The sequence below is a fragment of the Haemaphysalis longicornis genome, unplaced genomic scaffold (genome assembly GCF_048455015.1).
Source record: "Haemaphysalis longicornis isolate Haplotype H1 unplaced genomic scaffold, Haemaphysalis longicornis Haplotype H1 scaffold_23, whole genome shotgun sequence".
In the NCBI taxonomy this organism is placed as follows: Eukaryota; Metazoa; Arthropoda; class Arachnida; order Ixodida; family Ixodidae; genus Haemaphysalis; species Haemaphysalis longicornis.
This window is the reverse complement of record NW_027526306.1, coordinates 6,216,798-6,288,886: the sequence shown is the minus strand read 5'-3', so window position 1 is coordinate 6,288,886 and position 72,089 is coordinate 6,216,798. Positions and strand designations below refer to the sequence as shown.

Here is a 72,089-nt window from a genome sequence, read left to right as displayed (position 1 = left end):
ACCTTCTTTTCAACCCCCGGGGCGTGACTCAAACGTCTACAGCCTGTCATGAGCGGGTAACTGGCGGGAAGCCCTCTTATGCTACCTAGGCATCAACGCTGCCAGAACCGAGACCCTCGCTAGGCTTTCGCAGAATAATATAGTAAGGAAATGAGGGGCTCGTTGAGGAAATACAGAAAGATAGGTCAGCAGTCTACGACGCCGAAGGAGGCATAGGGGTGTGGTTAGGCTCTTTTCTTTTTTACTACGGTTAATGAAGTGAACATTTTTTTTTAATATACAGAAGAAAGAAAGAAAAACACGCGCCCAGAGTGGGGACCGAACCCACGCCTTTCGATTACATGTCGAATGCCTTACCAATTCGGCTATCTGGGCGACTGTGTTCTCCGTCACTTTCTGGGCTATTTATATTTACTAGAAGTGTATCTGACGCTTGAGGGTGGTAGCCAGCGCCACTCTGACTGCACGGGGAGAAGGGGACCTTCTCCCCGTGCAGTCAGAGTGGCCCAGAAAGTGACGGAGAACACAGTCGCCCAGATAGTCGAATTGGTAAGGCATTCGACATGTAATCGAAAGGCGTGGGTTCGGTCCCCACTCTGGGCGCGTGTTTTTCTTTCTTTCTTCTGTATATTTAAAAAAAAAAATGTTCACTTCATTAACCGTAGTAAAAAAGAAAAGAGCCTAACCACACCCCTATGCCTCCTTCGGCGTCGTAGACTGCTGACCTATCTTTCTGTATTTCCTCAACGAGCCCCTCATTTCCTTACTATATTATTCTGCGAAAGCCTAGCGAGGGTCTCGGTTCTGGCAGCGTTGATGCCTAGGTAGCATAAGAGGGCTTCCCGCCAGTTACCCGCTCATGACAGGCTGTAGACGTTTGAGTCACGCCCCGGGGGTTGAAAAGAAGGTCCCCTTCTCCCCGTGCAGTCAGAGTGGCGCTGGCTACCACCCTCAAGCGTCAGATACACTTCTAGTAAATATAAATAGCCCAGAAAGTGACGGAGAACACAGTCGCCCAGATAGCCGAATTGGTAAGGCATTCGACATGTAATCGAAAGGCGTGGGTTCGGTCCCCACTCTGGGCGCGTGTTTTTCTTTCTTTCTTCTGTATATTTAAAAAAAAAATGTTCACTTCATTAACCGTAGTAAAAAAGAAAAGAGCCTAACCACACCCCTATGCCTCCTTCGGCGTCGTAGACTGCTGACCTATCTTTCTGTATTTCCTCAACGAGCCCCTCATTTCCTTACTATATATATATATATATATATATAGATATATATATGGGTGTCGAACAGGAACGAAACCTATCCGTAAACCGGAATCGAACCGGTATCTTTTCCGGAACTGCACCCGAATCCGTACCGTTATATTGTTATCGCGATGAACCCGAGACGGAAGTGAACCGGGAAAATATAACGGATGCCGGCTCATGTCAAAACCGTTCGGCCACGTGCTGTCGACAATGTGCTGTCATGCCTACCTTTGCCTAAACTACAAGTTTGTGCGCCGTAGAGAAAAAAAGCGTATGAACACGGAGAAAAGCGGGAAATGGGAAATTTCCCGGGTTGTCCTCCACTTTGTGGTATCCTTAGACCTTTTGCAGTTTCATCTAGCGCTTATTTTGATTGCTGCAGACGCGTTTGAAGGGTTCATGAAAACAAAAACAAGCTGGCATTTGAAAAAAACGGCTCTACACCAATAACAATGATACTGATTTTAACGCCACTTAAATACTATTATGTATTTATTTTGGAAAAGAACAATCAGTGGCAACTTCTTTTTGCGCGAATGAATAACTTACTTCATTAAGCAGCACCTCATAGGTAGCCACGTGGTCACTGGAAGAAGTGGTTACCTTCTCGCCCACTCCTTTAGACGTCCAGGTAATATACTGTACTGGATAGTTTTGTGCGAGTGGCGGGTGACGACGAACGCCAGCACCACTATGTACCCGGTTTCGCATGGTCATGGCACTTAGACGATAACATATTTGTAAGACAGCGAACTCTTCATTTTTTATATTTGTCCTAATACGTCCTTCCGCCGTTGCGTTTCGTTGGGTGAAGTGTTTTTCATATTCCGTATGTTGTTTAATAAAGACTTCTTTATGGGGCTCATTTGAGTTAACGAAGGCTAGTTCTTTGAAATAAAGAAAGCTATATTTTCTCGCCCTGGTTCCTTCAATTACTTCCTTACACGCCGAGGTGGCGGGTTAGTTATCGAGTTCTACTTGTAAGCGGGTTTGTAAGGAGGTCGCTGGTTTTACACTGACTACGTCGGACGCAGTTAGATGAATTCCGAATGCAAAAACTTTGCTGAGGTAGCCTTCAAGTGCACATTAAGGAACCATTCCTGGTAAAAATCTCTGAGCCTTCCACTACGATGTATCTGGTTTCGTATGTGCTGATTTCAGATGTTTTATTCGTAATGTATTTCGATATTGTTGTTACAGTTTGTCATTTATAATTACCTAACAGTTCGCAAACAGGGTCAACGCCCCGAACCGCTTCGGGAACCGGTTTGTGGATCGAGATAGTCGAACCGGAACTAAACCGGGAAAAAATACATTTACCTGAACCCGAACCATAACCAAACCCAAACTTTTTTGGTTCGATCTACTGATAAATGTATATATATATATATATATAGTCTGAAAAGATAAAAACTCACACAGAGCGCAAAAAAATCAGGTTAGCAGAGACAGAGACAAACGAGAAAGACGTAGAAAATTCAAATAAGTTTACTCACGTTTCAGGGAGAGGACTCCCTTTCTTCAGAGTACCTGAAGAAAGGGAGTCCGCTCCCTGAAACGTCAGTAAACTTATTTCAATTTCCTACGTCTTTCTCCTTTGTCTCTGTCTCCACTAACCTTATACCTTATATATATATATATATATAGTGTGGGCGTGGGGGAGTGCATTCAACGTTAATGAGCACTTGCTTCGCTGTAGAACCCTTATATATGCTGTGGCCAATCGGCGCGAGTTGGTAGGGCCAATCTCTCATCTGTGCATACCCATTATAACCATCATCTGTAGATAATCATCGTCACGAGTGGCTTGTTCTGTCGAGTCACCGAGGGGCGGATTAAAACCCAGACTGCTGGTACTGCTGTCTGGGTCGATGCTGGTATATATATATATATATATATATATATATATATATATATATATATATATATATATACCTACATATATAGAGAGACGAGGCTTCGAGATGCTAAAGGACCATATTTATTTACGCTGCCGAGCACAGGCCACTGCGACACGGAACAGCCCGGGGATGGTGATGGTTATACACAGATGACAGTGGCGATGGGTTCGGATGGGTAGAAGGAACAGAGGGATTGACCCGCCGTATTCCACACTGGATATAAGAGTGACCAGTCGCTTCCACGCATAAATATCACAGGAGTACACTCCCAATGCCCAAACATTTGACCCCGCTACTGAAGGCGGCCGCCTGGCCGTGCAGGGTTAGAGCTGGCGACGGGTAAATGGTTTTATCTGTGAAACGTGCACGATTTCAGTTCCACGTCGCCGATGGTCCGGTGAAGGATCCACTGGAGACACGCGATAATTAACTGGTGAGGTATGTTCGATGATAACGTAGGGGCCCAGGTAGCGGGGAAGAAACTTTTCGCAGAGTCCTGGAGTACGAACAGGGATCCAAAGAAGGACCTCGTCCCCTTTGGAGAATTGAACGGAGCGGTGTGATGTGTCGTACCGGGCCTTCCGTTCTTGCTGGCTGGATTCGGTGCGGTCTCTGGCCACACCTCGACAGTGAGTGATCCGTTGGGTGAACTGATCGTGAAAAGGCGAAATAAAGGGGATCGGAGTCGAGAAGAAGGCGGTGTCCAGAGCAAAAGAGGGGGGACGGCCGTAAACAAGAAAGAAGGGCGAGTAACCGGCGGTGCGCTCGACAGCTGAATTATATGCGAACGTCACGAAAGGTAGGATGATGTCCCAGTTGCTGTGGACCGGGCTGACGTACATGGAGGTCATGTCGGACAGATTGCGGTGGAAACGCTCGGTGAGTCCGTTCATCTGGAGACGGTAACTAGAAGAGGTTTTATGGACGGTGTCGGCAGCCCGCAGCAATTCCACAAGGACGTGGGAAAGACATGTTTTGCCACGGTCACTCAGGAGAACCCGAGGTGCCCCATGCCGCAAGATGATACTGCATAATAGAAATTCACCGACTTCTTGAGCACTACCACATTGAAAAGGAGCAGTCTCAGCGTATCGGCTCAAGTGACCCACAGCCGTCACAATCTAGCGGAAACCATCAGTTGTTGGAGGAAAGGGCCTGTACAAGTCCATGCCTACGGCTTCAAAGGGAGCGTAGGGGCATGGAACTGGTTGAAGCAAACCGGGAGGGGGTGACGTCGATCGCTTGCGGTGCTGGAACGAATCACAAGAGGCCACGTATCGTGCTACACTGGTAGAGAGGCCGGACCAGAAAAATCGACTGCAAACGCGATCATATTTTTCTGAAACCCGAGATGTCCAGAAGTGGCATCATCGTGAAGCGCCCCGAATATGCGTCGGTGGAGTTGACGGGGAACCACAGGAACCCATTCGTAGCCGTCAGGGTGGTGGTTTGCGCGGCAGAGAACTCCATTAATGATCCTAAACAGATAAAGTTGACGTCGCAAGCGGATACTGGGTGGCTGGACGGATCCATCAAGGCGGTCGATCAAAGTGCCACAATAGGAGTCTGCGCGCTGTAGCGTTTGCAGTTCTGTAGAGTCGGGTACAGAAGGGTGGCTGAGGGGTGCCATGGGTAAACACGGTTGACTGGAGTCGGAGGAGGCTTGCGGCACGGCCGGCTGTGACAACAAGGATAGGGTACCGCGATAGTGCGTTGGCATCCAGATGCTTTTTACCGGATTTGTAGGTGATGGTGAAGTCGTACTGTTGCAGACGCAGCACCCAACGGCCTAGGCGCCCAGACAAATTCTTCATTTTCGATAGCCAGCAGAGGGCGTGGTGGTCTGTGACGATGGTAAAATGACGGCCGTATAGGTAGGGACAAAACTTCTGAATTGACCAAACAACGTTGAGGAACTCTTGCTCGGTGAAACTGTAGTTCTGTTCTGCTGGTGTCAAGGCGCGACTGGTGTCAAGGTACCTGGTGACTGGTGTCAAGGTGCGACCAATGCCGCCGCCACTGGCGTCAGTGTGCAGTATAGTGGGTGCTGTTTCCTCAATGACGCAGGACGGGATCGGACGTAAAGGCGTCTTTGAGGGCTTGAAAAGCTTTCTGGCACTCGTTGGTCCAGACGAAGGGCACGCTGGCTCGTAAGAGGTTGTGTAGAGGGGAAGCGAGCGTTGCAAAATTGTAGATAAAACGCCGAAAGTACGATGCGAGACCAAGAAAGCTTAGCAAATCTTTCTGTTGTAGTGGCCGAGGAAACCTGATAACAGCAGCAGTCTTATCCGGGTCCGGACGTATTCCATCCTTGGAAACGACACGTCCCAGCACTTTCAGGCTCTTACTGGCGAAATGGCACTTTTGAGTATTCATTTGCAGGCCGGCTGTAGAAAGGCACGTTAGCACCTGATCAAGGCGCTCGAGATTCTGTGAAAATTTGGACAAAAAGATTACCACGTCGTCTAAATGACATAGACAAGTTTTCCATTTCAGGTTCCGAAGTACAGTGTCCATCATGCGTTCGAATGTAGCCGGGGCATAACAAAGGCCGAGCGGCATCACATTAAATTCATAAAGTCCATCTGGGGTGGTAAAGGCCGTCTTTTCTTTGTCCGCTTCCTGCATCGGGATTTTCCAGTACCTCGATCGAAGATCCAGGCTGGAGAAGTACTCAGCCCCTTGTAAACAGTCTAAAGCGTCGTCTATGCGGGGCATAGGATATACGTGCTTTCGCGTAATCTTATTAGGCGCCCGATAATCGACGCAGAAACGCACAGAGCCATCTTCATTTTCGACCAGCACAATGGGAGATGACCATGAACTTGTAGATGGGCGAATGACTTTGCGCTTTAGCATATCGGCCACATTATCTTCAATTATCTTGCGCTCAGACGAGGAGATACGATACGGTCTGCGTCGGATCACAGCCGATCCATCTACTTCAATTCAATGCTCTGTGGCAGTGGTCTGCGTAGGCCAGGCGAATGCACGTAAAACGAAGATGTCCAAGCCCGGTGCTTCGACAGAAGATCAGGCAATAATTTCGTCTGTTTTGGGGTTAGGTCGGGACTGAGAGTGGCCGCAAGAGCTGACAAATTACCAGGCGAAGCCGACGAGGGCTTGGTCGAAGAACGCTTGCCAGTGGAAACGACTGCTGCAGGGCTGCGGTCGGCCACTTAAGCTATAGTAGTTCTATGTGACAATAGAACTGGTAAATGCGTGACGTTCCGGGCAACCAAGGTTGCGGACCCACCCACAAAACGAACAAGTCAGTTGGCAATGGCATTCCCTTGCGGCAAAAAATCGACTGCACGAAATTGCAACCTCGTCGCAATCGACAATTTCGTCTGATGCGACCGACAGAATCTCTTCGCAACCGGCTGCCAAACGTGACCGGCATTCAATTTTAGTGTTTGCCGTGGTACATCCTGAAAATTTCGTTGTTCTGTGTCGGCGATGTGGATAGCTGGTTGACGGCAGCAGATAACAGCCGAGGCAGAAGAAAGAAAATCCCCACCAAGGATGAGTTCATGGGCGCAGAGAAACAGAACAGCACACTGAACGTGATGGCAGACTTCTCCGGTTAAACCTCGCACGGTACAATAGCCCAAAGGTGTGATGTCATTCCCATTAGCGCCACGTAAGCAATGACCAGTCTACGGAGTCTTTACCTTGCGGAGGCGTGAACACAAATCAACATGAATTACAGAAATACTGGCCCCGGTATCAACTAACGCTTCCACTTGAATTCCTTCGACGGTGACAGACAACATATAACACGGAAGTTCGGGAGGACTTGTGGACCTTCCAGGTGATGCAGTTTTACCTCTAAAAACTGCAGCATCTAGTTTTCCGGGTGCTGGTTGGAAGTATTGGAAACGGGACAAAGAGGAGACAAAGCGCGCTGGATGGGCCAAGGGGAACGACGGCGAGAGGGCCGGGAGTCCCGGGGAAGGTCCCTGGTGTCAAGAGGTGCTGATCGGCGGCGAGGAGGTGGTGAATACGCATGCTGACGAGGAGAATAGCTGTAGTAGTCCCGATCGTAAGGAGCGTAGCCGCGCTTCTCGTCTAGCTGCCGTCAACGGCAACAGCGAGAAATGTGCTCCCGGATGCCGCAGTAGTAACAGACAGGCCGGTCATTTATACGACGCGATGCTCGCCACGTTGAACGAAAAAACGGTGGAGCTGAAGGCGTAGAAATAGCGGTCAAGTGGCCGTGAGGAGTTGGAGGTGCAATGTGCTGTGTGGACACAGGTTGCCTTGAAGCAGCTTCGGAGTATGTAGGCACGTGAGGTAAAGCAGACTGGCAGGGCTGCCGAACGTTTGTCACAGCTGCGAGCTCCTCTCTAATTATGTCACGCAGCCCTTGTCCGTGGGCGTCATTGACCGGATTGCTGTGATGACAGCGTACATCGCGCTGCTGTAACTCCTTGCCAATGATGGCCCAAATCAAAGAACGCAGCTCTGTACTCCGAGAGGAGCCGATGGTCCAGGGATCGGGTTGGAGTCGGATAGCCTGAAGGTGATCAAGGCGCTGACACATGCTTCGCACATCGGCAACGGTAGTGGGATTTTGGATCGCCTTAGCGTTGAAAGCAAAAGAGGAGACCCCTTTAATGATGTGCCGCACCTTGTCCGTTTCGGGCATATCTTTATTAACTCGACAGCACAGCGCGAGGACATCCTCAATGTAGGAAGCATACGGCTCCTCCGCGTTTTGCACCCGAGCGTCAAGCTTCTTCTTGGCAGCCGGGAGACCAGACAATGTACCAAAAACCTTGCGTAACTCTTGGGTGAAGCTCGGCCAATCGTCGAAGGTGTACCGATTGTTAATGAACCACATCTTTGCTACTTCGGTTAGGGAAAAAATTGCCTCCCACCTCCCCGAAGGGGATCGTGCGGAAATGCGAATGCATTGGGTGCACCGATGAGTGCGGTGCGAATAATTATTATTAATGGCGTACTTAATGAAGAATCGCTATCAAGGCGCAAGGCGCGCGCTCCACTGCATTATATAGATTCCGAGCGCAGCGAGCGGAGAGAGGGTACGCGGAGAGGAGAGAGAGCCCGCCGAGCTCCGCGATTCGAGCGCCCTCACACGCCCGAGCGCGCTCCTCCTCTCCGCTCACTCTCCGCTACTCCGCCCGAGCTCCGCGATGCGAGCGCCCTCACACGCCCAAGCGCGCTCCTCCTCTCCCCTTGCTCTCCACTACTACCGCCCGAGCTACCACGTGCTCCGGTTGCTAGGCGCGCCACAGCTGTTGCTAGGGGTGAGCAGGAGCACGGAGAGATAACACCTGCGGGCGCACGCCGACGGAGCACGACAACCCCGACTAAGAAATGCATTGGCATTTAAAATCAGAGGAGGAGAAAGAGGAACTTGCACGCGCTGTGAACGAGGGGAAGTAGAGAAGAAGAAGAAGGCGAGCTTGCTCGCGGCATCTCGTGTTCTCTCGCGCAAGGTACACCTGCGGGCGCACGCCGACGGAGCACGACAACCCCCGACTAAGAAATGCATTCGCATTTAAAAGCAACCTTGTGGAGTTTGAACGTGTCATCCAACCGGTTGTAAGAACTCACTCGATTTAAGGGGTGGAGCCATTCTTCCACAGCCCCGCAGGCCTGCGAACTGCGGAGGATCACGCTGTGGAATGGTGATAGTGAAGGCAGACTGATCAGGAGCTGCTGCGCTGGAAGCACCACGGCTGCTTTCGTGCTGCATGGGGATGTCTGCACCGGGAGACGCCGACCTGATCGAAGCTCCGGCGGTGCTACCGAGAGAAGTACACGGAGGAATCGAGCGGACCCTCCACCACTTGAGGGACAGGGCTCCGAAATGCAAAAAGACCGCTTTTAATTAGGCTGCCGAGCACAGGCTACCGAGAGACAGAACAGCCCGGGGATGATGATGGTTATACACAGATGACAGTGGCGATGGGTTTGCATGGGTAGAAGGAACAGAGGGATTGACCCGTCGTGTTCCACACTGGATATAACAATGATCATGTCGCTTCCACACATAAATATCACAGCAGTACACTCCCAATGTCCATAGTATATATATACATATAAAGGAAATGAGGGGCTCGTTGAAACTAATATAGAAATAAGAGTTGGCAGTCATGGAAACCTCAGAAAGAAATGAGAGGATGTGGTAGGTCATTGAAAAAGATAAAGAATTTGGAAAAAAACAAAGTGGAGAAAAAATGCCCGCCAGGTGGGATCCGAACCCACGCCCTGCAGAATACCGCTCTGGTGTGATAACCACTACGCTCCAGGCGGGGCGATTTTCACCTCTACTATCTGGGGTATTTATGTTTAGGTATTTTTGTTTCCTGTGCTTGGGGATGGTAGCCAGCGCCACCCGGGCTACTCGGGGTAAAGGGGACCTCTTTTTAGCCCCCAGGCCGTGACTCGAGTGTCTACGACATGTCGAGAGAGGTCGACCAGCGTTAAATCCTCGTACGCTTCCTATGGCAGCAAGACTCCCAGAACAGAGGCCCTCGCTATGCATGTAGCGAATCAGAATAGGAAGTGAGGGGCTCGTTGAAACTAAAATAGAAATAAGAGTTGGCAGTCATGGAAACCTCGGAAAGAAAGGAGAGGATGTGGTAGGTCATTGAAACAGATAAAGAATTTGGAAAGAAAGAAATTTGGAAAGAAGAGAGAAATAAAGAAAGAAAGAAAGAAAGAAAGGAAGAAAGAAAGAAGATGATAGGTATATGGAATAAGGGACAAGAATAGAGCGTTGTGGGTCGGGGAACAAACGCTTGTCAAGGACGCATTATCAGACATTAGGAAGCAGAAATGGGCGTTGCCAGGGCGTGTAATCGACGGCAAGATAACCATTGGTCATTAAGGGTAATAGAGTGGATCCGTACAGAAGGAGAGCGGGGCAGGGGTGGTAGAAAGCAAGACGGGCAGATGAGATCAAGAAGTTTGCGGGGATACATTAGTCGCAACTAGCACGGGACCGGGGTAATTGCAGATCTATGGGAGAGGCCTGTGCTCCGCAATGGACGTAGATAGGCTGCTGCTGCTGCTGCTGCTGATGATGATGATGATGATGATGATTTGTTTCCTGCGCTTGGTGCTGGCAGCCCAAGCAACTTCGACAAATCAGAGTGAAGGCGGCCTTTTTTTAACCCCCTGTCCGGGACTCGAGCATCTAATACAGTAGAGACTGCTCGGCAAATGTTAAACCCTCTTAAGCTGTACATGGCACCAAAACTGCCGGAACAGAGAGCCTCGCTATGCAAGTAGCCATCAGAATGAGAATTGAGGGACTCGTGGAATTGAGAATCTACTTTGGGTGGGCAGCCAAAAAACCAAGGAAAGCAAAAAACTATGGTAGGACATTTATTTTCCTTGAAACAGATACAGTTTTCTTAAACAAAGTAAGAAAGTGGAGAGAAACAGGACCGGGATCACTCAGGATCACTCTGCCGAACCGAAATTCAGCTCATACCGAGGAAGCACATTTTGCGACACAGGAAGTCAACGAAAATATTACACGCATTATCACGGAGTGTGCAGTAGAATGGCTTGGCACGATGGCCAGATAGCATACTCGGAAATTTTCGCAGGAGACGAAAAATCTAATTAGAAAACGCCAAAACATAACAGTTTCCACCGCAGTTGATAGTAAATGTCTAGCGGAGCCTTCGAAGTTAATCAATAAGCATATGACAGCTGACATACCGAAGTATAAAATGGAGAGGATCGAATATGCTGTCGAAAACGGAGATAGCCTGAAACCAGTGAAGAGGCGTTTAGGCATGGGAAATTCATAGGTATGCACTCAAAGACAAGTAAGGCAATGTAATCATGAATAGGGATAAAATACTCATTGTAGCCGAGGAGTTCTGTAGAGGTGTGTACAGTAGCCAGGACATTAGGTGATTGCCGAACCAGAAAGTAGTTCTGAGGAGATAGACATCCAACCACTAATGACAGAAGTATGGAAGGCTTTGAAATAAATTAAAGGGGGCAAAGCACTTGTGAAGATCAGATAACAACTGACCTTTTGAAGGATGGCGGGAAAATTATACTAGTGAAACTGGCAAACCTGTAGACGCAATGCCTAATGACCGCGAGCTTACCAGAATCTTGGTGGAATGCGAACATCATCCTAATCTATAGGAAAGGGGAAATGAACGTCATGAAAAATTACAGGCCGATCAGCTAACTGACAGTCGTCTACAAGGCACTTACGAAGTTATGCGCTGACACAATTTCTGCCTCCTTAGAGTTCAGTCAGCCTGCAGAACAAGCAGGGCTTCGTATATGCTATTCAAGACTGCAGCTTATTCACACGATCAATCAAGTGATAGAAAAGTTCGTGGAGTATACTGAACCCATATACATATCATTCCTAGATTATGAGAAAGCACTTGACTCGGTCGACACCTCCGCACTCATTCAGGCATTAAGGAACCAGGCTGTAGACGAACATTATGTAAAAGTACTTGAGGATATTTACAAAGGGTCCACTGCTACCATCATCCTCCGTAAGGAGAGTAGTAAAATACCTATAAGGTAGGGCGTCAAGCAAGGAGACACAATCTCTCCAATGTTATTGACAGCATGTTTACACGAAGTATTGAGAACATTGGATTGGGAACAGGTGGGAGTAATGGTTAATGGAGGATACCTCAGTAATCTCAGATTTGATGATGACGTTGCCTTGATAAGTAACTCGGGGGACGAATTGCGAAGCATGATTGCCGCACTGGCCAAGCAGAGTCGAACCGTGGGCCCGAAAATTATAACCGCAGAAAACAAAACTAATGATTAACAACCTCGGGACAGCACAGCAATTTGAGATAGGTGGCGAGGCAGTAGAAGTGGTGAGCGAATATATCTACTTACGCAGAGTTGTGACCCCGGATACCAACATAAGGCAGAGATAATTAGAAGGAAAAAAAATGTGGTGGAGTGCATTCGGCGGGCATTCACAGATAATGAATGGCAGCCTAAGATTGTCCCTGAAAAAGAAAGTGTATGTGAGCTGTATCTTACCAGTACTCACCTACGGAGCAGAAAATTGGAGGCTGACTACGAGGGTTCAACTTAAATTGAGGGCGACTCAGCGAACAATCGAACTGAAGATGATATGTGGAACAGTAAGGGACACGAAGGCAGCGGAGTGGATTAGAGACAAACGCCTGTTTAGGACATGTTAGTATAAATTAAAAAGAAATTGATGTTTGCAGCTTATGTAATGCGAAGACAAATTACCGTTCGGTCAATAAAGGGTAACAGAAAGTAACAGTTATTATAGTCATTAAGGGTAAAAGAGTGGATCCCTAGAGAAGACAAGCAGGGCAGATGGCGGCAGAAAGTTAGATGTGCAGAGGAAATCAATAAGTTTGTGGGGATAAATGAATCGCTGCGAGCACATGAGCGGGCTAATTGACGATTAATGGGAGAGGCCTTTGCCCTGCCGTGGGCGTAGATGGGCTAGTGATGATGATGAAATGTTTTCAGCGCTTGGGAGTTGTAGCCAGCGCTACTCATACTACTCGGGTGAAGGAGACTTTTATTTAACTCCCGGAGAGCTTCTATCGGGTTAAAGGGGTTCTTTCCTTCTTTAAAATGATCTGTATCTTTTTCACGGATAACAGACGTACCATATTCTCCCTTTTCTTTCTTTAGTTTGACCGCCCACCATTATTTATCTCTGTATGTGCATCTCCCTCTGTTTCTCTCTCTCTCTCTCTCTCTCTCTATATATATATATATATATATATATATGTATATATATATATATATATATAAATATATATATATATATATATATAAATATATATATATATATATATATGACCATAAGTTATATATACTTCAGTCAAATTTTAAGTCTCCTAGGGACAGGAAATACCGAGAATCCTACTTAATTCACAAATTCAACTCCATGGAACCTGCTGGAATTAATGCGTCTAAGGGCAACTCGGAATCCTTGCGATATTCACTGGGAATACAGCATTAGGCATTTTCGTGCATATACCTCATCCAAAGACTATGACCGTTCACTCTGCTCTGTACCTGGTCACCTAATTTCTTTTTCTTTTTTTCATTCCTTAGCGTCTAGCCTAATACTCGCCCTCATGCCTCCAACCTTGCTTTTGGAATTCAATTTTATTTATTTATTTCTCCTTTTTTTTATTATTATTTTTTTAACTCCACGTGGACTTGTGCCCCGTACGTCACTCTAACTTTATCTTTTCGTTTTTGAGTTTCAGGACAGGCCTGTTCCTGGAATGTTGCCGTGGGTGACAAGTGCCATTTCAGTTGCCCGGTCATTGCTTTTTCTTTTGTGTGTGGGTTTATGTGGTTTCCCTCCCTGTTTTTTTTTCTCCTTTTTTTCTTTTTTCTTGACCTAGTTAGTTTTCCCCCGTCTCATTCTTTTCTTTTGACCTGAGGCTTGCAGATAGTTTCTGATAAGGACCCCACCCTCACCACCTGGTCTGCTTCCGGCGGTTCTGGGATCCTTTCCCTATACCCCGCGGCGGGTCAATAAGCACCCTTTCATCCTTTCTGTCCAAAAATTCCACGAATATCAGCCACCAGCTGACTTCCGTGTGACCTATTTCGCGGCTTAAACTAGACAACCTTCTTGGCCCCTCAATCTCTCCCCCGACACACTTCGAAACCAATCAGCTTGCTCAATTTCCCTTCCATCTTTCCCTCTCCTTTCACCTGGGGTCCTACCCCTATATAAACCCTGCCAGGCAGGCGAGAGATTGCCCTGAGGAAAGCAAGTTCTCTTTGCTGAAACGTAGGCCACAATCGTGCTTTTACCTTGTTCGAAGTTTTTCGTCTCTTATATATATATATATATATATCTGTATATATCTGTATATATATATATATATATATATATATATATATATATATATATATATATATATATATATATATATATATATATATATATATATATATATATATATATATATATATATATACATATATATAAGGCCCCTGTTCCGGCACTCTTGCTGCAATAGGGAGCTGAAGAGTGTTCAACGCTGGTCGACCACTCTCGGCATGTCTTAGACGCTGGAGTCACGGCCCGGGGGTTCAAAAGAAGTTCCCCTTCACCCCGAGTAGTCCGAGTGACGCTGGCTACCACCTTCAGGTGCAGGAAACAGAATATACCTTCACATAAACACCCGAGAAAGTGGTGGGAAAACAGCCCCGCTGGTAGCATAGTGGTCATCGCACCAGACCAGTATTCTAAAGGTCGTGAGTTCGGATCCCACCCGGCGGGCGTTTTTTCAACACTTCAGCAAAAAGCTGCCCTTATTTGCCCCTGTCAAGACATGTGAACAGTCCCGGGCATGCATTTGAACATCTCAAAGCAACGATTTTAGAATCCGCCTTCAAAATGCACCACGACCGCGAGGTACGGGAATCTTATTTCATTTATAAGTTTGGGTCAGCCACACTTGCAATTAATGAAAGTTACGGAAAACTCACGTGCTTATCCCTCGATTAAAATTAGCGGCTTCATAATTTTTATAACTATGTTCATTATTCCTACCCTCGAGTTTGCCATCAGAATTCGCAGAAACTCTCCTAATACAGCAGCTTTATTAACCTAATGCGGCTCAACAATGCCATTTGTCCTGGGGAAGGAGGCCTCGTTCCCACCACCACTAAAGAATGTTTAACTCTTTGTGATCTATTCATGTTTAACCTTTTGTGACCCTACCTATTTCCTGTTCAGTTGCTAGCTTCTGTGAAATGCTCTTTTGTGCCCCCTATCTATTCTCTTCATCCGCGGGGGCACACCCATCTTCGCTTCTGCCCGAACCAGTCTCCCCAGCCACTGAATACCTTACTGTGGTTGTGACGATGAAACGTAGGTCACTGACCAAGTCAAAGAAGCGGTTTGACGTTTCTGCGGTCGAACGCAGATATTGCTGTACTCCCTGCCGACAAAGGAAACGTTACAGTCGTCCTTGACCGCTCTGCGTACGAGAACAAGTTGTCGGCAGTACTCGAGGACCGTACGACGTACTCCAAAGCTACAGAAGATCCCACCTCGAGAATTCAAAAGGATTTGCAGAACTTGCTCTCCGAGATATTCAGTGGCTTACCCCCGTCAAAGAAAAGCCTATACTATCGCCTTCTCTGCACGAACGGGTCTGCGCCTGCAATTTATGGACTTCCCAAGATTCACAAGGATGGAACCCCGTTACGTCAAATTGTGGATTTTACACGTTCGCCGCTCCTCCGGTTGTCCCGCTACCTGCACAAGGTCCTTGCACCGCTGGGGGGGAATACAGGTACGCATTTACAAAACTCGGAAGACTTTATTGGCAAGTTGAAGGGTATAGTTCTGGAAGATGACGACGTCCTGGTTTCTTTCGATGTGTGTTCACTGTTCACAAGCATTCCTGTCGAACTGGCAGTCGAAACCTGCAGAAAACGTTTGGAATTGGACGAAAGGCTTCCGGACCGCACTCCGTTTGATGCCGCCGAGCTTTGCAAGCTCCTCCATTTTTGCCTAAGCAATACGTATTTTACGTATAACGGCGACATCTACAAGCAGACGTTTGGGACGGCCATGGGGGCATCGATCTCGGTCACAACCGCAAATTTGACTATGGAAGCGATTGAGGAAAGAGCATTGGAATCATTTCAACCACAGCCGAAGCTCTTCGTACGGTACGTCGACGATTGCTTCTGCGTCATTGACAAGCAGCATGTTCGACGCTTCCTACCGCATCTGAATGATACAGAGGCTTCAATCAACTTTACTGTGGAAGAGGAATCCAATGGCTCTATTCCTTTTCTGGACACGCTCGTAAAACGCTCCCCGAGTGGACTATCATTCAGCGTATACAGGAAACTTACGCACTCCGGAAGGTACCTGAGCTTCCATTCGGCGCACCCCATGTCCCATAAACGTTCAGTGGTGACGTCACTTGTGAACAGAGCAAAACGGACGTGCTCTGAACCGGAAAACCTGAAAGAAGAAATGAAGAAGATCGAAAGAGACCTGCAACGGAATGGCTACCCAAAGCACTTTATCCGAAAAGAGGCAAAGAGGGCGACGAACAAAACTATGCATCAAAGTGAGCAAGCAGAAGCATCCACAAGAAGCACGCCAAAGCGGGCTGCGGTTCCCTACGTCCCACATATCAGTGAAGCTCTCGCACGCATTTTCAAGAAACGCGGTGTGCACATCGCGCACGTGCCAACTAGCAAACTGCGTTCTGACCTCGTCAACGTAAAAGACCCCCTCTCACGCTTCTAGTTCCCAGGTGTTGTTTACAAGATTCCGTGCGCCGATTGCAAATCAGTGTACATTGGCGAAACGGGCAATCTTCACAGAAGATTAACGCAGCACCGGAACGACATAAACAAGGGCCATGCAAGAACAAGCGCACTGGCGGAGCACTGTGAGAAAACGGGACACGTGGTCGACTGGGACGAGGCGAAAGTTCTGACAACCGAGCGCAATCTGTCTTCCCGATTGCTGCTCGAATCCCTCATCATTCAGACGACGGCCGACACTATCAACAGAACAGACGGCAATCTGCACCGTATCTATGCCACCTCATTGCGACGCGTCATGCCCAATATATAGCTTCGTTTTCCACGCACATGCTCATTGTGATCAAGGTACCCGTAGGGGTACCGAAACGTCAAACCGCTTCTTTGACTTGGTCAGTGACCTACGTTTCATCGTCACAACCATGCTTTTACCTGACCAGACGGTATTCCGTCAAACTCTGGACTATGAATACCTTACTGTATACTCTTCCCTTTCTTTTCAAACCGCGGTTGTCCAGTTTCCCCCATTGTCTGAACTTGCAGCCCGCGCGGCATACGTTGACCCGTCATGGTGCAACCTTGAACGCTGCATTGTTAACACGACCCCTTTTTTCTCTCTCTCGCACCCCCCACCTTTTTTCTTTTTTTTTTCTTTTTTTTTGTTTGTTGTTGTAGTAACATAGGCGTAGCCTGACTGTATGCGCACTCTCCATTTCCGAAACATTTTCCGCTCCTTCTCGCAGTTTTATGAAAACCTATATAAGAAATGTGTTCGAAATGTTTGCGACAGCAAAATCATGTAACTTTACTCTGATGAAGGCAAGTCCCGTTGCCGCTACGTAAGTAAACATTGTTTGTTGTTGTGCTTGCTGTGTATTCGACTCTTTCCTTATACTATATATATATATATATATACATGTATATATATATATATATATATATATATATATATATATATATATATATATATTGTAGCAAGGATAACGAGCAGCTCTTAACGCCATCAGCTTATCCGGGTATGCGCCACATCAAGAAAGAGTGCCATGCGATCGTGGCCAATCTATGCACGACGGTATGCGCGCACGCTGGTAGCGGTGGAAGAAGTACGGCTGAAGGTGCTTGGCGCGCGTGTTCGGCCATCGTCGGTACGCTTGTACCTGCGCTCGCCTTGCTTCTGCTCCTGCCAATAAACAACGTTCGGTCAACTACCGGAGGGTCAACTATATCCCTTAAAAGTGGTGGAGGTCAGGTGTTTCGGTCCCATCCTGGAGCTACGCAACCGAACGCTGTCCACGATGAACCACGAATCCGTCCAGCAGCCTTCGTCGGCGGCACCAACCGTCATCTGCTCGGGCGCACTGCGCGAGCGGGATCCACCCAAGTTCAACGGCACCGACGGAAATGATGCTGAGGACTGGCTTTCCATGTTCGAACGTGTGAGTAACCACAACCGATGGGATGATAAGAACAAATTGATCAATGTCCCCTTCTCTCTCACCGGCCTCGCGGAGACGTGGTGGAATAATAATGAATCCCGCAACAAGACGTGGTCCTCCTTCCGCTGTAACTTCATGGAAGTCTTCGGGCGCCCTTCGTTGAGGAAGCTTCAAGCCGAGCAGCGCTTACGTGTGCGAGGACAGCAGGCTGGGGAGACGTTCACTAGCTATATAGAGGATGTCATCGACCTGTGCAAACGCGTCGACCCCTCCATGGCAGAAACAGAGAAGGTCCGACACATCTTAAAGGGAGTCGATGACGACGCCTTCCAGATGTTACTATCCAAGGACCCCCGAACTGTCGTTGACGTCGTCCGCCTTTGCCAGAGTTTCGACGAGCTGCGCAAGCAGCGAGCCCTCGCACGGCAGGCTTGTGCTCGGGAGCAGCCTGTATCAAGTGTGGAGGCAGTATATGAAGGGGACCCTGCGCTGTTTGCGCGAATCAAAGATTTCATTCGGGAAGAGGTGGCCCGCCAAGTCTCCCTCCTGCCCACCATCTCAGACCCGCCTTCCACCCTGGCGCCTTCGCTTCAGAATGTCATCAAGGAAGAGGTCGCTGAGGCACTACCATCGGCTCAGCATAACCTGCCCGTAGCTGCGCCCCTGACTTACGCCTCGGTAGCAGGACGGCTATCGCACCAGCCTGCTTCGTTCTCTCGCCGACCTGTTGTATGCCCACCTGCCGCTTCCTTTCCATCAGCGCCCCGTGCTCCAGCTTCATTACCAGCACGACCGCCGATAAGCCCGGTGAGCAGTCCCCAGCTAACGGGTGCGTGGCGCACGCAGGACAATCGTCCGATTTGTTTTGCATGTGGCACGCCAGGGCATGTCGCTCGCTACTGTCGCCGCCGCATATTGCCGCCCGTCGCCAGCTATCCCCAGGCGCCTTTTTACGCCACCCCTTACTTTTCGCCGTATGCCGCTCAACCTGCGCCGTACAATTTGCCCCCTGAGCCGCCTGACCGTCCAACTTTCGCTGGCCGCCGTTCAGCTTCTCCACGTCGCCGTTCGGTGTCTCCCATGCGTCGCCGCCCTACTAATGCCGAAGAGGAAAACTAAAAGCCGCAGTTCCGGAGGCAAGAACTGCGTCGCCATCGAATCCTAGAAGTCCTCATTTCTCGCCTAAAAATGTTATCGACGTAATTGTGGAAGGTGTCCCTACCATTGCTCTCATCGACACTGGAGCCGCTGTTTCGGTCATCCACGCCGACCTCTGCCGCTCTATTCGAAAAGTCATGACGCCCCTTTCAGGACTCTCGTTACGCACCGCCAGTTCACAGCCCATTAAGCCGCTAGCCGCTTGCACAGTTCGTGTCGTCATCCAGAACAATTCCTACACCATTGAATTCATCGTGCTGCCAGCTTGCTCTCACGACATCATCCTCGGGTGGGACTTTCTTGCCCACAATAACGCTATCATTAATTGTTCCCGTGCTGAAGTCGAGCTTTCTTCTGTTCTTTTCGACGGTTCCTGTAATGCCGCTACAAAATTACTCGTCGCTGAAGACACCGACGTCCCGCCCAGCTCCTCCGTCATCGTGCCCCTGTGCTGTACCTCTGTCCCCGACGCCACTGTTTTGTTTACGCCTTCCGTCATTTTCTTTCGCCGCAAATGCCTTCCGCTACCTTCCGCCGTTTTGACTGTGCGTGATGGCGCGACCACTATGTTGGTGACCAATCCGTCAGCGACCCCGTGCGCTCTTCTACAGGGAGAAACACTTGGCTTCGCAGAGCTTGTAGATGCTCGTCTAGTTGTTGACGTACCAGGTGATCTTTCTCAAGTTGAGATCAGTGAACTGAGTGCTTCTCCATGTTCGCCCGGGCTATTGCCATCCGATGCCTTTGCCCACTGCATCGACGCCAATCTGGATGCAACCCAGCGAGAACGTATTACTTCATTGCTTTCGAAGTTTCGTTCTTCCTTTGATTGCACGCAAACCTCGCTGGGCCGCACGTCTACTGTTACGCACTCAGTCGACACAGGATCACATGCTCCACTTCGACAGCGCCCATATCGTGTGTCTCCGACAGAGCGGCGAACCATTGAAGACCACGTCACAGATATGCTTCAACGAGGTGTTATTCGCCCCTCGAAGAGTCTGTGGGCTTCACCAGTGGTTCTGGTTAAGAAGAAAGACGGCTCTATTCGGTTTTGCGTTGATTATCGCCGCTTGAATACCATCACAAGAAAAGACGTGTACCCTCTTCCGCGTATCGACGATGCGCTGGACTGTCTGCAGGGAGCGGAATTTTTCTCGTCACTCGACTTACGCTCCGGGTACTGGCAAGTTCCCATGGCCGAGGCTGATCGCGCAAAGACGGCATTTGTAACCCCAGACGGCCTTTACGAATTTAACGTTATGCCGTTTGGGCTTTGCAACGCCCCCGTCACGTTCGAAAGAATGATGGACAGTGTCCTCCGTGGCCTCAAGTGGAAGACGTGCCTCTGTTACCTGGACGACGTAGTCGTTTTCTCCCCCGATTTCGAGACACACCTGATTCGCCTAGAACAAGTCCTGACTTGCCTTGCGAACGCTGGGCTGCAGCTAAACCTCAAAAAATGCCGCTTCGCCGCACGCAAGCTTACCATCCTGGGTCATGTCGTTTCCAAAGACGGCTTCAGCCCCGACGCAACAAAGCTTCGAGCCGTTGCAGAGTTCCCGAAGCCGACCACACTGAAGGCGCTTCGGAGCTTCATTGGCCTCTGTTCGTATTTTCGACGGTTTGTTCGCAACTTCGCGACCATCATTTCGCCTCTTACCAAGCTCCTCGGTAACGACAGCGGCATTTCTGCTTGGTCACCATCCTGCGACGAGGCGTTTGCGACACTGCGTCGTTTGTTGACATCCCCGCCTATATTACGGCATTTCGACCCGTCGGCCCCCACGGAAGTGCACACTGATGCGAGTGGGATTGGCCTCGGTGCCGTGCTCGCTCAGCGGAAATCCGGCTGTGAGGAGTATGTTGTTGCGTACGCAAGTCGGGCACTGACGAAAGCAGAAACAAATTACTCCGTCACAGAGAAGGAATGTTTGGCCATAATATGGGCGCTTGGGAAGTTCCGCCCGTACTTGTATGGCCGCCCATTTGACGTGGTGACCGATCACCACGCGCTTTGTTGGCTCGCCTCCCTGAAGGATCCTTCAGGTCGTCTTGGGCGGTGGGCTCTTCGCCTGCAAGAATATGATATCCGCGTGGTTTACCGTTCCGGCCGTAAGCATTCGGATGCTGACGCACTCTCCCGCTCTCCAATCCCGGCTGACGTGTCTCACCTTGCCACAGCGGACTGTAGCTTGTTGTCGCTCAGTGTCACCAACATGACTGCCGAGCAGCGTAAGGACCCATGGATAGCTTCCATCATAGGCGTCCTGTCTGGTCCTTCAGCTACCGGCGCACCCAGAGCACTGCGGCGACAAGCCTCTCACTACCAACTGCGTGAAGAGCTCCTTTATCGTCGGAATTACAACTCGGACGGTCGGAAGTGGCTTTTGGTTATCCCACGCCATCTGCGTGCCGACATCTGCTCCGCCTTTCATGCCGACCCGAGTTGCGCGCACGCTGGCGTCCTCAAAACGTACGAGCGACTACGCCTACGTTACTATTGGAGGGGCATGTATACCTACGTGCGGAAGTACGTGCGCTCATGTCCGGAGTGTCAGCGTCGCAAATCACCGCCTATTCGCTCTACAGCCCCGTTGCAACCACTACCGTGCCCCTCGAAACCCTTTGATCGCGTCGGAATCGATCTGTACGGGCCCCTGCCTTTAACGGCTGCCGGTAACCGGTGGATAATTGTAGCGGTCGACCACCTCACAAGGTACGCCGAAACAGCTGCCTTGCCGGCATCCACGGCTCGTGACGTCGCCAGTTTTCTTTTGCGTCACTTTGTACTTCGTCACGGAGCGCCTCGGGAACTTCTGAGTGATCGTGGCCGCGTTTTCCTGTCGGACGTTGTGAAAGCTCTACTCGCCGAATGTCACGTTGTTCACCGCACGAGCTCCTCGTACCACCCGCAAACCAATGGGCTCACAGAGCGCTTCAACCGCACCCTGGGAGATATGCTATCAATGTACGTGTCGTCGGATCACTCCAATTGGGACCTCGTACTTCCGTTCATAACGTATGCATACAACACGGCTACGCAGACAACGACAGGATTCTCTCCGTTTTTCCTACTTTATGGACGCGAGCCGACCTGTACACTGGATACCATTCTGCCTTACAACCCTGACGCCACAGAATTTAAACCGGTTTCGCAACTAGCGCAGCAAGCCGAAGAGTGTCGCCAACTCGCCCGTTCCTTTACAACTGCAGACCAACAGCGCCAGAAGCATCGCCGTGACAATTTCACCACCACTCCGACATTTGAACCCGGCTCACATGTCTGGCTTTGGGTGCCCTGCCCGACACCGGGTCTCTCCTCTAAACTTGTCGCCAAATATCATGGCCCTTACAAAGTCATCGCCCGCACTTCGCCCGTGAACTACATTGTGGAACCAGTCACCCCCTCCTCTGATCTTCGCCGCCGGGGGCGTGAAACAGTCCACGTTCAACGACTGAAGCCCTACTACGACCCCCTGGTGTCGTCCTCACCCTAAGTCGCCAGGATGGCTCCTTTTCACCGGGGGCGATTGTAGCAAGGATAACGAGCAGCTCTTAACGCCATCAGCTTATCCGGGTATGCGCCACATCAAGAAAGAGTGCCATGCGATCGTGGCCAATCTATGCACGACGGTATGCGCGCACGCTGGTAGCGGTGGAAGAAGAAGTACGGCTGAAGGTGCTTGGCGCGTGTGTTCGGCCATCGTCGGTACGCTTGTACCTGCGCTCGCCTTGCTTCTGCTCCTGCCAATAAACAACGTTCGGTCTACTACCGGAGGGTCAACTATATCCCTTATATATATATATATATATATATATATATATATATATATATATATATATATATATATATATATATATATATATATATATATATATATATATATATATATACATAGCGAATGAAAATGGGATATGACGGGGTCTTTGAATTCAGACAGCACTAAGGGTCGGATGTCAAGAAAACCTCGGAAAGCAAATGAGAGAATGTGGTAGGTCATTGAAACAGATAAAGAATTTGGAAAGATAGAAAGAAAGTTGAGAAAAAATGCCCGCTGTGGGGATGTGAACCCACGGCCTCCAGAAAACGCGTCTGGTGCGAAGGCCACTCCGATACCAGGGGCTATTTTCCCCTCCACATTTTCGGGTATTTTTCTTAGGTATTCTTGTTTTTCCTGCGTTTGAGGGTGGTATCCAGCCCCACTCGGACTAATTGGGGTAAAGGGGACCTTTTTTTAAACCCCCGAGTCATTACGCCAATGTCTACGACTTGTCGTGAGTGGTCGACAAGCGTTGAACCCTCTTAAGCTCCTTATGGCACCAGAACTGCTAGAACAGAGGCCTTTCCGTGTTCAATTAAATACACTGAGATAAGAAATTCAGAACAACAGTTCCTGTTGAACCAGCGGTTGGGTTTGTAGGCACGGAGGTTTATCTGGCATCCAGCAGCAGGAGGTCTTCAGTTTAGGAGCGAGGAGCGCTTCACTGTTTCCGCTCAAAAGCCCTCCCATCTGCAATTTTCGTTCCCGGGAACTGGGATGGGAATGTGATCCAGCGGAAAGACATGTAGAAGACCTGCACTCGATGTGCGACAAGCTAAACATAGATGACCGTGTCTGTTTTAAAGAGTTCATGCTCTGTGACAGTGAGGCGTAAGCATGAGATGTGTTGACAGACAATAAAAGAGGCGTTGCCATCCCATGCGAGACTGCCACATCCAGTACCACCCCTGACGAAGCGTCTCATTTTCAAAAAGTGAAGTTGCCTCCGAGCAGACTCCAGTTAATATCGGCCGTTGGCATCCGTAAAACAACAATGTGCACTCTAGAGTTAATTTGAGCTCCCTTCCACTCTTTAGTAGTCATTGCGACGCTTTTAACAGATCCTGACCGAGAATCGGAGTAAAATATGATACTGCAGCACTTTCGACCACTGCACTGCTAAACAACCTTAATAAAAAGGTTCTGTGTTGCCATTCGAGTCAAAGACAACACTTTTTTTAACTAGAAGGCATTTGAAACCCACAAGCCACAGGAAATGACGGGAGCTCTCTTTACGGTCCGAGCCACTTCAGTATATCGACGATCTTCTATTGATGTTTTTAGTGAAACCTGTGTGGGAACGGTGCCATTTTTGCTTCGCCTAGTTCAAATTTGTAATGAGAATGCCATGTTCGTTAGCGACCCATATTTCACATCGTGTGACCTTCGGCTCAAAGAGGGAATTCCCCGACCGGCACGTCTTAGCTACGAGGAAGGTCGCTTCCCTTTCCAAGATGCCACACAGCTGGGCTCGTCAGACGGCAGAGCAGCCGGGGATTCCCCGTCTGCCCTCCCGGCATAGAATTTCAGTGGCGGAGAGTGGCCCCGAGTTCTTATCAGCTCGGCCCTGGTGCTCATGTGAGCTGAACGGGTGAAGTTTCGGAATGCTGTCCATATGTTAATTTTGTTCTAAACACGTGAACATGAAGCTGATAAGTAATTGGGCATTTTTGAAATAGCCAGTTATTTTTTTTATACGGAGACATGCCTGCCCAACAGCATCTAGCCTAAAATTTGTAAGCGCGTGTTGCACTTTGCTACGTGCTAAAATGCTACACAGCGTATTTCCCAGCCTAATTATGTGTACACTGCAAAAGCATCTTTGAACGATGTCTTACAGCCGCTATCATGCGTTTCGTGAATCCGTTTTTTTTTCGAAAAGTACAATTCCGTGTTTACTTTTATGAAACCAACAAATCACCTTTATTTGTTAAGATTTTCAGGCGTGTTTGGGCTCAACCGTGTTCAGCCGTGTTCGCGTATTTATTTGGTTTCGTTCACCAGCTTCTGGTGCCAAATTTGTCAACACACAAGCTCGTGACACTATCTACAGCTTCCAAACATCGTCGTTTTTCACGCCAAGGCATGACCTGCTTTAACGCAACTGCCGGTATAAATTCCTTTTCGCAAGTACGAACCACTCTAGCTTTTGTTCTGTCACTGGCTAAGCGCTTTATTGTGCACTGGTACCGCATTCGGCTTCTGTAACGACGCGAGTTGAAATGTGATCTGATCCCAAATGTTTTTTTTTAATTCTGTACAGCGGTTCCAATGTTTTACAGGACAAGAAAAACGACTCCTAGTACTACACGATGAAGGGTTTTCGCATAATGGTGCCCCGAAGGTTTTCACCAGAACAATAACGACAAGGACCCACGCTGTGTGAAGAGATAGTGTGGTAGCGTCGGGAACTAGTTGTCATTGAACTGAACATGGCTCTGTTGCACTCCTTATAACAGTAACGAGAAGGAAGAATAGGAACACATAAGTTGCAGAGAGGCGGAAAGCTGTCGTTTTCGACTACATTGCGCGCCAAACCCAGCACGTACGCGCCCAACGTAGAATTTTACCATTTTCCTTCATTATCTTGTACACTGTCTAAAGTAAGGTGACTAGTCAGATAAAGTCTTTATTTTGTCGAATCAACCACCTTTCAAACGTTTTCATTGGGCGCCGCATTCCTGAACTTAACCGCCACCCTTCATAACCACCTGTCAGATGAACCACAGCCCGGAGGGCAACAGTTTACGCACATACCCGACGGGCCAGGATAAGCAAAAAAAACTGAGTCAAGGTCAGCCATTTTGAAATAAAGGGCTTGTTGATTGCTGTGCATTCTTCTCTTCGCAGGAGCGCCGTCAGTAACACACAGCTCTATAAATATTCAAAACGTTTAAGTCTACTTTGGGCAATTCTTAAATACCATGCAATCCGTATGTCTTTAAAGAGGGCAATCCAGGACTTCTTAAAAAATCTTGCAAAAGCCCATGATTCAGTGCCAATGGGTGCCTAATAAACATATTTTGGGTGTTTAGTGTCGTTATACAGCAAGCACACCTACAAACCTAATAATCAGTTTTCAATGTCCTGTACATCTCCAATAAAGCTTAGAACATCGGGATATGTTCGGTTATAAAGCTTTTTTTTCACGACACGGCTAGTGGTGCAAGGAAAGAAAAACGCGTGTCCAATTTCTGACACCCGTGAGTGGTGAACATTTTAGAGAACTCCAAACCAGGGAAAGCTTGTCTCAGTCTCAAAGCAACGCTCAGCGAAATAATTCCACAGTAAAATTAGAAGCAGGCGGACATCAGTTGTTCGGCAATGCACAGGTACTGAGAAGATTATAAACGAGCAGCACGTTCAGCCACTTTAGAGGAGAATTAAAAGCAGACTGGCCCCACTTTCTGTGCCATGGCCCACTATTGAGTCATCAAATATTCTCTGTGCCTCACGTTCACAATAACACACCTTACGTTGTCGTGGCCTTTATGAGAAATGTCACCACCGTCCAAGCGGCTGCGCCACGTGGTCTACACGACAAGACCAGTGGATCACAGCATCATGTTTACCGCCTCTAAACAGTGCGATGAGGCACACTCGCTTGTGAGTCTTCACGTAAGGGGAGGCCCAGCATCTATTGTTAGGCAATGCCCAGGCAGGTTCTCCCTGGTCCGTTTCTCCCTGCTCCCTGCTGTGTAAAGAGTGCGCCAAAGTGCACACTTCTTTTTATAGAGCTTGTCCTCAGCTAGTGGAAAGATCGGTCGACTTTGACCGGCCCTACGGAGCTTGCGATTAGGCAAAAATTTTTATACTTCGGGGCAAGCCAGACCACCTCAACTGCAATTGTATGTGGACTCCATGTCTCGGCCACCAATTCTGCGACAGAGTACGCTGACAAAAGACACGAAGAGAAGCGCGCTACAAGTAGCCTGTTTAAACAATCTAGTGACCGCGCCTGTTCCCGTCGATAGTATGCTATCGCTGAATACAATTCAAATTTTGGTGTTCTCCCAGCGCTTCTGGACTGCTAAGGCCATTCAAATTATAAAGAAGAAATTATTTTATCAGTTTCGATTTCGAGTTTCATTTTTACGCCGCGTGGGGGATTTTTAAATGTCCTTCGACTGCGGCGAGACGAGCTCACGTGGTTACAGTCATGGCGTTACTGCCGCTCGCCGATACTTCGCGCTAGCGGCGGATATAGACGGATTCTTATGTAACTGATCATGAATCTGTGCATGAGGGTAGAAGCAGAGACAGGGAAGACGATTTCGATTCGTCATGCTTTGCTACGATCAGCAAAAGTGGGTCAAATCGCCGCGGTTTATCACCAGGTTTTGGTCCATCACCCTTGAGCTTCGCTTTCTTCTCTGGTCGCTCTATCGCGGGCGCGCGCAGTTGTAAACAGATCCAGCCCTCTTCTAAATGCCACAGCTCTTACCTGCAGGGTGTTGCTTTCATTCGGGCGATACCATTTTGCGCCGATTGCACATGGAGTCGCGTTTTCTCCCCAAAGACTGCCCGGAGTTGATTTCGGCGTAGCGCACCGGAGCAGCGCGTGGAGCGCTGGCGAAATATTCTTGTAAGTAACTAACTTTTGTACATACACCACTCATATTTGCAGTAATATTTTATAAGCGCTTTATGTTCAAAGTGTATATTTCAAATTGTTTCTAGGTCTACTGTATGCAAAGTATACATTCAGGTTGTCATCACTTTTTCGGTTACTTTTTGTTGTTTTCACAATTTTTTGATAAAATTACTTAAGTATCTGTTGTCTTAAAGTATTACTACTGGAAAGCCCCATTCTTCCTCTATAATTTCATAACCTACACTTGAGCGTCCATCATATTCTGTGGCAAGAAAAAAAGTTTCTCGACTACCCGAAAACAACTGGTAGGCACTAGTGTTTATATAAGTGTATGTATGTAAACATCGTTTCTACCTAGAGAGCTCATTTTTGCAGTATTACTTTAAAAGGCCCTTATGTTCAAGTTGTATATTTCAAATTGTGCAAAGTAGCATTGATATTTTCATCAGTTTGTTTTCCTTTATAGTTTTTTTTTTGGCTTTGGAATTTTTATACAATCAATTTGTTGTTTGAAACTATTACTGTTGGAAAGCCCCATTCTTACTTTATCATTTCATAAGTCAGACGTTAGTACCCATCATTTTCTGCGGCAAGAAAAAAATATTTCCTGGACCACCCAAAAATAACCTGTGCTCACTAGTGTTTATATAAGTGTATGTATGTAAATACATTTTGTACTTGCAGACCCCATTTTTCCAGTATTATTTTACAATGCTCTGATGTTGAAATTGCATGTTTCCAAAAAAAATGTGTGTACCCTGTGGAAAGTGATATTGATGTTTTCGTCATTTTGATTTCCTTTTCGTTACTTTGCTTGGTTTTGTTAATATAATTTGTTATAAATATGTTGTTTGAACTTGGTACTGTTAGAAAGCCCTATGTTGGCTCTATCATTTTGTATCTTACATTTCAGGATCACTGATTGTCTGTGGCAAAAAAATATTTCATGAAACACCTAAAAACAAGCGATTTTTCCACGGTCACGAAAGTGTTAAGGCAGCCCCAGCTGTTAGGTGACACTAAAATTAAACAGATATTTTGGAAGCTTGCCTACATCTATTGTTCTATCTGCGACTGCAGACATAAAACATACTAATCCGCAAAATCAACCCCTAGAAACTACAGAAGATTCCGGATTCTGTTCTCACGTATGCCAAAAAGACGTGAACAACTAAACTAAACCAATACAACACTGCATCCGTCTGCGCCATGCACACTCCTTTTCAATCTGACGGGTATCATAGGTACTAATTGCGTGTGCAATTAATAAAAAGGTATCTATGACCATGATAACACGCGAATAACTAACAATCACATAAAGGGCCCACTCTCACCTCGCGCTCACATTACGTTCACCCCGTTACATAACGTTCACTTCCCAGTTGATTTCTAAACTATTACCCTACAGTTTCGAAGTCAACTCCGCCATTGTAAACTGTCAGAAGTACGCATTTTTCTCGCCACTTCCTTCTCTGAGAAGATTAGAGCGCTCAAGGGCAACACTGACCGCTGAACACGGCGTTTTCATGTAATATGATGCCGCCAGCAGAGGCTGCAGAGTGTGGAGTGGGCCCTCGATGACCGTTACCACACTATCAAGACGCGTCACTTTCACCGCGTGATAACGGTGTCTTCCTCTTGTGCACTGCGGTTCCCCAGCTCATATATATACTCCCATCGCTTGAAGAGCTCTCGGGAAAGGCCAGCGGACGTTCTTCAATACTAGTTGTGGCATATTTCGTGTCATTCATCATGATGTACAAGATTTACTTCATGTTCGGCATCATTTTGCGTGTCTCAGCAGCGGGTAAGTTCAGCCACAAAGTTCCGATTTGTTTTCAGAATTGCTACAGTTATTTCACTTCTTTAAAGTATTGGATCAATATGTATAAATTAAGCCCATGATTGTTTTAACTAAAACGCAATAGCAAAAAGAGGAGCACGCTTTATCCTTGAGCTGCAACATAGAACCCGGAACTATCATTGTTTCTTTAGCAAATGACCACTACAACGTTTTCAGATGTCGAATGCGACATAAAACAAAGGAATTTACGCTTAGGCGACTTCTTAAACTAGATGTTGGCTGCAGTTTGGTATGTTATAACAATGTTGATTAGTTGTCACTTAAAGCTTATTATGAACACTCGTGAAGGGTTGCCACTACTAAGTGTTGTGAACACTTTTAGAAAAGGCAAAGCTCAAACTACTCCACCTTAAGAGAAGTCGGAATAGACATTTTCAAGTAGGTGCCAATTCTAACTTACAAAAAATCATTTGCAAAGCCACTGCAAACGTGACACAATAAGACGCTATAGGTTTCTAGTTTGTATCAAGCTTCGCACCTGACTAATATTGTTGATATTTTGAAAGACTAAATTTCTAACAACAGTCAAATTGTTCATAACGAGGGTGTGTACAACTTGACTGCAGAAACGTAAACTATGTCTATATACCCTATATATACACTGCAACTGAAAACTTAACGTATTCAAGTAACAAACCAAAAGCGAATATAAATTTCTGATGAAACCGAAACAACGTAAAAGCGCAGAAGAGCGCAGATTCACAAACGAATGCTTCCCCTTGGTGTACAACACTAACCTTGCCTGGTCACGCAAAACGTACTCACTATTATGTATTGGTAACCAAGTTTTGATTGATTTATTATGAGGTTTGCCGTTACGACGCTACACAGCCAATACGTCGCACCATAGTGGAGGGTTCCGGATTAGTTTTTACCACGCTGGAAAGTTTAACGTGTACTGAAATATCGAACGCGTGTTCATTTTTGCTTTTTGCCTTCATAAAAAAAAGCGGCCGCCACAGCCAGATTCGAACCCGCGTCTATGGTATGTGCAGAACAACGCCTGAGCCACTGAACTCCGCGCCGGGTACTTATTTATTTTTACCTAAACCAAGCATGCAAGGCATCGGTAGTGGTTGTTTATTCTCGTTACACATCAGCTAGGACAGGAATTTGCACGAGCGAATAACATATTCCTCCGCTATGGAAAATTTATCCAAGGCTGAGGTCGCACTGATTGAAGTTTTGTAGCAGCATTACCGCGAGGTGAAACGTTCTCGCTAACGCAAAGCACACCATTCCACAGCTTTTAACGCCTCAAACATCGATACCCAATACCTTTTAGTAATTGGAACATGGAAGAATTTTCACGAAGTTTATGTTATGGGTTGATTTATAGTTTCATGGTTAGCAGAAACTAGTCGAACGTTGGCCACCTTTTGCGTTAAAAAAATGTTAAAAAAAGGAATAACGCATTTTTTGTTTGTTGAAACAGCCCTGAGACAGATGGCCGTTATGCCTGAGTGGCCAAATAATTAACCCAGCACAGATGTAAGGGTTGAGAGATTTATTCGAGAAATTTAAGTTTTGTTACGATGGGTTGGTCAAGTATCCCTGTAGGCCTGCCATTAACGTTTCCTTCAACGGTCACTCATCAGAAACACTACTTCATGTTCAGCCATAATTGTAAGTGTCTTTTGAATGCCGACTTTCTGCACTTGAAGTTTCTGCGCGAAAAGACAAGAAAACAGTACTATCATGCTTCAGTGCAGGCGTGATGCTACTGCCACGACCGTCACGGGAAGGATTTGCTCTCGTACATTCCCAGCGCATTGGTATGGCGAGATATTTATAAAAACGGCAGAGTTCGGGTTACACACCGATGGTGACCATGTGTGTAGCATCGAGAGGATTAAAATCATTTTTGGGATTTAATCAGAAATGCGTAAATAATCATTTGAATGACAACGTTTAGCTGTGCCAAACGGGTTTTTGTACGCCTCTTTCAGTGCAACTATCGCTGCAGCCACGTGCTATTTCTGCGTCGCTACGCTCACCTGAATTCGCTCTGCGTGCGAGCGAAATATCATAGCGATTGTGCGGCTGTCGGCACAACAAGGGAGTCCCCCCCGTCTGCTCTTTTTACTTAAACGCGGGAAGGGGTGTTACCTTAAGGACTGCCATCCCGGAAATCCTAGTGCGCTTGCCAACTGAGGCAAGGGCCCCTGGGCATTCACTTACGGTTCTCCAGGCCGGAAATTTCCTGCGAGAACTCCCTGGGATTCCCAGCGGCAATACCTCGTCGCTACTCATTTTCCCGGCAGGTGTTCTTATAAGTTAAGCGGCGGATGTTTCGCAATGCTTTCTATAGTGTAAGGTTTTTCAAAACAAGGATGTGTTATGAAGTTGTGCAGCAGCAAAATAGCAAAGAAAAATTTAACTTAACATTTGTAGAATTCTCTACTTCTTGCTGCACAGACAATGCTACGTAATGAGCAGCGTAATGCAAGCCTTCTGCTAAATAAAGCACCTTGCCGGAGGCTCTTGTATCCGTTTTTTATATTGTCACGCCTCACATACTTGGACATGTGCATGACGGATGGGCAATCCCTGGGCTAGAAGAGGAAGAGGAACGATCTTCAGGCGTGTGCGTTTGGAGCCCCGTTCATTCCTGGGAAGCTTCTCCGTCCTGTCCAGGAAATAAACCTCCCTTTTACCGTAACAGACTTGGTGGAGGTGCGGGGTAAACCCAGCGGACAACGGCGTCACTGGATCTTCGCCGAAGCCGTCGCGTAGCTGGCCTCTCGCCCGTCCGAGAAGTCATGGCGCCCCCGACTCAAGGCAACTCTTCGGCGACACCGCCCGGCGGCTGGCAGCTGCAACGAGAACCACGGAAGTTTGAAGGCAAAGCGGAAGAAGACGTCGATGACTGGCTCACCCATTACGAACGAGTGAGCAAGTACAACCGTTGGAATGCGGCAGACAAGCTTGCAAACGTCGTATTTTCCTTGGAGAAGACCGCCCTGGTGTGGTTTGACAACAATGAAGCGAAATGTACGACGTGGGATCGGCTAGTAGAGTTAATGAAGGAAAGGTTCGGTGACGCTGAATCCAAGAAGAAGCGAGCGAGCGGAGCAGACTCTTCTGCAGCGAGCTCAAGTCCCAGGGGAAAGCTGCACCACCTACATTGAAGAAATTCTGCAGCTGTGTAGAGTAGTGAACGCCGAAATGCCTGAGGACGACAAGGTGGGCCATCTACTGAAGGGCATTGCTGAGGACGTCTACACATTCCTCATTAGCAAGGAGCATTTGGACACCGTGTCGGTGTAATTCGGCATTGCCGCAAGTTCGAAGCGCTAAAAAAACGCCGTATAACTCCAAAGTTTGGCCGCTTATCCAACGTGACTACTGTCGCAAGCGTTGACAGCACGTCTCCCGCTGATCTCGCGGCTACCATACGGCAAATAGTCCGTGAAGAGTTGCGACTACATGAAGACGTCCCAAGCAAGGCAGCAAGCTTCACTGAACGCTATCTGACGAAAGAGGCGGCGTGCCGGTGCCCTTGTGTCCACAGTGAATGCATGAATCCGTCCATCAACGCTGCAAGCATTGAGCCCTACCGAGCCGCGGGAAATCTTAATGGCCCCTATCACAGGGACGCAGATTTTTGGCGGCCAGGTCGCTTTCCTCGTAATCTATATGCCGACTCTTACGAACCGAATCTACAACTGGATCACTCTCACTCGAACACAGGAAACTGCGAGGTTGGCCAGCGTACCTACCAACCAGATATGCGATATGCGTCTTTTGAACGGTCAGATACGGGGCGTCGGCCGCCTGTTTGCTATCGCTGTGGCATGACGGGGCACATCCAGCGATTCTGCCGTCGTCGACGCCAGCTGCCAACATACAGGGCCCCAGACGCATACCCTCAACGTTCTTCCTACAGGCTTGACTCATCGTGGCATCCGGGAGTAGTTCCGACCCCCTCCGGACAAAATGCGCAGCGAAGTGGTTCTCCTTCATCGGATCGCAGCCTGACACCACCCACAATGCGCCCGAGGAGGTCGCCATCGCCTCGCCGCCGCCCGATGTCACCACCCCCGGGAAACTAACCAGTGCGGCCGATGGGGGTGAGGTCGCTGGACCGTCTGTAATCGATAAACCTCTGCCTGTTTCTATGGACAAAAACAAAGTTAAAGTTTCAGTCGATGGAGTTTCAACAATGGCTTTAGTGGACACTGGAGCCACCGTTTCTGTAATGAGTTATGCGTTCAAGGAAAGACTTGGCCGCAAAGTAATGTTCAGCTGGGATCAGCCTCTTTCTTTCCGGGGAGTTGGTGGCGAATGGCTCCGACCTATGGGTGTTTGTAGTGTGAACGTCTCGGTGGCCGGGAAAACGTTTACAGTGGAGTTCGCGGTGCTTCCCAGTTCCACACACGACGTCATTCTCGGGATGGACTTTTTACGGGACTGTGGGGCAACCGTTGACTGTGGTGCCGGTGAACTTTCAGTGAGCATTCTTCTCTTTCCCTTGTCTGGCGACGATTCTCCAGCTGAAGAAATTCTGATTGTTTGTGACGACGTGGTTCTGCCAGCACACACAGCATCACCCATCACGGTGACCGCTTCTGAAATCCCTGTCAGCTCCCTGGACGCCTTTGTGGAGCCACTGGCCGGGAACTGTGCGAAAAAAGACATTTTGTTGCCGCGGTGCCTTATTCGCATCAACAATGGTCACACTTTATTGTGGGCATTGAACTGCTCCGCTCATAACGTAGTTCTACCTAGAGGCATGAAACTTGCCCGTTTTGAGGCTTACGAGAGCGCGTCTGTTGCTGTGGTGTGTGAAAGTGAGCCTCAGGTTGCCACTAGCGGCGTGCCTGATTCTAAATTTCTGGGCATGATTGATAAATCCCTCTCCTCAAGTGAGCGTGCTACGCTGGTGACCGTTCTATCCCGACATGCTTCTTTGTTTGACTTCGCCCAAGACGGCCCCAACATCCGGATCCCGTCTTCACGTGCGCGTACACAATTGAAACTGGCTCGGCACGTCCAATTCGACAAAAGCCCTACCGAGTCGCCCCATATGAACGCAAAGTTATAGCGGATCAGGTCAAAGAAATGCTGCAAAAGGGTGTTGTACAAGAGTCATCTAGTCCGTGGGCTGCACCTGTCATCCTTGTCAAGAAGAAAGATGGGTCATGGCGATTTTGCGTGGACTATCGGCGCCTCAATTCCATTACGAAGAAAGACGTATACCCGCTTCCTCGAATAGACGATGTAATTGATTGTCTGCACTCAGCGTCCTACTTCTCGTCCGTGGACCTACGATCCGGATATTGGCAAATCCCGATGGAACCTGCACACAAGGAAAAAACGGCCTTCGTCACTCCTGACGGTCTTTTTGAATTCAACGTGATGCCGTTCGGATTATGCAACGCTCCGGCAACATTCGAAAGGTTCATGGACACGATTCTGCGTGGATTGAAGTGGGAAATTTGTTTGTGTTACCTTGATGATGTAGTAATTTTCGGGCGAACGTTCGATGAGCACAACTGCCGCGTGGATACCGTCCTGAACTGCCTGCAGAGTGCCGGCCTCGTGCTGAATTCGAAGAAGTGCCGTTTTGGCGAGCGTCAAGCGCTGGTTCTTGGCCACATGGTTGACAAGGATGGCGTCCGGCCTGATCCTCGGAAGATTGAAGCTGTCGGCAACTTCAAGCAACCACGCTCAGTGCGCGAGCTCCGCAGCTTCCTGGGGTTGTGCTCATACTTTCGTCGCTTCGTTCCTCGGTTCGCGGACTTGGCATCGCAACTTACGTACCTTTTACATGACAACGTCCCATTTCATTGGACACCGGAATGTGAGGCTTCGTTTTCTCAGCTCAAATTTCTTCTGACATCAGGCCCTATTCTGCGTCACTTCGACCCTTCCACGCCCTCTGAGATACACGCTGACGCGAGTGGAATCGGTGTTGGCGCGGTGCTCGTTCAAAAACATAATCATGTTGAGCATGTTGTCGCCTATGCTAGCCGATGCCTGAGCAAAGCCGAGCGAAATTATACGGTAACGGAGCAAGAGTGTTTGGCAGTTATTTTTGCCGTCCAGAAGTTTCGCTCATACATATACGGACGCCCATTTACTGTGGTCACTGACCACCACGCTTTGTGTTGGCTCACTGGACTTCGCGATCCAGTTGGTCGTCTAGCCCGATGGGCCTTGCGTCTACAGGAATATGACTTTGTTGTGCGCTACAAGAGCGGCCGCCAACACGCGGACGCCGACTGCTTATCTCGGCTTCCGGCCTCTGAACCCGAAGCAGACGCTGACAACTTTGACGATTATCTGGCAGTGGTTAGCTCCAACTTTCCTGATGCTGAAACTTTCATCGTGGAGCAGCAAAACGACTCCAGCCTACAACCGCTGTTTGCAGTTGCTCATGGTCCCAATTCGTCTCGCCGCTTCGTTATGCGGGACCGGCTGCTTTGGAAGACGAACTACCTCCCGTGGGGTGCCCGTTTTCTTCTTGTTGTGCCAACACGCCTGCGCTCGCAAGTTCTGCGCACAATGCACGACGACGCTACTTCCGGTCATTTGGGAACGGCGCGAACCTTGCATCGCACAAAAGAACGCTTCTTCTGGCCGAATATGCATCGCACTGTAGCGCAGTACGTATCCAGTTGTCAAGAGTGCCAGAAATATAAGCGCCCTACCCATGTTCCACCGGGACTTCTTCATCCAGTTGCATCTCCAAGTTCTCCGTTCGAACAAGTTGGCATCGACCTGCTAGGTCCGTTTCCGCGCTCTTCCACTGGTAATCGATGGGTCATCGTTTGCGTCGACCATCTTTCGCGATACGCGGAAACCGCGGCTGTTCCGACCGCCACCGCTGCTCAAGTGGCACTATTCATGTTGCACTTTCTCATTCTTCGGCACGGTGCTCCTCGGGTGATAATCAGTGACCGCGGTCGCCAATTCGTTGCAGACGTCATTGAAGAGCTTCTACGTCTTTGTACTTCTCGTTTCCGCCACTCCACACCATACCACCCTCAGACAAACGGCATGACCGAACGCACAAACAGAACTCTTACTAACATGCTCGCCATGTTCGTCGACTCGGACCAAAAGAATTGGGACGAGCTGTTGCCTTTTGTCACATATGCATACAACACTGCGACGCATGAAACCACAGGTTATAGTCCGTTCTTCTTGCTGTACGCTCGTGTTCCTCGTAATACTCTGGACTCCATCTTGCCGTTTTCGCTGCATTGTGAGCCCTCGGTTGCGAAGACGCTGTGCCTTGCCGAAGAGGCTCGCCGCCTTGCAAGACTCCGAACTTTGTCGTCGCAGACGCGTTCTAAGAAGCGCTACGACAGTCGGCACCAATTCGTCTCTTATGCAAAAGGTGACTTGGTCTTGCTATGGACCCCAATACGAAAGCGCGGCCTGTGCACTAAGTTTCTGTCACGCTACACAGGCCCATTCGTTATTGTTGATCGCTTGAGCGACGTCACGTACGTTCTGTCACGGCTCACTACGACTGGACGCCGGAGCAACAAGACGCAACTGGCTCACATCGCCCGCTTGAAGGCATTCATTCCACGCTGTGAACAGTGACTCACCCTGCGGGTTTCGTCTGTGAAGGGGGGAATTGTAACGCCTCACATACTTGGACATGTGCATGACGGATGGGCAATCCCTGGGCTAGAAGAGGAAGAGGAACGATCTTCAGGCGTGTGCGTTTGGAGCCCCGTTCATTCCTGGGAAGCTTCTCCGTCCTGTCCAGGAAATAAACCTCCCTTTTACCGTAACAATATCACAAGAACAAACCCAGTTCAGTTTTCAAAAAAGCAAAAATTCTTCGTTTGTTAATATTTTCAGCTGGCAAGATTACTTTAAAAACTTTTTAAGACCCGCCGCGGTGGCTCAGTGGCTAAGGAGTTGCGCTGCTGAGAACTAGTTCGCGGATTCGATTCCCGGCCCCGGCGGCCGCTTTTCTGATCGAGGCGGAAAGAAAAAACTACCGTGTGTACGAGATTTCGGCGCAGGTTAAAGATCTCCAGGTGGTCAAAATTAATCAGGAGTCCTCCACTACTGCGCGCGCCTCATCGCCGGCGTCGCGTCGGCGCGTTAAACCCTACAATCAATCAATAAAGACATTTTTAAGGGTTTGAAGCATAATTAGTCTATTTTGAACTTTGTCTTTCTTGAATTGTTTCCAAATGAATTTCTTGAGGTACCGCACTCAAGACACGTGAAATAGCATATAATAACAATCATTATCATAATTTATTCACTTTTGATATGCAAATACAAAAACCAGCCCGCATTAGCGTACAGGCGGATGAAACCTACTGTCAGGTATCCATTGTTTGAACGTGTTCTACCGTTATCACTCGCCTCCAAAAAATTGCCGACTACACTTTGGTGTCTGTTTTTACACTGACTAGGTTAATGGCAACACCGCCGTAAACTTCTGCAATCAACTTCATCGTCGGTGTAGACACAAATCAGAATTTATGAATGTAGGCAAAATTACGTGGCTGATTTCGGGCCTACTGACGTGTTCGTATCAGACTATCGGCTCACTTTTTTAAATTTCAGTGCCTGCGTTTTTTTTTACTGTGGGTTCCACCTTCGAAACATGCTCTAGGATCTATCCCCGACGTCTTTGACCGTTTTTGCCTATTGTTTTACCTTCATAGTGGTGAAACAGCGCGAATCTGTACCAACTGGCCGAGTTCGCGACACTTTTGAACTTTGCTTTACCCTCAGGCATTGGGGCGCCGTTTTACAAACAATTGTTTCTTGTTTGCAAAATCCGCAGCCTAGAGCCCATTTATAAAGTCATTACTTAAGGATAAAACTAAGAACTTTGTTTCATAAGCCTAGAAAGCCCACGTGCCAGGCTCACTTCTTTGTTAAAAACCCTCTGCACAATGCTACCTAAAAACCAAAAAGATACGAAATGAATTGCCGGGCCATGCACGCTCACGCACCCAATTTAAAATGGCCTTGTTTCACCAATTGGAAAAACAAAGTCAAGGAGAAGAGTAGAAAGCGTCTCAGGTCATGACAGGTTCTCTATCACCTCAGAATATTCAAAGGACCACCATTCTAAAGTTACAAAACGGTCATCTGGCAATAACTACAAAACTACGTCTGACATTCTTTTTTTGGAACTTTTCTTGCATAAATACCATAATATTTGATTTCATTTCGGAAAACCTTTAGGAATATTCAGCATCAGTTCTTCGGCCGGCGTAAATATTTCATGCGCCCAACCTTTCGTTCTCTACTTTTAGTATTCTTGGTTGTACATCTCTTCGTAAATTTTAGAATAATCTGCATGGGCTGAACTTCTTTTGGGCATAGAGACATGAGGGTCAACATCAAGATAATGCGACTTATAATTGGACGGTTAACTGTTTCAGGGAATCCTTATCAGGCATGAAGTTATGAATGACACAAAGTTAGGCAAGTGGTTGCAAGGCACTGTTATTTTTTAGAATCACCTTGGCCTGGTTAGGGCTGTATTTAAAAAGATGCTGTCAACTCATATGTACTCACTGTTTATCAAGCTAAAAACCCCTAAAATTTATTTTCTGGTAACACTAATCAAACGCAGCTTTTAGTTTGGGCAATGCGCCGCCAAAAGTGTTTCGCAGCTATTTCTGCAAGAGGCTGTGCTTTGTTTCGGCACTAGGATCCCAGGGTTTCTCCATTAGAGAGTATTCTAAGACAATTAGCAATCTAACTTTTATCATTACCAAATCTATACACTAGACACACAAACATATGCAGTTATTTTGGTGGCTCTGAGATACGGGAAAATATGCGAAGTTTAACAGTTCAGAACTTGTTACCATTGAGCGTTATTATTGTAACTGAAAACTTTTCATTTACACTTTTTGCATTGTAACGTCACTGAATAGATATTTTATTTCAAAAGATCTCGAAAAATTTCTGAAAATAAGTTTATTCTTTTTTTTTCATGTGCTTTCTCCGATTGTTCTGCTTAGAAATATCAATTTTCTTTTTGTTGGAGAGATTTCTCAGCTGATACAAAACGTTCAGGGAGTTACACATTGGCTCGCCCTGTTGCAGTTATGTTTTTGAAAGCGCGATTTTGTACCTCATGATTTCAATAAATACCTTGGACATTGTCTTCGGATTCTGCACTAGGAGTTCGCCAATTCAATTCTAGAAAGATTTGTACTTCACTCAACATTTTAGAAGACATGGTCTAGCGGCCCCGAAAAATATCTTACCTGCTATTATTGATTTTTTGTTTCAGAATTTTGCTCCAATGTAGGCTCAATCTTTGACAAAGGTCTTCAAAAAGTGCTTCTGTCAGAACAATTCTCGCAAATTCCACTGCCTGAAATGAACCGGAGGGTTGAAGACCTGTTCGGAACAAGCGTAGCCTTAACTGGAGGCAGATTGACTGGCCTTCAGACCATCCGAAGGACCGGCCAAAGTGTGTTTCACGCTGGCATGTCTGGCAGTCGAATAACCTTCCATATCAAAGGAGGACCTCTGGAAGCAAATTTTGTGGGTCGCCTGAGGACACTGTTTCTGAGAGAGTCAATACGCGTAGGTGCCCGGGTGCCTACCTTCCAAGCATCCTTCACTGCTGAAGAGTAAGTGTTTCGCTGTTGCCTTTGCTTTTAATCTTTAATTAATGGAACTCTAATGGTTGAAAAGACCATGCGACGAATGTGATTATTATTTTACTCACTACACCAGCTTGTCGTTTTTTCATAGACATTCAGAGCGAGCATTTGCCCTAAAGATAACTTTGAGGGCCAACATTCTGCTTTGAAAATTACCCCAAATAGGAATGGTTCCAGTGGAAAGTGATAACCACCTCCTTTTAAGCTCACTGCATTTCATAGGCAAGCCAAACCGTTAAAAAAAGTTTTACTGCGCACGTCAGAGAACAACAAAATGCACAAGGCATCTTGCAGCACTAGGCGCATGATTTATTCTGTGCTCGTGGCTCGGCCTGTAACCAATGCCAACAAGGCGAATAATGGCGATGGTGGAGAACAGAAGGTGATGTTGGCGGCTGTTCAAGGGGTGGTAGTTTGATATTGCCAGTGTACGGTATTTTGAGATAATTACTATCTACTTTAGGATCTCACAGTGATTGCCCAAGCGTACACGTTTTAATATTTTAAAGTTTACTTCGAAAAATTGTTCGCCTGAAGAGTTGTAACAACGCACGAATGAATTTTCCTCACTGTGCAGCCATGCCGCGAAAATCCGTATTAATCATCTTCTACCACACCGTTGACACGACGCACCATTACGTTACTTATGGGCCTCAAGGAATGCGAGGGACGTTGAAAGTAACCTTCTGTCATTTCCTCAAAAGTCTACTAGCGACAGTTTTGAGCATTCTATAAACTCCGCTTTCATCACCACGCGGTTAGATGGCAGTTCCATACGATAACAATTTTAATTTCTACACTACGTATAAAGCGGGATGCCCCGCTAAATACAATCACGTTTTTGTTATTTAAGGTCACAATCCTAGAAATGTTTCTTCTTGATAGAGGTGAAAATCAGACCTTTCTCATAACTGAAGTATTATTTAAAAGTGCTTTGAGCTGACCGGTGTCTCGAAGTGTCAGCGTTTCTTGTAGTGATATTTTGTTGCAGTCAATTCAACGGATGAAACTTGCACTTGGGTTACAATTTGTTGCTTTGCATGGGCGTAAAATCTACTCAGTTTAATTCATCTCTATAAACCCAGGCGAGCTTGAGATTTGGATGTATCACGCGACCAACAAAGTCTTATTACTGCCAAATACCCCATAACTTTCTGTGTCGCTGTAATGATTGCAGGCATGCCATGTTATAGCGATATTTCACCTTATTAGGGTCGGCTGATATAAACAAAAGGCACAATGATCTGTTCAATGGCTGTTACACTGTCGTTAATTGCTTTGTCGCGCCAGTAACTCCGTTTCTTTAGAGTACTCAGTGAAGGTGGCTTCTGATAAAATCTTTTGGGCTATTCCCATCCTGGGAAATGTATTGCCATGCCGGAACATTTGGAAATAGAAACAAGAGATACAGTTTAAATGTATCGATTTTGTTTAACTTTTTGTACATACAAGCCCAGTGCAGTTTATAATAAATTTCAACAGCTCTTTAATCCTCCGATAGACAGTGCCATTTTGTATCAAATTCAGACAATTACTCGAAACACGCACTATTTCCTCAAGCACATGAAAGCTGTGAAGGTTGCCCTCTCATGCGGCACCAGTGTTAGGTATACAATATTACACGTTTTGCCGGTCTTAATTTTCTCTTTTACTTCCCTCAGTGCATTTTGTTACTTGTCTAACATACGAGTATCAGATTACAGAAAAAGATGTGAAGGTTATGCTTTTTGATCACAGCAGTTTTAAGAAAAACGTAAACGGTGGTTGTAATGTTTCGAAGCATATTGCTGAAAGATACTCTGAATGCAGTGTCCATAGCCAATAGTTACAAAAGTTCAAACTTACGTTAGGAGGTTCTGCTTTAAAGGAGTACTGACACGAAATTTCTCCCTTTCAGTTTTTATGCTGTAAAGAATACCTATTGGCCCAGTAATTACGACAATCGAACCGAAAGCCGTCAGCCGCCAACACAGAATTAATTATAGCACGTTTATTGCAACCAATTTCAAATTTGGTCGCCGCGCGGGAAAATGGCCGTTCGAAGGCGAGCCTGCAAGCGGGCCAGCCTTACGTCACGGTCTCACCCGTGACGTCAGGGACGTTTTTCTCTCCTCCATGCGTTCGCCGCATCGTCTGCTACGATTGCACATGGTCCGCCCTCGCCCGCGCATTCGACATGTCTGAATCGTCAGACTCGGATGAGTCGCTGCCACCCGACAGACAGAACAACTTTATTTGGCCAGGCGATTAGGCTGGCGATGTCTTCGCCGTCGTCCGTTTTTTAATATCACTGCGGCTCGAACCGGCGCAGACCGTGATAGCAACAGATTGTCGCCACTCTTCTAATCAATCTGATCGCGAAAAAGAAGTTCCACATGTGAGAAAGTAGATGTTAGTGTGTTGAAAAATTGTGCTAGGGGTTGTTATCAGCGCTGAATTTAAAAGTGGCGTTCAGATATTTGCCGCGATGGTAAGCCTACGCTGACCGGCAGTGGAGGTTCGGCGCTCCGACCCAGCACTGCCGGCACAGCGGTGCGGCGAGCGGCCGAAAGATGGCGCCACATGCGCGTTAGAATCAAAACAGGCCGCGGCAGATGTCCTGGTCACCGATCGCCGAAACGGAGATTATTGCCAAAATAAAGCTCCATATGCGAAAAAGAGGATGATAGTGTGGTGAAAAGTTGTGTAAGGGATTGTCATTCGCAGTTGTACAGATACCAGCGATCAAATAGTCGCCACGATACCAACGATACCAAGCCTAAAGTTCCCAACACCCAAGGTGACCCGCGCAACCCCGAGCCCGCTGGCTTGGGCGACAGTTCTAGGGGCCGCCGCGGCGCACGAACTCAGTCCACGTTTAGCGCTGCATGTCGTCGCGTGGAAATTAATGCATCTTGGCGTCGTCATCGATTTCGGACAGGCTTCCACGAGCAGTACTTCGCATACCCCGAGCTTGCCATACCACAACCAGGGCGAGCTGGGCGACGCGCACCGCCGCGTCGCCGCGGTGCCCGTCGACATCGCGCAGATTTCGGCACCAGTGCAATGGAATACCATGCGCCGGCCACGAACTGAAGAGCTAAGACGTCGAACACCCAACGTTTACAAGCATTGCTCAAACAGCTACGCCCACGTCTCCAGCCCAAACGAATACCACCGACAACAGCAGCGCACGATATCGTTCCCGGTTCCGAAAACGACTATATGACGTCACCCTGAACCGGCCAGACACGCAGGCCGATGCTTCGTCATGCCGAAAGCGATTTCGCTAGTGCTGCCGATTTGTGAAAGTTCGCGGCCTTGGCAATCAAAATCGATTTTAGATGTGATTCCGGCCTCGAATCGCTGCAAAAATTTCTGTGAGGCATCTGTACAAACTACTGAAGCCAATGATATCATTTTTTAGGCGTCAAAATTTGGTGTCAGTACTCCTTTAATACTCTGGATAAAAAAGCTGTTGGCACGCAACAAGTGGGATGCCGCGTTGGTGTTTGTCAACACATCGTTGTCCCCGATTCCATGTTTAATTTTGTGAGAACCACTAAAAAAACCTCCAGGTATTTCTTTCTTCGGGAACCTAAATTCCCGAGCATGCACGTGGCAGTGTGCAGAAAAAAGCAGAGTGGCATTGTTGCAGATGTCTAAAATCACCTGTCGAAGCATTTGGCGGTGGCGGGGGTAATAGGCAGTTTTCTTTCATGGTGATGAAACAAAGCGATTAGAAACGTGCGAAAAGCTGTGTCAGCCTAATTGTTTTGTTATGCGGTCCTGAACCGTAATGAATGTGTTGTCACCAGAGGGTGACAAAAACAGCAGGGGAGCACTGTACTGTGCACGCAACCTCCTACGAAGGTAAGCTGTGTGGGGGGTGCAGCTCGCGCAGCCTCTCTCATGGCCGGCTTCTAAACACATCGCAACTCTTGAACCCTGGATTGTTACATTTCTGCTGCCTAGACGCGACATGCTTGGTGGACATTGGGATGTATATCTCTTAGCAGGCATCTCTTTAGCGCTCTTAGGTTGCGTCGGCTTGGTCGCAAGTCATTACAGTTAAAATAGGGCTCTTATTCTCAAAAATTCTAAATGGCCGTATAAATTCAATACGTACGATCTTTTCCCAATAGAACTTCATGGTATTCAAGTTTAAGCATGTACACTACCAATAAGACTGTTGTGTAGTAATCCCTGAAGAAGGTGAGATAATGCGCATGCGATTGCAAAGAGTGCGTTTACCTAGGATTAGCGTTCTTTCACACATACAGTAGAATCTTGATAAACTGAAATCGCTTAACTAAATTGCCGCTTAAAAGGAACAGCCGCCTGTAATTTGGTTCGATTTGTTTTCAGATAGCGGCACGAAACTTTGGGTAACGGAACCGAACATGGAACTAACTGTCAAACGCATTGCTATGAGCATCAGCCTTTTCCAGTTCCGACAGTTTCGTTTTCTTTTTAGCCTCGTTCACCACGTAAACCTCGTCTAGTTAGTAGTCAACCGTGTTAACGTGACGATACAACATCGTAGTTCTTTTCCTCGTCGTCCGGTATCTAATTAAGTTGTCGAGGTTACAGTTATTAGCTCCTGCCGTCTCGTTCGTACCATCCTAGCGCTATTCGGCTCAATTAACACGTCGCCGTCTTCTAAATTGGGTGCCCCATCATCACTGGAAAAATTGAGGCCTCTAGCCTCTGTTGTTTCAATGCCGGCAAAGAAGCGTGCACACCTTGCGCTTAGTTAGAAATAAGATGGACATCATTCTTAACTTCTAATGCGGGTCTAACGCCAAGACGGCGTTCATTACGAAGCACGGGATCCCGAAAAACATCTTAACAAGGATCCCGCACCACATGGAGAAGCTGCGGGATGCCTTCGAAACTGCGTGATTCGGGACCCAAAGGAAGCGTCTTCAATGAAGAGGTGGACGTAAAAAAGAAGGCATAATATGAATCTGAAGAGATAGCTACCGTAGAACATACCAAACTCCAAGGAGCAGAGTCTGCTGTGCAGTGTCTAAGAGCTTTTTTCCCAAAAAGAACGAGGATCTGAAAGGTAGTCAAAAGCTTACGTACCACGATCCTGAAGATGCAGTTGCAAAACCTCAAACAAAAAAAAACACTGGTTGCATTTTAGTGCAGTCACTAACTGTTGTAATGCGTACGCTGCGCCTAAACGTCTTGTACGTTTCTTCGTTCCGGAAGAACTATCAGCTACGCTCACATTGTAGCGCTCAGAGTACCAGGAAATGGTACTAAGAGTGTGTAGGCACATAGATTTGCACTATTGCGCACCTTTATTTCAGTGAACGGAACTTCTGTTAAATGGATAAATTTTTTTGGTCCCTTGAAGTTCTGTTTATCCAGAGTCTACTGTAATTCAGATATATTCGTTGACATACGAAGTGCTTGGAATCGGAACATTGGCTGTACCTACGCTAACGGAGGAAGCTAATAAAACATTGGTCTCACACTTTCTTAAAATAATGCTGCATCCGGCAAGACAGTGTAATGAAGAAGTTACAAATAGGTACAAGACTGCAAATGCCTCCAACCCTGCCATCGGATAAAAAGAAGTACGCGGCTATATGTTTCGAAACAGGTCTTTGTTTTGTATACCTACTAAGCATTTCTCGCGGGTTGCGTGGCACCCTGTTCAAAGTACTAAGATGTTATGCGGAAAACAACATATGGTGTAATAAATGTATTAAAAAATAAAGGCTAAACCTAATCATGCTGAATATATTTGACCCAAATGATCCAGAAATCGTGAATGTTTTTACGCGAGGCACGAACAACGCGAGGCACGAACACACAAACGGCTAGACAGCTAACTGAGGCAGAGACGAATTCCATCTAAATAAAATTTAAGTCCCAGTGAGAATAGGCGTGCGGGGTAAGAAACACTCGTGACATAAGAGAATGTTTTATTTATCATTAATCACAAACTTGCTTTGGACATTGCTAATGCTTAATTATGTTAGCGCTGTGATAAAACAAGATTCCCTTGTTCTCTTTTAATCCGAGATTTTTTTATTACTGCACTAGTAATATGTACTTTGACATTCCTTAATAACATTGGCTAACGCCGCTTTTTATTCACGCTACACGGTATGCATAATGCGCTCACAGCGGATATAATTACTCATTGTATGTTGTCTTTACAGCAAAAAATTGCTCGCGATGCCAGCCTGGCGAAAGCCGATCATCAGCGAAGCTCTTAAGCATGCGATATAGACGAGAAGCAGGGTTTCAGGAAAGCTACGAGGACATTTTACTTGTCTTGAGGGTGGACTATGTGCATTTTACGTTAGGAATAAGCACGCTCACAATTTTAATTTAGCTCTAGAGATCTTTAAAATGGTGTCTGTTAGTGATGAATAATACACTCCAAAGAAAATTCCAAGGGATTACATTTATAAGCTCGGCTTCCAAGGGGTGACATAGTTTCTACGTGAGCGGCGATAGGCGTTTCCTTTGTGAATGTGCGCTTGTTTTAGTTGTGGTAATTTTCACTTTCAGTTTTTTGTAACAGGTTATTTTTAGCCGCGAGCGGATATATTGCTCTGATTTGGCAATAGGCTTGTGCTTTGTGTGCTGGTTTTCCTAGATTCTATATTGCCGTCTGCGTGCGTGGATGCAGTACAATACCAGATGCTAGCCACAAAAGCTTCGCTGATAGAGTTCATTTATTTGTTTATTTTTGTTTATATTTATTTATTTATTTATTTATTTATTTATTTATTTATTTATTTATTTATTTATTTATTTATTTATTTAATTAATTAATTAATTAATTATTTATTTATTTATTTATTTATTTATTTATTTATTTATTTATTTATTTATTTATTTATTTATTTATTTATTTATTTATTTATTTCACATGCCCTCATTGACCATTGGGCATTTTTGAGGGGAGTGGTACAAAGGAAGTACATCAATAAAAACAGGGAAACGATCGCGATTAAAAAAAAGAAACCTGGCGCAAATGCAGAAACCAGCGATATAACAAAGTCGCGGAAAATGTTCACTACACGTTGATTTGTGCAACTAAAAAATAACGTGTAAAATATAGCAGACCGATGTAAACAAAAAACGAATTTATCCCACGAACCTCACAAACTACCCAATATCTGAAACAAAAACACAAGGCAACCAATTCCAAGCATGGCGCGGCGAGTGGTAGTCGGTCAGTTGTTTCTTAAATAAGTCAAAATTGTTTACAAGCTCCGGGAAAGCCGGCAGTTGGACCACCCTGATGTTGTTTTATGAATGAATGACTGAACTACTTTTACTCTGTTGCAGGCGCTCACCAAATCGTGTTCATCTTCAAGTGCACGGAGTGCGAATGTCAAACTTACGCCTACGACTGGGCGGTACCAATCTCGGGAGCTCTGGTTTCATTACTGACCTGATTAAACCTTCCATTCAAGAGAAGATCGGCGAGATTTTGGCCCGTGAGCTGCGCAAGCTGGCAGAGAAAACACTCGGAGCCGTCAAGGTCTACGCTGCTAAGAATGAAGCAGGTACTAAAAATGTTACGATGACGTATAGTAGAAACAAACATTCAAAACCCTGGGACACGTATAAGAAACACTTCGTTTGTCAGAGGCACTATGCCCGTATATCATGAAAAATTATAAACAGTAAGTGAAAACACCTTTTCTTCTATGCTCATTTTAAAATTTTGCACGTGGCTTCTTGGTGTTGCTGTCGTCGGTAAAAACTCGTGACTAGCTATAGAATATATTTACGCTTTCTGCTCTGAGTGTTACGCTCATATACAGATATATTAACTGGCATGATGATCAGCAGGAGCTTTCTCGTTCATTCTCGGATACTTTTATTCGATTTCAATTGTACTCATGCATGCGCGGTCATCACTCGTATTCTGGGTCAAATATCGCAACATGAGTGGTGAAGCGGATGGTTGCCTCCAACTAGTTTTCAAGAAGGCAAAAAACTCAGTTTGAAGTGATAATTATAAGATGTTGATAGCATACATTTTTATCTTTCACGTCAATTTTTGTCACCTAGAGAGGAGCTCCCCTAAAACCTCAATAAAGTCTGTGCAAAGCTCCCGAGACTAAATATTTTCCCGTTGAATGTGAACGCTCTTAAATCTCATAATTTAATTGCCGAAATTACTAAACGGAGCCATATTTAGCTCCACAATCCCTTGTGCGTATCACTTCATGAATTCACATACGTACGTAACGGCAGAATTTACGTGTGGCGGGGTATCTAGTGGGGTCCAATTTGGTCAGAAAGCTTTGAAGTTTCCGCAGTGCGACTTGTTTACTTTTCGGAAGCTTGGGGTGAGGGAAAGGCTGTATTGAGCAGCGCTACTGTTGCGTGACATCATTTGAACGTGACCAGGCGAATGATTCAGGTGATTTTGGGGGTTTTAGTAGATAATTCACAGGCTTGGATATTGCCAATGTTTTTGTTAAGAAGAGAGAAGCGTCCCGAGTCCATAGAAGGCTGATATTACGGACAGGGGCGTGTAAGCGGAAGATCTTCCAGAGAATTGCGATTACCTTACCTCACTACATGATCAGCTACGGTGCTCCGACATACCGGCCTAGAGACGGCCATAATGATACTTGCGGCAGTAAAAGAACACAACAAAAATTCCTGTCGCACAACAGAAATTTCTGTTGCACAACAGGAATGTCTGGCGGAAGACAGGGATCTTTCTCTGGACTACAGGATGGTCTGTTGTGACACAGGAATGTCTGTTATAGAACTGCAGATGTCTGTGGCATGACGGACATTTCGGTTGTACAGACGTCAGAATTTCCTATTCTATTACAGGGTCATTCTGTCGTATATTTTGTTGGGTTTTTTGACCAGGGAGTAACCGCGAAAACCGCAGCTAATTCTTTTACGGCCCAGATAAACGCCGCCTGGAGATAAATGCGTTTTACTAGCGAAAAGTGCGCACAGGGCCACCTGACCACCCATGGAAAGCCGTTTGAGTGCACCCGAGCAGTTGATGCCGCAAGTACGTTAGGATGTACACGCAACCAAAAGCCGTGAGAATAACGATGCCTACCACAGGAAGATATGTTTGTCAGCACGCCTTTAATAACTCGTGCACAAAAAAAAGTGGCAGATGCCATCTACGTTTATAAATGATTGTAAACTAGAATAATTTGCTATAATAAATATAATACACTAAGAAATATAAATTAACTAAAATATTAGAAATAATAAACTACATAAGATAAGTTATCGGCTAGAATATACACACGTCCTCACGATAAAATCTTCAACAGGGGTTTCACAAAAAAATGTGTGACTGGGAGAGAAACAACAAATTGTTTAAAGACAACCATATCTGCGTTGCAGAAAAGCACGCTCTGTAGGTTCGCGAAGGAGCCTAAACAGATTCTTCCTAAGACTGAGGGCCCGCAAGTGGTTGATGTGCAGGGCGAGGCGGGGCCATAATACTGAGGGAAGATTTGGTTGAGAGGCGTCTCAGCTTTTCACCGTGTATGAAATGCGCGTTGGAAATGGATGAGAGTGAGAAGGTGTAGAGTGATCATTTGGGGCGAGGATAAGTCCTATGGGCGTGTTTCTAATTAGGAGAGGCGCCACACACCTTACAGTAAGATATTCCTTGCTGGCAAGATGTCGTGCGTAGTGAGATTGCGAGAAAGAGGAAACGATGTGCGCTTGGCAAACATAAGTATCATCCCTACGCGCAAAATTAAAAAGTAGGTGCAGAAGGTTGGGGAGTTGGGAAATCAGTTTTAGAAGACAGGCTCCAGAAAGGGATGTTTGCGTATTTTCTTCAAAAATACCATTCTTATGGTAGTGGTGCTTCCGCACTTGAAGCGATCAATTACTGACACTTTGCCTTCTTTGGTATTTTCACTTCTGAATGTTTTTGTGTTAATTCAGTTGGTCCCTAAACGCAATGCTTCTTTACTAAATGCCCGGCGAGTGCCACAGTTGCTGCCGCCTTGGTGCCATAGGGAGAATAAAAGAGGTGCCGGCTAGATGACCGCTCCCGACGTTTCGTAAACGCTCAAATGCGGTTTGAGTGTTCAAAATAAGGATCCATTCCCACGAGTTGGCGCAACCGCGCTAGCTACATCCGTGAGGCATACAATACACCTTCCACCTGCAACACCCTATTTATGTCCATTCAAGTAGGGCCTACGCCGACACCAAAGGATATAGGCGGAGACTACAGTGCCGCCCTTTTTTATGGCGGGAGAATACCTGGAGACCTTCGCAATATGGCTGCACTATTGACGCAAGTTGGCAAGAAAGTGCTGGGGATCACAGAGTCTCCAGTAGCGTAACTGGTATGTAATTCCACACTTATTCGTGTAGACGTCAGCTCACGTCCCACCGAGGGATAAGGTTTTCCTCTACTTTCTATCATTCGTCAAACACTTCAAAAATTATCTCTTTTAATACAAAAAATAACAAACTAGTTTCCGTATTTCGCCTTAGGTGTGGTTGACTGTCAGCCTGTACTCCCTTCTTGCAGTAAGAAATTATTTTCGCAATCGTCTACAGGAGAAAACCACACGTCGGCTGTACCGCGTACCCTGGCTTGCCAAAACTGCCCGGGATTGTGTTACGCTATGTGTGACAGCACTGGTGATCACGTTTGCTTTGTTTCGTTTTGTCGGCTGTGTGGAGGCTTGTCATCCCGCACAAAAATGATATATGGGTGCCTGTGGAACAATTCATGGTAAGGTATCAGGCTCACAGGTCCCAATGGCCACTCTGAAAAAGGAGTAAAATAGGGTACAGCCAGCTAATGAAGTTCTTATTTTTCGCAGGGTAAAGTCTGTAAACTGCAAATACCTCTTCACGCAGCTATAGAACACTCTATTTTGTTTAGGCTATATATCCACTATTAAGGCTACCTTAGCGGCCTACATATTTCTAAAGACCTACCGCTACAAAGCTCCTGTAGCTGCAGGACTGTAGACAAGAAACCATTCAGTTCTCTTGTGCGAGTCATAGAAAAGTGTTTACCCTGAAGCTAGAGATGCAGCAATACAAGCTCCTGCAGCTGACTATGCGGCAAAATGTCTGATTGACCTACATGTATAGCATGGTGATGTTTATGAGACAATTATAGAAAAGTATTTGTCCGATAGCATTCGACAATGATTCTGCCGAACTTATTTAACAAGTGCAACTGAAGGCAGCTACTGATCAAAATTTAAATTTATGTTGCAACGCTTGACACGGTCTGTTGTCAAAGTTTGCAAGTGTATGCCGAGAGCAATCTTCTGGGGGACGTCGCCCTCGCCAGTACTCTGGTGCGAGTAAACAAGCGGGAACTGCGGAAAACCACACACTTCTCTTCTCAACAAATTAGCGATCATTTTCCGCAGGTACCATGCGACGTTTGCCGGAGATGTGGAAGCCGCGTGTATTTCCACGACAAATATACATTAGTCATGGTGTATGTGGAAGCGGGAATGTCAAGGGCGACCGATGTTGAACCTTAGACTGTCCGTAGGCTGTCAGCGAAGTGGCGTATAGTTTCTCTTGTGTAATGAAGGGAATTAATAATCCTCTTGGTTTTGCATTGTGTTTAAGCGTTGTGTGTAAGCCTGTTGTGAACGAGGCCAAAAGCAATATCCAACAAAGGAAGAGAATCACATACTGTATAGCACATATTCAGACAACAGTTTTGCAAAAAAATGACTACAAACACCGGACACACACATATTTTGCGCTGTATGTGATATGAATGTGGGCCAGCCAGGTGCCTTTCAACGTTTGCCGGAGTGTTTCCATGTGTCACTTTGTCATCCTCTTTTTTTGCTAAGTGCTAAAACAACATTTATCACACGCCGCAGCTAGGCACATAATCGAAGAAGTACCAGAGGAGGAGCTCTAGGTACCCATAACTTCACATGCTTCTGGGCTATGTATGAATTGTCTTAAGACGACGAAATAAAATGCCCTAAAAGATCTTCACCATGTATAGTAAATGCTAAAGACTCCTATAGAGAGCCTCTAATATTTAGAAGAAGCTAAGGAGAGCCATAGGGATAACAATAGCCAAAAATAGCCTTAGAAGCGGCTATAGCTAAACCACTGATAAATGAAGTGAACACACCTATAGACATATTGATACGAGGACCTAAAAACAGCCAACAGAACGGGTATAGCTAACCCAATGATACAAACGTAAGCAAAGTAAAAAGAACTGGTAGGCTTGCCGGTAGGAAGAGCTAAGTCCAGTCATAAGAACTGGTCTAGCTGTACTATAGATACAATCATAGGAGGAGCTAGACACCCATAGGGATGTCGAAAAAAATACCTAAAGACGCCCATAGGAAAGGCTGTACAAATACCACAGATGAATTCAATGGAGAAGATAAAGACGCCAATAACATTTTCGATAATAAAACATAAAGGGAGCCATAGAAACGGCTACAGCTAATTAGATCACATAGATAGACAACCATACAAAGAATTTTCCATTGCCGACCATAGAGCATTCTTGTTTGGAATGCAGCGATTTTTTAACTGAAGAAAAAATGGAAGGCAACTGTAATTAGGAATATTCCATGGCTCGTTTGTTAACAAGTACGTTGTCCGTATCTGTCAAGTATAAACCGGAAAAGCGATAAAAGTTGGTGCTTATGGGTTACTACGAGTACTACTGATGTACAGTTTTTGCCGAAATTTCGTATACAACGGCGGCCATGACCGGAGCAGCCGCGCTACCAAGTAGAGGCGCTGCAGTTGCCACTTTTGACTGCGTATGCGGCTTAGCAGAGCCAGGAAAACTTTCTCTCTTGCCTTTGTATGGCTTCGGCAATAAGTGCATCACACAGCAAGTTTTCAGAGGGGACACTTCGCTTCAGATCAGACACTTCGCGCCACACTTGTCGCACGAACCCCACTATGAATGCGAAAGTGAAAGTTCCTCTTGCTACTTTATCAACGCCCACCAGCCGTGACCGTCAAGCGCAGCGTGCATGTTTGACCGCGCGCCCGCGCCAGCCAAAGTAACCGTGGCCAAGAAATTTTTGTCGAAGACTCTACGTGCACGCGGAAGACTTACTGCAATGAGCCATAGACAACATAATATGATAACAGGAGGTATGTATTTAGTGCTCCTTTTTAAGTCGCTCGTATTGTGCTCTTTGTGTAGCCACGGATCCCATTCGGACTTGGAAAAAGGCCCTCAACGGTGCGTCTGCCTACTTGGATGTGCTACGTCGCCTGAACGTTCCAAGCCATGGCGACGAGGAAGACAGTGCGGAGGAAAATTCTGAGGAGGACAGTGAGTACAGTTCTGAAGACTACAGTGAAGAACAGTCGTCTTACTCACGGAGAAGGAGGTGGGCGCCCCGTTCTGCAGAACGCGAGCAATGGGTATTCGACGGATGCCTCAGAACACTCGTCGTTTCCACGGGCTTCGAGCCTGCTCCGCTGCCCCGGGACCTGGAAACCTTCAACTGCTCCTTCGGCTCCGTGTCGGTGTCTGGAGGCAACGTTACAGGCTTGTCGAACGTCAAAACAAGAGGCGAAAACGTCGTCAAGCTCGGCGAATGTGGCCTGAGCGCTCGCTTTGATCTCAGATTTAACGACCTCTTCGTGCAGGGAATGGGAACAGTAACGAGCGGCTCATGGTTCACGGTTACTACTGACTTCACTTTTGAGCTGCGCATACCTGCTGTTCAAGCGATCTTGGAGATCACAGAGTAAGTACTGAAGGCGTGAGGTGAGATGGAAGAAAGTGCTAGTACATTTGCTGCGCATGGGCCTCACTAATCGCCTAGAATCTGTCGGGTAGCTGTCCTATGAGCATTAATAGAATCAGCTATGTTCATACGAGAGATTACCATATAGTGGAAACTCTAAATATAAAAATCAAAGCCAGTTTCACGCCTTTGAAATCCGCTGCAACCGCGGAGCTGTGTGCGATGCATGAACCATGCATCGGGTTCTTCACCCTGAGGTACCTCTCTGTGCAGGCGTTTCCGTTCGGCTTGTTCTTTTTGAAGGTCAGAGCTCTCTTATCTACGCTTGCCTTGCATCGTCGCTTCATTCGACGGAACTTCAGAATTTGCTGCTCCGCGTTGGCCTGGTCCCCGCTTCTTCTTTCATGTCTTGGCATCGTTGCGTGGTCCTTGGCTTTCGACTTTGATCACTTTAAGTTTGCGTGGGAGAAACCTTTGTGCTCTACCAACTTTGTTTAGGAAATTCGTTTTGATTTTTTCTCGAAGCTGTAAGAGAAAGCTGCGCGTACATTACTTAGGCTCTCTAAGCGTGTTGAATTCTTATCACAATCGAAGCCTTAGTTTTGCTGCAGTCGCTGGGCTCAACAGTTGCTATAGCCCAACGATAACATAAAAAGGTGGCAAACTATCCGGATAAACAAAGTCCTGCGATGATACGACGAAGTATTGAACATCAAAAAAGCCTGCCAACTTATCAGAATCAGGAAAATTGACTAACAGTGGCAACGTTGGCAACATTTTTATGTAGAAAACGAAAAGAAAGACGCGAGCATTAAGGGGAGGAACTGTGGCAGAAGCGAAGAAGCTTGTAATTGGCAGGCATAGCATCTAAGCACTCAGCTAGGAAGTGAAGACGTAATGAATAACATTATTGCATGCCGAAATAAGTGAAAATATCCGATGCTTTCTGTATGCCCGCTTCGGTAGGCCGAGACAACTTACAAGAAGATAAACCTAGTGGGCGAGGTTCTGCCAGGGGCGAAACGCCAGCTTAAACGTCGGTGAAATGATGACGAAATAGGAAGAGCGAGATATAAAGAAACGAACACTGGTATCTTAACTGTTGGATCAGCTGTGTGGGAAAGCTTCTATAACCATTCTCCCAATACCCCTCGGTCCTACATAGAACAATTTAGGAGATAAATATTACATTATTTTTATTCACACGAAGTGTACTTTTCAATAAGCTGATCTTTACAGAGTGATCAGCCTTTTCTGCTGTACACAACTTGTTTTCCAACGTAGCACCGAAACCAGAAATGCGGCACCCTGAGTTAGTACTAGGCTGCGAGATTATGAGCTTCGGAAACACTCCTCGCTACTAAATGACATTCCCGGCACAATTGTGTTACGAAACAAGCTCGCATTAAAACAAGAAAGTTTTGCATAACATCTTCTTAGGTCACCCAAACACGTTTGATTGTCAAAACGCCACTGAAGTAATCTGAGCATTAATAAGAGGATGTCCACACCCAGTATTAGATCTTTACTTACTGCCCCAGTAATCCCGGATGATATGACATTGAATAGATGTGAATGGGCCCCCTGCGCATGAAGCTAATTTGTTTACTGATAAAATCATTTTGTTTATAGTGTTATCTTTTTCCGAAAAGACACATTCCGGGCGCCGTAGCATTTCCAGCTTCGATGAAGGGAAATGATCCTGGAAGGATAAAATGGAGTCCCAGAGGCTGTCATTCCCGCGCTAAAGTCTGCTCACTTATGCTAAATTAGGAGACAAAACGTATTGCAGGGCTACAAGGGAGCGTAGAAGTCTTGCTAGAAGTTCCACCTGCTTATATTACCAATAGCATAGGCGTCAATCTCGGTTATCGTCTTTCTCCAGTAGGAGAATGTTACCGTCTTTTCCTACCGGAGAAAGACGGTAACGTTAAAAAAGGAACACTTGGAGATCGTCTCCGAATCCACCCTACATTCACCCGGCCAGAACTAGCTGGAGCAGCCGATAAACAATTTGTCATTGAACTGCTGCCTAAAGCCACTATCCTTCCGGTGGAAGCATGACCGGCTGTCAATATAGTTTAATTAGTGAAGATAAGAATGTCCAAAGGCATGTAAACGCGTCGCAAGTCAAATAGTTCCTACTGTCAAGCAGCCCAAATACTTTTTTTCTTCCATACGATACTGACCTTTCGTAATTTTGGTGAAGTTTCTCTTTCTGGGTCTTTTTCGGGCTGTTTTTATTTACTCAATGAAACTAAAATCGTGCATAACACAGGGTGCTGCCTCGAGAGACATATACCGAAACGATCACCGGCACGATACCGACACGATGTGTATTCTAAGGAATGTCAAAGACAACATGCAACTTTAAAAAAAAAAAAGACCTTCCTACAAAACCCTGTTTTGTCCCAGGGAAGTAGTTTTCACCACAATGATTGTTATAAGTATTTAAATGAATTATATTTTTAACTAATCGACTTCAGCAGTGGCGGATTAGGAAAAATACTAAAAATACATTTAGCTGTTCGCTAATGGCAATTACGATTCAAAATGCACGATCAAATGCAATTGCGAGCGCCTCGGCAATCATGCAGCCACATTGTGTGTCGATTCATGATTTCCGCTGCTGCGAAACAAAGAAGCCTCTGAAACAAGAAAGTGGCTTGAGACTTGTCACATTTTTTTTATCGCTATTTCTTTAATATGTGATACAGCTCTAAGAAGTTTCATTAAAAATTGGCAAATGGTTATTTCGACATAGTACATCTTTTGAGTAACTAAACTTGTGTTTCGTCGTCGTGGTTTCGTTATTATATAAGCTTGTGTTTATGTGACGCTCACTATTAAATTTCGCTTTCATGTTCAGTATTTCTGGCATGCAAAAATAGAACTGCATTTATCAGCCAAACCAGGAAGTGAATTTTGCGTCATTGGTACAATCTTTCAGCAACGGGTGCTTTCAGGTGACGGTCGAACTCAACAATCTAAAACAAGCACGTTTTGTAAGCCCAAACATCGACCTATAACAACGAAAATTCGCTCGCAACTAATTTTTACCTTGAGTACCCACTGCGCGAACGTGCATGTAAGTTCGTAGCATGGCAAGTATGGGGAGACGAAAGACCATTCGTTTAGAAAATTGCAGGGGAAAAAAGGTAGGTTAACACTACCAGCAATCACGATGGTTAAATATTTCGGCCGCCTTTTTTCTCCAGGTAGGAGAAATAGATACACCATGAGGGGTGTTTGCACGCAGCAAGGGAACAAAATAAAATCATTTAGGGGCAAAGCCCCTTAGTGGCTTAGGCTGCTGGCGTCTCCTGTAGTCGTAAAAACCGTCGGCTCATGTAGTCACGCTAACAAAACCCTGGGACACTGGTTTACACTTCACGCTAGAATGTAACGCGCGCTAGAAAAGGCCGGGGCACTCGTTCATGCCTCACGCTAGTACGCTTTGTAACGCGTACTGAAAAGCATCGAGACACTAGTTTACGCCTCACTATCGAACGCTTCGTAACGCGTACTAAGAAAACTCCGGGACAATTGTTCACGCCCCACGCTAGAGCGCTTCGCGCTTAAAGACGCGAGACGTTAACAGCACCGCTGTATACCTCTACCTCCCAACGGTTTAATCTCTGTTGGCGAAAACGCCAGTCGCCACGAATACGCCTACACACTGCATGCTTCGCCCCTCCACAGGTTTTACATTAGTGGAGATGTCTCGGGTTTTTTCATCATTTACACACGACTACGAGAAATTATGCCTGAACTCTAACGAACTGCCTTTTGTGAAAGACGCCAGTCTTTGGTAACTCACCCTTCTCCACTGCGGTACCGAAATTGTTGTTCATTCCGCAAAATTATTAAAAACTAGTCGCAGTAAATGGGAACTGGCCAATTGGCCGTGATCCTCTGATGGCCATGGTCATCGTGTCTGGCTAATCCCACTAAGGGAGCTTGCAACAGCCTTGGTAGGTGATGTTGACGACGCCATCAAAGGAGAATTGAATAATAGACCGTGAGCTTCTGATTAGAGCTGTAGTTGTAGTTTTTCAGTCCCGTTGAGAGTGAATACGAGTATTGTAGACAGCGTAATAGTAGTTGGCGAAATGGCCGCAAGCTTCCCACGTCAGTGGCGAATCAAGCTAAGTGTACATTCTGTTAGGCCTTCAGTGAACCTTAATTTGTGGTTACCCTGGGTGTGAGTGCAAGGACGGCCTAAGCAACGTCAAACGCATTGTACTTCGAACTGTGTACGCCAGTTGTCGATGTTTTTCAAAGGCGAAGACCGCAGGCCATTTACTACCTCCACTCTTATGGAGTACATCTATGGAGGCGAAGTTTTGCCGGAGATGCCAGGGTTAAGCACATTGCGAAACTCTCAATTAGATTGCTATCCTGTGTTAGATTTTCTGAGTTGTTTTTTTTCTAGTCGCTTACATTTTCCTCTCTCTCCCGTCGGCTGTTTTAGGATCTGTGTCGCTGCTTCAGATATCGTAAGGCGTATTTTGCGCTCCTTGGGCCGTTTGATGCTATTGCCAGAATGCAAGACTGTTGTGACAAATTGCATGAAGGCGCGAAAGCAGGTAGAGGAAAGCGTGTGGAAACTGTCCGCAGGTGGCATTTTCTTATTTGTTTACTCTTAGTTCGCCTGTTTCTTACGCTGTCTTTGTGATGTGGCGCCTGCTCACTACATTTATACAGCGCTTCATCAGGCAACTCACCAAAATAGCTACTGCATTGTATCCACAACGTGTGGACGAGTGTAATCCGTACGGTTTTAACATCTGACTGTGTTTGCAAATCTTAAAACCTTGTATTTATGCTGACGTTTTAAAAATTTGCATCGACCTTAAGCGTGGTTTGTTTCCCTTTTCAGGAGGTACAACACGCTTGAGATCACCAACTACGAGCTCGACTTCACCGCCCCAGTGAACGTAACGGCGAAACCTTTAGGAACCGTCGGATCTGTTGCGAATTTTTTCGGAGCAGCCCCGGAGCGCGCGTTGGATGTTAATGAGCTTGAACAGCTGAAACATGCATCGAGGAAATACGTCCAGCAAGTTGTCGACAATGTTGCCCTGTTTATTGCAGATCCACCTATACCGTATAGGTACAGGACTCCGCGATGGATCTTACCCTAAAGATAAGAGACCAGAAATAAAGAACGCAGAATTCCCTAACGTTTACGACTTCATTGTCACTCAACTAATCCTGAAAAGTAAATGAAGCTCAACGTGATATTTGACATGCTTAGCGGTAAATTTCTGAAGGACTTTTTGGGATACTTACATTAATTCAGTGCAAAAGAGCATCTTAGAAGCTAAGGAGCGAGCGAGCAAGTGTCATTGTTTGTTTTTGTCTACGCGACGTGATAAACGCATTCGAATGTGGTCAGAACCTTGCGCAAGGCAGTTTCGCTGTAAATTCCCGTAGTTACAAAATTTAAAACTTTCAGCGAAGGAAAGCGTACAACCCCGGTCTGCTACTGCTGCAATGGTATAACACAATTCCCACAAGGTGTAGTTGCTAAGCGGGCATTATCTTTACCTGTGCACCTAAAGCTGGGAACGCTAATGGTTCAGAAAAAGTAAGCAGCCTAACTGAATGACCACCCTGCATTGACAACAGGATCATTAATAGGTTTAGGAAATAGGAGATCGTTTTGTGGGTTTCGCAAAATAGGTGCCCCGTCCTATGGAAACTGCGCTTAAAATGTTATAACAGTAATAAGTAAGCGCAAAAAATGATAGTAGTATATGTGTAAGGTAAGCATGTTACCAAATTTAGTGGCCTGGGAAGGCTTGCTGACATAAACGTCTTGTTTTCCCGTCTGGCTGACTCGTTGGACAAAGAGACACCCAAACATTTTCGTCTTTTGGTAGTTCACACTAACGTGCAACACTTGAAAGTAGGGAAGCTTTATGCCACCTTCACGACCATCACGACGGTTTAAGTCCGCGATTGCAGCCGATTTGCTTCTCCTTAGCTGCCGCAACCACCTATACTCCATTATTGTTGCCGTAAATGTGACATTCCTTCATTTTTGTGAAAGTGATAATCATTGGACGTCACCTTGAACGGCCGCACGCTGTGACATGTCTTTCTCGTTCCGAGAAAGTGTTCCCACGTTTGCGGCTAACGCTGGAGTCTTTTTCGCTCCGAGTAGGTGTTATCGCGATTTCGGCGAAAGCTGGACTTCTTTTTGTTGGCCAACGTTGGGAAATCTCCCTAAGTGGGCATGCTTGGCTTGACAAACGTGCGACAGGGACGCTGGGCGGTGGTAGTCACGCACGCACACACCAGCGCGTGGCATTGTCTTGGTTTTTTGAACTGCTTGGCGGTCGCCACGATCCACGCGCTCACAAAGGCCGGCTCGGCATTTTCTTGGTATCTTTAACTGCGGCTGGAAAAATACGATTTGCTGAGCAACTTCGTTGTTAAAAAAATTTGGCGCAGCTTGCGCTATTGGTGCAAGGTTGGAGAAAGTGCACAGGTGGGCGCCCCTCTTTACTCGTCGGAGACCCGGCTGTTGCACCTGACATTTATATTCGAACTTGCCGCTGAAAGTTCTGCGGGACTGGAAGGCCCGGATCGTTCCGTCCGCAGGCTTCCACATCTCTCCCAAAGTGAGCGGCGTCAGCACGCGCTAGATCTCGGAGCCATGTCCAAAGCCAACGCCAGCACTCCGAACCCAAATGAAATGGTTTACTCCGGGAATGGGATGATAGCTCAATTGAATAGACGCCAGTCACGCAAAGCAAGGGACCCAGGTTTGAGTCCGAGCACGGAAAGTGTTTGTTTTTCTTTCCAATTGGCTGCTCATGTTATTGTAACGCACTGTTTTTAAACCCATGCCCCTAAAGCCTTTGGGGCGACCCACTTGTTAGGTTGCCGGTTTCGTGGCGTAAAGCTGGAAGGTCTACTGCGCGGACCTCCATAAGCATATTTTTGTTGGAGATTCTAGGTTTTTCCGTACGATGTACGGAGAAAGCTGGCTCTGGACAGCTTTGCTGACGAAATAATAGTTTTAAAAGACCACCTGTTTGGTCTTTGGAAATGGGCCACCTTGGCGTATATACAGACATAAGCCTCAATTACAACTGCTACATATAAGTGATTCTTATTGAACATCAACAAGCAGTTTGCGTTTCCCTTACAAACTTCAGTCGCACATAATTATCTCAAACAGCCACATGCTGCCCTTCCTGCGCCAATTGGGGTATTACGGCATTACGGGGCCATACAAGACATTGAAACACGTACTTCACAGTTTCTCTTAAAAGCAACCTGCGTTGAGCACTTGATTCAAGGAGAATGAATTCGATGGCGATTTTGCATTATGATGTCAGTTGTCCATATTCCGGCGCTAGCACGTTGAGGCTCCGCTTTCAGTGCACAGGTCGCTGTTACAGGAAGGCTCTTATGTCACTTGAGGTTCTAAAGGCAGAATTTCGCGCACGCATGTATGCTCGCCCTGGCTGATTATCCAACCGGAAGCAGGTTCAGCTACGGTATTTTCTCATATCTTCAACCAAATATTGAAATATTCTCTCTTTTAGCGTTGCGGCCGCCAAGACACTTTTCTTATGAGATTTATATAGGCATGGCGATTTTTTGTAAGCCGGCCGATAATTGCGCCTGCTTGGGCATGATCCATTTGTTCAGGGGCAGTACCATCGCCATCTACACCAATCCTTCTAGATTCCTAGAAGGTGACTTTGAATCTGGTGCGCTTTCGCTCTTTGGCGGCGAGCAACACCCGCCTGAGGCCCCGTCCCCCGCTACGTTCTTCCATCTCCTGGACAGAGGCGTTGCAGAACTTGACCGAGTACAGACCAGGCCTGAGAGCAGCATGTGCGATTTCTCTCGCCCACCTCAACATGGAAAAGACACCTCTTCAAGAGTCAGCATTGTCGGACCCCCTCCGCAACGCCACTATCGTGACATCCCAATCACGCACGTCCCAAAGGTTATTTACCTGTCCTTACAGGCCACGTTTCGCTTTATCATCGTCTCACAGATCGTCACCGGATAATTGTCCAGAGTCGGCCCACCCACATCTTCAACAGTCGATGCGAAAAAGGAGATAGAGGCCGTGTTATGGTTAGAAGCCCACAGTGGACAGCAGCCTGATATTCAAGGGAAGAGCTACAGCAGCTTCTACGGGCGATTATGATTGACTCGGACTAGTGCAATACTGATATTGTGGCCCTCATAACGGCTTCCAAGAAATAGCACCCAAAAAGCAGACAATGGTGAAAACAACCGCAATTTTAACATTAAAATGTCGGTGCAGTCGATGGTTCAGGGCCGAGCTGTGGACAACAAAATGTATTCCTGTTCGTTTGTGGTTCAGAATATCTTGTCCAGTGTGAAGTTAAGGGCTGCAGAGAGTACAGGCTTAAGAATCATGTCATTCAAAGATCAGCTGAAGAAATCCCATATGCCTTGATTGAACTGAGCGCTGGTTTGAAGGACACTCCATCGATCGCCGCAAACAGTAATGAAGGAGAAGATTTGGGAAGTGGAATTCAATGAAAACTAAGTAATTTTAAGATTTTGCATGCACGTGAATGAATTTCCTCATTTATAAAATGTTGCGCTCACCTTTTTATCGGCATCTAATGGAACAGGGCAGATGCCTCACAAATTTCTACTTGTCTCAGATAAGAATTTATCCTAACTTTAATTGGTAGCAATTGCTTGTTTCTGTTTGTCTCTTGAGCCCACTGAAAAGCGTTTTGGAGAATATTTTTTTGAAAGAAGCTCATTTACCAAACCTACATTATCTTCTGCCTCAAAGTAAGAATCATTACCCTTCATATATCGATCCCTATGGCTCCTTCTTATGTATAGGATGTGTCCCGAAACTGTCATAGCCCAGAATAAACTGGTTTTATTCGGGAACTGTTTTGACTGAAGTTGCATTATTTATAAAAGGCGTGTGTACTATCACGTTGTATTTACGCGCGCAATTGTAGAGACAACAAAACCCATTGGTTGGCCCCTTGTTCATAGCATTTTACGCGGATCACTGCATTGAACGCTTGCTGCGCCCTAGCCTTCACGTAGTTGGGTGGGGGAGGTCGCTTAGCAGACGCAGAAACTTGCAGTACACCATACCTCGAAGCAATTTCCAACCCGGAACACGGCGCGAGTCCCTCCCGGCTCTGCAAGAGAGGGAAAGAGAGCGAGGAAAGAAAAAGCGACGTATTTTGCACACAGGCAAATGCCGTACTGATGAAACACAAAACGGCCGAAAGATACATTTCGCTAAATTTGGATAGGGTGGAATTCGAATATGAAACGTTTAGAAGTCAAGACTGGCCCGCACACCTGAGACCACCGCAGCCGGGCAAATTAAGTTGAATGAAGGCACGCCTAGTCGACGCGTGTTGGCCTTTGTAGGCCTCCACGACAAATTTGAGCGTGCTATGCAGTGTAGTAGGAATAAGCGAGTAGCACACCACGATCCCGATTAAGGTACTCTTTGCTGGGTGAGGCTACAGGAGTATGTGCCGTGTCATTCCAGCCTTTGATGAATTGTAGCCTTTGACTTGGGAACTGATATGAGAGACATGCGGTGAGGCCTACATGAGTAATGTGCGCGTGCTAATTGCAGGATTGCGTGCTCGCGAGTGCCATGTACACTCCCACTAAACGACCTCGTTGCTTGCGATGGGAATCTCAACGCAAAAAGGGTAACCAAAGACGAATAAAAAATCATCAAAAGGCACGAACCTAGTAACACTCTGTGCCTGCGCGAAAATGCGTAGTAAGCGAAATTAGCTGTCATTGCAGTTATAATAATGGGGAATGATATTAATTGGTGGTTCAAAGTACAAAAAAAAACATTGACGGGTGGGAAATTTTTACGGCCGAATTCGGTGTTCTGCAGGTGACGGCAAGAATAATAGATGCCCCCCAAGTGTCTTGGCCGCGTGTGCTAGCGAGGCCTGGGTCAGAGCGTTTGTGTTCATAATTTGAAATAAAATAGGGTGCTTTTGAAGAATTTGCAGATTTTTTTTATTCCAACACCAAAACGCATACGATACGTCTGCTAATTTACAACATGGAGGTGTTAGCGTATCCGTCGCGGTAATACTGTGACATCCGGGCAGGGGTATAAAGGTGGATGGTAGGAGTTAGTGCCATGTGAAGTTGGCATAGAAGAAAGCCGTTAAGGGAAGTTTAAAATAAACTACCCACCCCAACGAACCCAGGAAATAGTATGTATTTTATGCCCCGCTGTCACAAGACTAATGACCAAAAGCAAAGGAAAATCTATTCGAACCAATAATTAGGAATAGTAAAAAGCACCAAACATACAACGCTTGTATCTTCGTAAAAATGCTGAATTGGCGATGTGACGCGTTTGTTTATAATTGCAAAACTCGAAACAGTGACCTAAAGAAAACTTTTAACAGGAAGCATTAGAAATGATGATAGAAAATCGACCCAAAACACCAAAAATACACATATGATGCACCGATGTCACACAACGAAGGGAAAGTTAAAAATCACCCAAAAACATTCCGGCACACGAATAAAAACATCGCAAAACTATCAACCGTGCAATGCCTTCATCTGCACGTCAATGCATAAATTGCAATGTTACACATAATTCTTATATAGTGGAAAACATTGGGCGAGAGAAATTTGTGATGACGCGAAAATGTAACAAAAAAGTAAATGAGCGAACTGAAATATCGGTTGTTTAGAGCGCATTTGCAAGACCAAGAAAAAAAGTGACCAAGAAATCGTAGGAACAAGACTAAAACACAAGCGATAGTCCCTTGACGCGCGTCAGGAATGTACATACCGGCACATAAATACATATGTATATAGAATAAAAAATCGCATATACGCAATTGCACCCATGTAAAATTTATATGTACATATAAAACACGTTTTTAATGCAGGTATATACAATACATATATAAATAAATGACATTTCGGCATTCCTCAGGGACCGACCTTTACTCAAACCTGCTTTTGAATGTAGTGGAGCACCTGAGTTTTGGTGTGTTTATGTGGGTTGCAATATAAATATAGAAAGACAACGCATTGTGATCCCTCGGGACGAAATGCGTCAATACGAGGAGCAACGAGGGAAAGAAATTGGCAGTCCACTTCTAGTGCTGAGCAACTGCGTTTACGTGTCTTTCGTAAATCAATTCGTATGAAAGACTGGTTGCAGGTAAGGCCCGAATCCTTGTTTTGCAACCACCTTCGCTGCGTCGGTATTGCACAAAGCTTTATACCTGTTGGGCATTTTATTGAGAACGCCTTTCGCCCTGGCTCGTAGCTGTGGCGCAGTGGATAAGGCGTTGTGCTGCTTATCACAAGACAGCTGGTTCCATTCCCGGCCGCGGTGGCCGCTTTTCTGCTGGAGGCGAAAAACCAAAACGCACGTGTGTTCTAGATTTTGGAGCACGTTAAAAATCCCCAAGTGGACAAAACTAATGGGGAGCCTTGCACCATGGCGCACCCCACCATCTGCGTAGCGTCGGCAGCTTAAACCCGATAAGAACTTTCTTCCCTCAATGAATTGTGCCAAGCCGGTGCGCGTGCTTGTTCCACGTACTCATTTTCGGAGAAGCAGATCCCCTTCGCTGAATTCGGGCTAGGGCGTTGCGCTGCGGCGTCCAGGACGCGGGTTCAATTTCCGGCTGGGGCGGCCGCTTTTCGTACGGATGGAGGGAGAGCGAGGTAAATAGTTTATAAAAAGAGGTGTCTCGGCTGTTATCGGGGCGGTGCCCTCCTTCTAGGGCCCCAGACTTTTCTGCTCTTCTCCGGGTTCCAAGAATCAAGTCCTGCATCCCAAAGTCGTAGCTGGCCAGAGTTGCCTCCCATAGCGCCAACGTATTTGTGGTGGTGTTCACTGAAGGCGCCAGATGATAGGGCAGGTCCAGGTTTCATGAAACAGGTTGGAAGAATTTCGGATTTATTTAGTAGGTTTGCGTGTTTATAGGAACTTTTTGGTTAGGTAGCCGGGACTTTTTTGGGTAATTGTTTGTATGCGTTTGTCCAGTGATAGAGGCCAAAAGCAAAACCGGCAGCGTGCTCATACTTCGCGGCATATTGAATATGCCCAGCGGGTCAAAATGGTTCCGAAACATTCGACTACCGGGATCTATATAGCCGAGCTCTAGCTTCGGCGCCCGAAACACACAAAATGTGAATTTGTTTAGACATTGCGAACGAAGCCTTATGGACAGGTCATTACGGGCGAGTTCACTGTGTTTACTTGGCCCCTTGGGAGGCAATTTGTGTGGATAATTTGCCGCTTATCTGCACACTAGGTGGAAGTTTTTGCTCGCTCGGATCATGTTCGAGCATAAAAATGCCGCGGTATTCGGCAAGGTTACGTACAGCGCTCGACCGGTAGCTTCCTCCTTGAGTTATCGCGACAGATAGGATGAGAAAGTCTCTAAAAGAATGCACGCCTGAGCATAGAACACCCTTCTGATTTTAGTTGCACAGTTGCTTCCGTAACAGAAGTAAAACCCGAGCCAGGGCTATCAAAATATATTGATGAATGTAGGAAATGCATGTCCATGTTAACCGTGGTCACGTTGGGGCCGGTGCGGGTGAGGCTCTTGACCAACCATTAGGCTTTGTTTCAAAAACGTGCCTGATGGTCTCTTTCAACTATTTCAGCGTGCATCTGTGTGCGCTGGTGATGATGCAGCGAAGTTGGCGAGATCTATCCATGACAAAGACTTTGCATTTAAAGATGCAAAACTTCGTACGGTTCGCTCACCATACGATGCAATTCTAATGTTTGATGTCAAGTAACATTGACTTAACGCAATTCTCTGACGCGACGAAGCGTATTTTTACTGTGGCATTCGTGTTTTTACCGCTCCCTTTCAACGATATCGCAACTAGCCAGAAGCCACCAAATTCGAGAGTTCACACAAACACTGGAGACGGGCTCCTCAACCCACTCAAGAGGACACAAGACGGATGGCAGATCTGCCGTACGTACATGGGTTTTCACATACCATGAAAACGTGGAGAAAACATAGCATCCAGGTCGTATTTCCCGCCCCCAACAACGTCTATGGCATGTGCCGTCAGGTGAACAGGTGCGCGCAGAGGCCAGTTTGCGACAAAAAACACCGCACAAATTACGCAGATTGCCGCAAAATTGTGGAGTGGAAAATTCCCCTGAGGTGGCAGTCCGCGTGCATTGGACAAACCCGCCGTTGCCTGAACGACGGGGCCCCGAAGCATGCTGCTTCACTCCAAGCTACCCCTTCCGGCCGTCTTGCTACCCGTGTTCGAGACTGCTAGCGTGACGCCTACTTGCACAACATCGCGGTTATCGGAAGGAAGACAAGCAGGATCGGACGAGGAATAGTCGAAGCATTGGCGATAGACGAAGCTGGAGATAGCTGCAACAGACAGCTGGCTCGCACTTTTGCCACTCCAATTCGGTGAATATTCCCAAAGTACAAAATAAAGCATTCGTTAACCAAACGTTTTCATTGTATATGCCATTCGGAAGTTTAAGCGGAAATTTGCGGGATTAGTTCCATAGAAGCAGGGTTAACGTATTTACAATCGCGGTTCTAGTACGTGGTTTTAAAACGTGGTCGAAATGCGGAAATGTTTTGCAAAATATTTGTAAATGATCGACAGAGCCTAAAAATAAACAGTTCAAAATCTCCAAACACACACGTTTGCATTCCAGCAGCAACTAATTTGCTGGGTAGTTTACGCTGAATCTGCACCACTTGACCTGATGTTGTGATGACGTTTAAAATTTTTGCGGGCTTTTGGCGAACTCAAACCATTAATTAGGCATATTTTTATGCAGGTTATTTTTGTTGACACGATGATCGCTTCGTAGACGCCAGGCTCCGCGAAGTCTCTATTGCTTACACGTCACGAGGCCTCGCCATTGAGGACGTCATCGACATTTATGGCTCTTGGTACAGCGTAAAGGTTCGCCTCAAAGATGGAAGGCTTTCCGGTCTGGGCACACTGAGACGGACTGGAAGGAGTTTAATACAACGGATGGGTCGCGCCGTCAAAGAATTGTTGCCACTGGAATGTGAACAACGGGCAATCCGCTATAACAACCCTATTGAGTCAATGCTGCTGGACGCCGAATTTTAGCCGTTATTACCGTTACCAAGATACAAATGACAGCTACGTGAAACTGCGACATCTTTTTCTTTTCACCTAACAAGGTGCTTGGTTTGTGAAAAGAAATTACTCACTGTAATCATTGAAAACAGTAACGGCAGGTGGGCTCTTTGGTAAGGTGGCGTTTTTCTTACAAGCGGAAGTTACGCACAGAACAACTAGAGAAGGGATAGAACTAAAGGCTAAAATAAGATGACTGTTGCATGAAAACCACAAATAAAACAACAACTTTGTTCATTCTTGAGACAGGCACAAATCTAAAATTAGCAATAAAACATTTGGGCGCACTTGTGGCATCCAAATGAAAGGCCTGTTGGAATCCCGGCTTAAATAAAGCAGGTAGAGGAAACTTCACGCACGCTATGCCTCACGATAAAAGTCTCAGCTATATCTTTGAAGTTACGTAATCTTCTCTCCTAGCAAAACAGGCGGAACCTGTAATTGTTTTTGATAAACTTTGCCCGCAGAAGACGAAAGTAATCTCATTCATAATTACGCATTGCTGAACAAGCAACGTTATATTTGTTTATGCGGAACTCCAACAGCAAAAAAAAGCCCTTTGTATCCTGAACATTTCTAACTCTTCGACATAATTAACCAGCCACTTCCGACTGCATTCACCCGGGATGCCCCACTGCCACTTCCTTTATGCGCACTAGAATGCACTATCGGCATTATTTCTGTATATATGGGTCAGCCACGGAGTACCGTCTTTGTGGAGCTCTTCGGCACAGGTGTTAGGTTAGTGTTGTAGTGATCGCTAACAATCATAATGACGCAGATGAGGCTGGTGAAGAAGACGACGAAAACGATCATAATTATAAAGTCGCAGCAACGGTATACAGCCAACATTAAATAATTACACAAAGTGCTGTAAATTCTTTCGACTGTAAGAATACTTGTACTAGCAAGACTTTTATCAAAGCCACAATTTATACTGTAGACGTTATTCGGCTGTTGACCATGTTCCTGAATTTACCATACTTACGTTTCCGTTGCTCTGATAAAACAACACAATGATCCCAGTCCAGCGCCAAAGAATCGCACTACGTGCGTGTAACGGCCGCTTCCACTTCTTATTTACGAATAAAATGTTTAAGCGTTGTTGGCGTCACAGCAATACCAACTGAAATATTGCCCTTCCCCTTTCTCTCTTGGTTTACTGAAATGTAGCTGTTTTTTAATAACTTCATTTGGTTCATTTGGTTCATTAGGGAAAAACGCTATATTACAGGTCCACTATTCAACTGGCAGTGGAGCTAACAAGTACAACAGAAAGCAGAACAAGACGCTTAGCTTTCAGCGTGCGATAAACTTTATAGTAGAACAATTACTTCAAAATATTAGTTGGAAAAATCTACACTCGCATACTTGTAACTGGCCACGTGAAAGTGGCATAAAATCCAAAATAAATCACTCGGGTACGTAAAATTATCGCGCCATAGGAAAATTATCGATGCTGCTTACCATGCCTGTGCAGTAAAAATCGGTATGGTGTCGCGCCTTGGCGGTTATCTTCAATATTTTTTCGGCGGGGTGTGCATTTAGCATTTTATACTTATACTACACAGTGCTCTGCACACGGAGCGTTCTGTCCGTTATGTCCACCTTGTAAGTGCTGACAACGTCTAGAACAGTGCCTCTTTCTGCCAAAGAACGTTAAAGAGCATTTGTTCTTTCCTGAGCGCGAAACATTCCGGATTTCTCCGAATGCGCAACATCGCATATACTTCTTACGGCTTTGAGTTTTCCGAGAGTAATTCAAGCAAAACTAATTTTGGAATTTCCCTTGCAGGCTTCGTCGAGTCAAGCCAGAGCTTACAGCTTTCGGCTTGAGCCAACTTCTTTCACGGTGAGGAATACTGGCAAGAAAAGCTTCAACTTGTACATCACCACATCGGTTTCAAGAAAGGCCATTGAGGCAAAAATCTCAAACACTATTTATTATAACCTCCTAACGCTCGTGCAGCCAATGGTTGACAACTGTGGCTCGTTCCATAAAGCAAAGCTTTAATTGGCTGCGTAGGCGCTTTAAAACTATCTTTTCATCTCCCTTCCACCGGAAAGTTCGAAAATCATCATCGACGCAATTATTTTTGACGAAGAATCAAATTCCGAGTGTGTGCGCATTATCAAGCTAATTCCGTACCAGCATACAGAAGAGGTGTTCATTGATAAAACGTTTATACTGTGCCTCATTAAGTGACAAGAGAGAAAAGGACTCCGATATTTGCGAAGAAAAAAATCCACCCCTTCTGCTGAAAAGGCTGAACAAATACTGTCATAAAAATGGGCTTACCTTTGGGCTGTGCTCCATTCAGGTCGTTAGGCTTCACCTAAAAGCATCGACAGCAGGCTCAGAACCAACAATTCCCTCTATTTTTTTCGATTACGTTCACCGTCAGTACCAAATGGCGAAGGCGTTGTGTACGTGAATGTAACGACAACTCAAGAGCTAAGTTGGAGGAGTTGATTGCTAAGCAATTTATCGTAAAACCGAACATTAAGACAGAGACAAAGCTAAAGACGAGACAATTTCAACTCAGTTTATGCTGCGGAAACAGGAAAACACTAAAATGTACATATTTGAAAGGGTTACCATAAAAACGCAGCAAAAACAACTATAAAAACATCCCCCTCGCGAGGGGCACGATCAAATGCAGATCATTTCCGGGGGCGCACGACGTTAAGTAGTTTGCGTTACGTTAATGTTGTTGCACTTGTTGCTGTTGGTTGTTGTATTGTATATAAATGAGGAGACCTAATTACGTGGTCACGTGACATCATTTATTAGCAGGTGGGTATGATTATTGTGGCGCAGTGGGAAGAGCACCATGTTCCTCGCGTTCCGCCCACAGGTAGTGAATGCGTTGTATCAGCAGCTTCTTGACGTAGTTTGAATGAGTCAAGGATATAAGGCGCGTTCGCAGCCCTCCATTCTGTGTCAGCTTTGTGGCGCAGTGGGTAGAGCGCCATGTACCTTGCGTTCCGCCCGCAGGGTCGTGGGATCGAAACCAGGCGCCGGTAAGTATTATTTTTTTTATATAGTGTAGGGGGAGGGGTGCGGACTACGATGGACAACTAAAACGGGTGACATCGTGAGTTAAAGAAATGCTCTGCATTTAATAGTATTGCTCATATCACAGGTCACATTACAGCGCCGGCCCATTTCACATAGCATACATATAACCCCAACGTGTGTACAACAATTCAACTATCGCCCTTGCGCAAGAACCTTTCCCTCTCCCAAAAATTGAATTCCGTAAGGACAGTTCGAAGGACTATGCGGTGACGCACCTTCCCCTTCTCTTCCTATCAAGAAAGCGTCAACTATTTCTTGGTCTCTTTGGGAGGAAGACCTGTACACGATGCGTGTCTGGCAGAAATCTGGAGTGCACCCGATGTACCAACGGTAATGATTAGCCAGGTGGCCAGCCCCCATTTGCGCATTCACACCCGCATGGGGCTATCTGAGCCTTAAATTAAGGCACCAGCCTGTTTTCCCAACACCGCACTTTTTGCACTACTCGGGGTCCTGTAGAGTACTCCCGTCGCACATTCCGCAAACCCACTTGTGTGCGTTACGATACAGCTGGTCATTGTGCAAGGGGTTAAACACCCTGCGCACCATCTCTGACAGCCTTTCAGGTGCCGAGGACACCATCTGCACACCGCACGTCCCACCAACATTTGTCTGTCGGTGGGATAGTTGGTGCGCGTTAAGCACAGTCACTACAGGAAGTTTCTGCATTTGGTATACGGAAACCGGCACGTGGTCTGTTTTGAGATCCTTCATAAGGCTCTCCGCCGCTGAGACACCCACTTCAGGCGAAAAACCCCCGCTTTCGGTGTTTAAGCTTGCTCGTGAAAGCTAGCCTGCATTTGTAAGACTTGGTAAGCGCAAAGTTAGAATGTTCTTCGTATTGCCTCGCTTCAGAAGCTTTAAATCGGCTGACTGGTAGGGTAGGATGCCCTTTTTACTACGCGAGACATACTGCGAACATGGCTGATCACCACCTAGTTGCAGGCGCACATCCGAAAACTGTTAAACACCGATCACAGAAGACTCGTTCATGAAGCTCAGACCGTCTGCACACAGAATGTAAACGCGTAGCACAAGGACAACAATGTTATCTCTATAACCGGGGACAACTCAACCAACACCACAAAGAAATACTCCGCACATCTGCAGATCTTCACAATCAAGGTGCCCCGGGAGGCATAGGCATCGAGCTGCGAGGTATAGCGAAGAATATATTAAGGGCGGCGCTTACCAGGTATTGC

General features: G+C 46.4%; 1 protein-coding gene across 1 annotated transcript; it reads left to right on the top strand.

Annotated features, from left to right (window-relative positions):
- Positions 1-29,108: 29,108 nt before the first annotated feature.
- On the top strand, positions 29,109-58,825 carry LOC144172551 (uncharacterized). Its single transcript, XM_077701226.1, has 5 exons — positions 29,109-29,266; positions 39,564-39,909; positions 47,245-47,465; positions 53,087-53,639; positions 58,522-58,825. The coding sequence occupies exons 1-5, from the start codon at positions 29,212-29,214 to the stop codon at positions 58,784-58,786; spliced, it is 1,440 nt and encodes a 479-aa protein (XP_077557352.1). The 5' UTR covers positions 29,109-29,211; the 3' UTR covers positions 58,787-58,825.
- Positions 58,826-72,089: the final 13,264 nt, after the last annotated feature.

Bases quoted from the DNA above. Each gene is read 5' to 3' on its own strand.
- LOC144172551 (XM_077701226.1), top strand. From the start codon at position 29,212: ATGATGTACAAGATTTACTTCATGTTCGGCATCATTTTGCGTGTCTCA. The intron at 29,267-39,563 runs GTAAGTTCAGCC...TTTTTGTTTCAG, and splicing joins TTTGCGTGTCTCAGCAGCGG to AATTTTGCTCCAATGTAGGC. The intron at 53,640-58,521 runs GTAAGTACTGAA...TTCCCTTTTCAG, and splicing joins GCGATCTTGGAGATCACAGA to GAGGTACAACACGCTTGAGA.